This window comes from Thrips palmi, unplaced genomic scaffold (assembly GCF_012932325.1).
Source record: "Thrips palmi isolate BJ-2018 unplaced genomic scaffold, TpBJ-2018v1 HiC_scaffold_12, whole genome shotgun sequence".
NCBI classification, from domain to species: domain Eukaryota; kingdom Metazoa; phylum Arthropoda; class Insecta; order Thysanoptera; family Thripidae; genus Thrips; species Thrips palmi.
In genome coordinates, this window is record NW_023144623.1 from 11,398,017 (window position 1) to 11,468,254 (window position 70,238).

At 60.9% G+C, this 70,238-nt stretch overlaps 1 protein-coding gene across 1 annotated transcript; it reads right to left on the bottom strand.

Annotated features, from left to right (window-relative positions):
- Nucleotides 1–24,889: 24,889 nt before the first annotated feature.
- Nucleotides 24,890–55,942, bottom strand: LOC117640301 (discoidin domain-containing receptor 2-like). The gene is made up of 11 exons (XM_034376691.1): nucleotides 55,843–55,942; nucleotides 45,448–45,553; nucleotides 41,510–41,741; nucleotides 37,666–37,990; nucleotides 36,127–36,263; nucleotides 32,823–33,030; nucleotides 32,023–32,721; nucleotides 28,575–28,885; nucleotides 28,396–28,503; nucleotides 28,207–28,316; nucleotides 24,890–28,102 (listed from the first exon to the last, which is right to left on the bottom strand). The coding sequence occupies exons 1-11, from the start codon at nucleotides 55,925–55,927 to the stop codon at nucleotides 27,295–27,297; spliced, it is 3,129 nt and encodes a 1,042-aa protein (XP_034232582.1). The 5' UTR covers nucleotides 55,928–55,942; the 3' UTR covers nucleotides 24,890–27,294.
- Nucleotides 55,943–70,238: the final 14,296 nt, after the last annotated feature.

The window sequence follows — 70,238 nt, forward strand, 5'->3', positions numbered from 1 at the left end:
GTCGAGTTACTCCAATCACCTTATCGGCTCAATCAGCATAATGCCATTGGCCTGCCGGGCACGGCCAGGATACAGGTGCACTGTAATGACCACTCCCTTGATTGTCTAGCAGTGTGGGACACGCACGGGGACGCGGTGGTTGCCTATCCTCAGCGCCCGACCTGGCGGGGGTAGGCAAGCCCGCGGCACAGCGGCACATGGCGCTGCCTACCCAGCAGGCGCTAGAAGAAGAAGGAGGAGGAGGAGGAGGAGAAGCAGGAGAAGAATGGGCAAGGAGCGTTGGTGAAAACAAAAGGTTGGCGCCGACCCATTAGTGAGAAGTATAGTAGGGCGAGAGAGAGACAGGGAGAGAGAGAGAGAGAGAGAGAGAGAGAGAAGAGAGAGAGAGAGAGAGAGAGAGAGAGAGAGAGAGAGGGGAGAGAGGAGAGAGAGAGAGAGAGAGAGAGAGAGAGAGAGAGGGAGAGAGCGCCGCGCCCCAGCGAGCCCCAGCCACTGGGAAGCCATCAGTCCTGAGGGCGTGTGGGTGCCGGAGACTGGCGAGCCAGGCGAGACTGGAAACTCGAAGCACGAAAGGAAATGGATGGCCCGGACCGCTGCGGATGGCCTGGCTGCGCCACGGCCGCGCCCCGCGCCGCAGCGCCGCACTCTCCCAGGTGATTTTAGCCTAGTTTTCGACCCCATTACGCCGCGTTCTGCAAACTGCAGCCGTTTGCGCGACTCCAACGGGCAATGCGGAACGCGGGGCGCGCAGTGGGCCAAGAAGACCGGTCATCATCGTCATCGGCGCTGTTAGGCCTCAGCAGACCTCTAGCGTTCGAGTAAGCAGCTACTGTAAGCGAAGGACTCAGACTGCAAACCTCAAAAATGCAGGCAGAGTCCCGCCCACAGCAACCACCCTCTACTTGGGGGGTATGAGGACAACCTCCACAGACGCGGTCAAAATCCAGGACGCGTTTTGAGCTCCAGAGTCGCTAAGCAGGACTCGAACCGAACGTGTGACCCCACCAACGGATTCCTCGTTCGGAGAGCAATCCATTGGTGGGATCACACGTTCGGTTCGAGTCTCATTTAGCGACTCTAGAGCTCGACCGCAGTCCGAACCTGCTTTTCGGTTCAATGACCGTGGCGCGCAATGTAGCCCCGTGGCTTGGCTTGTCGCTTGTTGATTGCTCCGCCGCCTCGTCAGGCCCTGCCCGTGCATGACTCGTGACCCAGCCGCCGACCCCAGGCAGGCGGGCCGCGGCCGGTGCGCCAAGAAGGCCACATCTCCCGCGGGGAGCGATTCGACTTACGCGGTTTAGTCGGGTTGAGTCAGACGCCGCGAGCGGTGATGCGGTCGGGGAGGAACAAGATCAGGTCACGTCCCAAATCCATCATACCAACGTGAGGAAAGGAAAGGGCACAAAGTGGTCCAGGGGTGCCAACCCCAACCCCCAACGCCGCCGCGGTCGTGCGTGCAGCAAGGGGAGCGAACTGTCGCTGGCTGTCACAGGCAACTTGCAAACGGAAGGCGAGGGGCATTAATGAAGGAACGGTTTTCGAACATTCGGGTAGGCCGCCGCGAAACTGAGTGGCCCTGTATCTCTACGGTGCCCCGAAACTGAGCCGGAACCGCTGCCAGTCCCCAGGGCAGCAGCCTGTGGCTCCTCGGCGCTCGGCCACTGTACGACAACGCGGTGCTGCTTTTTGCCCAGGCTTCCCTCTCCACTGACCGCCGCCCCCTCCCCCTCCCCCTCCCCCAGGAAATAATACCCCGGCAAGATGGGTATGGGAAAGGTGGCATAATGAAACACGTGTCCACCTCACGCCAAACAACAAAAAGGATGAGAAATTTATGGTCACCCTAGGTGGGGGTGTCATCCGGACAAAGACAAGGCGAGGGCGTGACGGGGTCGCACACACGCGGAGGGATTTCACGGCACACGCAGGCCTGCACAGGCCGGGGGAATATCAACGCAACAATGGGGCGTTGGAAAAAAAAGTAAACGGTTTGGGAAAATAAAAATAAAAATTCCAATGCAGATTAGGAGTAGTGCTGATGGAAGGGAACGGGGTGTCGTAAACGTTTGTCAGTGGCGGAACGGGCCGGGCCACAATCTGCGCGAAAGAAACGAGGCCGGCACAGAAAGTTGCCGCTGAAATAAAGAGCAGGAAATATGGAACAAATGAACAGGTGGGCCTAAGCCGGACTTACCGCGCCATGAAAGTAATGCACAGTACTTAGCGAGATGAAGGGGTAGTTCCCCTAATTGCTACCTCTGGGGGTGGGGTGCTGAGGAGGGGAGGGGGGAGTGCAGAACTGCAGAGAGTGTAAGCAAGGCATGCAGCGGAGCAGGGGCAGTTTTGGGGATGCACTTCAAGAAAAGGACGCTTCAAGGACTGATTACTGAATTATTAAAATTATATCGGTAACTTTTGATTGCTTTTGATTATTTGATTTTGATTATTAGCTGCGGTCAAAGACCTCCCTCAACGTCCTAGCATTCCAAAGACCCTACTCTTTCATGTTCCGCCTCGGGAAGGCTTTGACCGCAGCTATTTGGAGAGCCGTAGACTCACAAAGTAGCTTTGTCATTTAAATAAAATCCTTTTCCTTAGACTCACTATTTTTGCCTGCAAATGCAATGGAAATAAAAACATCCAGAAGTTATCTAAAAGGGCAGCCCGTTGGGTGAAAAGTCCGTGCAACACGAAGTGCTGCCGTGATAAGTTACACTCTTGAGTAATTACTGTTTTATTTTTTTCCCTTGATAATGCGTGCAGTGCCACGGTACATGCATGACCCGAGGATAGCACGCACACATAAATACAAACACACACGCAGGAAAGCACGCGTGCGCACACGCACACACACACAGAGGTAGGAAACGCACGCGACGCTCACGCGTGTGCGAGACACACACACACAGAGCATCATTCACGGTGGGGCTGCAGGGCCGCAATATCCGTCAACGTCTCTGACGATGTCTGTCGCTCTCTCTCGCACAGAGACACATACCGCAAGGAGTTAGCGAAGGGGACACGGGCACCGCATGAGCGAACTGTTTAAATGTCAATTTAATTTCAATCTTCCTAGGAAAAATAATGAGAAACTTTTAACAGAGTGTCTAATGGCTCGTGACGGGAAAGTCCGAAAAGAGGCACCTCCTATCCCAGCTGACACCACAGGCCGCTGCTGGCCTCATACGTTCTGTCTCTCTCGCGCTCCTAGGGAGTGCCGTGCGGGTGCGAGAGAGACAGAGCGACGGGTCAAGGTCAGCACCCCTGAGCAAATCCGAGCTGATTGGCCGATCCAACCAACCGGCTGGCCGGCCGGCCCCACGTCGCGACGGCCGCGACGCCGAGCGGTGGAGGGGGCGACCGGACGCGGCGCCCCCTGCCGCGGCGCCGACGCACTACGCCGCGCCCCCCACTCCCTCTCTCTCGCCTTTCACATGTGCCACACGTGCCACCTCCTTGGCCGGCCTGCGCGCCGGGCCCCGCTCCTTCATGTTACGGCGAACGGGTTCAACCCTTTCCAGGGCATCTTGCCTTTCACCAGCGAGGGTCGCGGAGAGAGGGCCGCTCTCTGCCGCCGGGCATCCACCGCCATGAGGCGCTCCGCTCCGCTCGGCGAGGAGGTCGCAGGCCTCTCCGCTGGTCGGGCACACGGGCAGGACTCAAGCCGGGGAGCCTTGCACAACCAGAGCAACGTCAAACCTCGTTTATTGCGCAAAGCATTCCGCGGTCCAAATTTTTCAAAAATGCTTGTCACTTGCCAAAATTTGCTAAATGACGTTTCTCACAAACGATGCGTGTGTGAGAGTGTGGTTGTGTGTGTGTGTTCCTCCGCGACGCAAATAAGCAACTGCTGGTGTTCTCCGTCAATACACCGGCGCATTTGCGCACCGTGGCTTGACAGCCCCGACGGGCTACAACCCCTGACTGCAGCACTGCCAAGGCACTGGGAAGGCACTGCAGGGGATGCTGCCGCTCGCCGCCCCATTCATCATGGGACGCGGACAGAACAGCCAACACACGGTCGGACAAAGGGGAGGCTGACACGGCGAACACGGCGGAGTAGCCTCGCTCAAGGTGCGTAATGGAGGCGTACTTAGATTGGAATCCGAAATGCAGCCGCCCTGGCCGAGGCTAGCCAGGCCAGCCGGGCGGGCAGGCAGGCAGGCCGGGCTCCCCGAGGAAATGCTGTACAGGGTCAGCCCCGTCCGGTCGGGCCGGGAAATCACAAGGATGTCCTGCGTTAGATTTATGGCCCGAAAATCGGCTGCTAGCGTTCCCTCTGGGGCGGCCTCGCCGTGTGCCGTTGATGTATAATTTCGCATCCATGAGGGGGGGGGGGCTTCAATTCCCAGTTTGGATTAGCGCCGAGGATGCCGGGTGGATGACGGCCAAGACCACCACGACGGCGACGTGGACCCGCCCCCTCGTCCTGTGGCTTTGCTTGAAAAACCAGGCGGCCTGGAATAATGACGTGTGTGTGTGTAGGTGTGCGTGTGTGTGTATTTGTGTGTGTGAATACAAGTTGGGACGTAACCACAGTGCAGACGCCGCTTTTGTAGCGTATTCATCGCACCCCAAGCGGCGCCAAGCGGCCCGAGCCGCGCGAACGCGGGCGTCACAGCTCCACAACTCTTCCCGAATAAACGTCAGAGCTCTTTCTCCGATACGAGTTTCCTCGCGGAAGCCCGCCTCTCTCTCTCTCTCTCTCTCTCTCTCTCTCTCTCTCTCTCTCTCTCTCTCTCTCTCTCTCTCTCTCTCCCTCTACCTCTCTCTACCTCTCTCCTCAAAACAGCGCACATGTGCCCGTCACGCCTGCGCTTACACTGCAGCCCTGACGCGCAGCGCCGCCGCCTTTTGAATTTCGCGCCGGAAAATTCTAAAGGCGAAAAAGCTCGCTTACACTTTCCAAGGAGCCGTGACAGCGGAGCTGCCCTCCCCGTCGGAGGGAGGGAGAGTGGAGGGGGAAAAAGGAGGGGGGGGGGGCGATCTGGCGGTCATAGTCGTAATTAATTCCAGGCTGGTGCTGGCGCGGCACACGGTTATGCCTCTTGGCCACAGCAGGGTTGACGACTTATCCAGTTCACTTTTATGTCCTTACTTAACGCAACTTTTATTATGATTATTTACGTATCCGTCGGCTCGGCTTCGTCGGCCGGCCTCGCCACAGTTTGGCAATATCATATCGGCCTGGGGGCCCCGGGCGCGCAGGCCCGCCAGACGACATAAGTCTGGCGTGCCTCAGAGATTGTGCTATCCACTCGAAAAAATATTTAACATCCGACTACCCCCGCCACGCCCCGCCCCGCCGCCTTCCCTGCCAAGTCGCATTTGCTCTCCGCTCGCCTAATTTTAATCATTTCTTTCTTTCGGCCTCATCGTTCGTCGGCACCTCCATCTCCTCCGCGCGGGACAATTTCCAGCCGTCCGTCAAGCTTTCGGGCGCCACGCTGTTCTCGGCGGAGTGGACTGCCACCCCGCCCCGCCCCGCCCCGCCCCGCCCCGCCCCGCCACGGCACGTCAAGCTCAGTGCTGACCTCTTGCGGCGGACGGAACTTTTCATCTTCTTACAGAGATTAGGAGCGCCGCTCCGACTCTGCAGGGAGTTCCCTATTATTTTTGGGAAATAAAAAAGAATCGCAAACACAAACAAACTGGTGCGAACGACGGCGGACTCACTCAAAACTAATTTCTGTTCCGCGTGCGCGAATTCGGTGCACACGGTTTCGACGGCGGTGACCCCGGGAAGGGCTTGGCACGGCCAGGACGTTGGCTGCGTCTTCAGCGCCGCCGTCGCCGAGGTGGTACAAAAGGGCAGAGCGCCGGAGCCAACCCCTTCATAAATCTCGACCCCAAATAATCAACTTTTACGAGCGGCTGCTCAAATTCCGCAGTTTACACCGCGATAGAGAGAGGCCGGTACAAAACAACACGGCTGGCCGGCGGGCCGGGGGGCTGGCCACTGGCCGGAGGCATGGGCCTAGGAGCCTCCCTTAACAATGCACCGCGCGGCCCGGAGTAAAGCCAACCCCGACCTATCATGTCGCCACAGAGCCCCCCTCCCCGTCACCACGATAGGTGAAACGCGATAGTTCATCTTAATTGGGGGCCGGGAGGGGGAGGGGGTATTACTTCCAGCAAATTATTTCCCCACACCGCAAAAAAAGAGAAAAATACCGAAAAACGCAACGAGAGAGAACGGTGCAAATGAAGCGGCACGCGCACTTTCGAGGGCTGCAATCATACATGGCAGCCCTGCAAGGTGAAAAGGGAAAAGACCGACTGGCACACATGGAGCGCGAGACGGGCGGACGAACAGACAAAGAGTCAGACAGACAGACAGACAGACAGCACTTTGTATCCATCACGGCCAAACACGGGCATGCGGCGAATCGCACCCACACCCACCATTTTTATTTTCTCGATCCATTACACCTGTTCCCGTCAGGAGCGAAAGAGGACGGAAGGTAAAAGGAGGATTCGCGCTGCAAGGCGCGCGGAGCGCTGCGGAGCGCTGCGGAGCGGTGATGGGAGAGCGCGCCGTTTTTGGCTGAGCAGCGCGGCGAGTACCTACAGTGGGCCAGGAGGCGCGTTTTGAGCTCCAGAGTCACTGAACAGGACCCTAACCGAGCATGTGACCCCACCAATGGATTCCTCGTTCGGAGAGCAATCCATTGGTGGGGTCACACGTTCGGTTCGAGTCCCATTTAGCCACTCTGGAGCTCAAAACGCGTCCGGGATTTTGACCGCCTCCACCGGTCTTCCGGCCCACTGTGAGCCGCCTGCAGTGGTTCGCAGCAGTGTCGCCAGAGTGCAGCACTGGCTATTTAATAAAGGCGGCAACAATTGGAATCGCGTGGCGTTGCAGTCCAAGGGGACTAATTAATGGCAACCAGCTATACTGGCGGGGCGGGGCGGGGCGGGGCGGGGCGGGGCGGGGCGGGGCCCCGCAAGCTGGCGCCTGCTTTACAGCGTCATTCCGCTCCGCTTCTGCAATGCTTCTGCAGGACTTGAGCGGAAAGCGCGTTCAGAAAGCACGACAAGGCCCCCCCACCCTCCTTGGCGGCAGCGCCGGTAGCAGTGCCTCGACAATGGCGGGGCGGACCTAGCGGCGTAACCAGGTCGGAATGGAGCCCGAAAAGCGGCCCGAAGGGCCCCAAGCCCAAACACAGACTGCCTCGATAGTTCATGGAACCGCCGCACGCGACGGCGGCGCTGGCGACGCACGCGGCACGCACGCGGTACGACGCTCAGGTGGTGGCCGCGCTCCGGCGACGCGCCCATTAGTAGATCGAAGAGGAAAACGAGAACAAAACACCAATGAAATAAATTTCGTTTTTTTTTTTTGCGGTTGGCAACAAAAGCATGCGGCCACTCCCATCTCACGCGGTGCAGGCAGGGCGGGGCGAGGCAGGGGTGCACCGGCAGAGTAATGCTGGCGAGCCAACCCAGGGCGGCGTGTGCCCGTACATCGTGCGCCCCGCGGACCCCGCGGCCGCTGCTTTTAGGCGCCGGTCAGCAGACATAAATAAAACATCAACAACAGCAACTTGGCGCGGCCACGCGGTGAGAATGAGAGAGGAGCTGCGGGCAGGAATTGTTTTTATGATTCCCTTACAGTGTGGGGGGTGAATTTGCCTCTGGCGTCGCGCGTCGTCACTGCTTTGGGATGCATGCGATCCGCGACGGGAAGGAGTGTGCAACCGTTTTCACTCGACAAGGCGAGGCGCGGCGAGGTGCGCGGGGCGGGGCGGGGCGGGGCGGGGCGTGGTGGGTGACGGATGGCCCGCTCCGAGCCGCGGCACCGCGCCGTGGGGGTTGAGATAGACAGGGAGGCGCCGCGCTGCCGCGCTGCCGCCCCACGCCGCCGCCCCGCGGGGGGCTCAACGACACACCACTGTAAGGACGCACGTAGCGGCACTGGGAAATAAACTAGCTTGTCTGGCCGCTTTTTGCCCCGGCCGCGCCGCCAGCGCCGCCAGCCAGGCTGCCCGGCCGGCAGGGTGGCAGGGCCAGCAGGCGCGGCAGTGTGGACGCGATGAGCACTTGTCACGTAAGCGCGGCGGCGAGGGTCGATTGCCGGCGACACCGAAACCAGTGGCCGTGGAAAAAAGCACTGGCAACACCGGAAAGCCTTGAAAAGAGCCGCGCGCTACCCTTCCGCATAAGCTGCATCTACCGACGAACTCGCAGTGGACGCGTCGCGGACTGTCTTTCGGATAACGAATGGGCCCTCTGGGCTTCACTTCGCTGTCCCTCTTTCGAGGAGAGAGGCGCCAAAGGGTTGGAGAGGGCCCAGGCGTAGGCCGATCCTCCGACCCCCCGACCCCCCGACCCCCCGGCCCTCCGACCCGTCGCCGATCAGCACCTCTAGGCCGTCTGATTGGTTTCGACCTTTGGCTGGACTTTTCACAAAGTTACCGCTTCAGCCCTCCCTGCTCCCCGCGCTGCGGCCGGAGAGCCGAAACTGTGACCTCTCGCCCCGGTTTGCCGCCTCCACTGGCAAGGCGGCCGGGCCACTTCACAGAGCCGCGGTCCTCGGCCTCATGAATTTCAATTTGTCAAATCTTCGCCGCGTGCGATAGGCCACCATTTTTCACACCCGCTCGGCTCGTCTTGTCTCAAAGCAGCGCGAAGACGCGCCGACGGCACACCGTGACCTTTCTGGGAGCGAAGCCGTGGAAACAGAAAGAAAGCAAACGCAGAAACCAAAGATTCAGAAACGAAAACATGCATGGAAGTACCTACTATTACCCACATCAGTGTTTCCTTATCAAGTTGTCGTGTCGATATCATCGAGTTCATTCATTGTCGCCAGATTGCGTCTCTCTCACTCCGCAATCTCTCCTTCTCTCTCCGATCGGTGACCGCTGCGGGCCTTTCCCTTTGACAGCTAACTTATTCCGCTGGAAATGATCACAGCGCCCCGCCACCCCTCCCTCCCCCTCGCTCCAGCCGAATAATTTATCATTAAGTGTGAAAGATACTCCGAGAGGGCGGTGATATGGAATTTGCGCGCTCCATTAATGGCCGGCTGTGAATTGAATAATAACCCTCAAGGCCATAAAGTACACACTGCTTCGCTTGCTTGCTTTGGTGCGCGCCGACCGAAGTGCGAACAGGGATTCCCGCATGCAGTAGTATGGGACGTTTGCTGTCACGCGCCGCCATCTTGGGCGCCCCTTTCTGCGTCGAATCCTTTTTCGTCACTCTCTTTCCACGCATCGGGAAAAGAGAGAGACACGGCGATCGGGACGCGCGTCGCTTCATTTCCTGGGACCGCAGTGTAGGCATCACGCACTGCGAGGCACTGCCGGCGTGGACACGAAGCCGTGTTCCAGTTCCGTGTTGTTTTCCCGGCAGATGCCACCGGATACGGATAAAGCCCACGAATTGGGCCGCATCACTTTTTCGTCAAAGTTTTGTGTAGTAGTACGATCGACAGAAGTTGTTGTTGGCATAATGGCCCGAGGATTAATATTGGATGGCCGGGGCAGTTTGAGGCCGCCCGGCGGTCTTTTATGGTCTTGCGTGGACTCCAACTTTGTTTACTGTTTATCTCTCTTTCTATCTCTGCACGCATCGTCATGCGAAACGGCAATGTCGATGGAAATGTCGTGACTTCTGTTTCACACCGCGTGGTCGCGAGACATAAATGAGGCCAACGCAGCGAACGAAAATTCCGGATCGGCAAGTCTCTGGAGGCTTACCATCCTATCATCGTGGGCCTCGGAGTTTAGGCCCCGGATCGATCTACCTGTACCAACAGAACCCAACGCGGGATACCTTGAACCAGATTCACCGCGCCCCAGCAGGACAGAAACTTGCCGAGGACTGTCGTCGAAAGAAAGAGGAACGCGAAACAAAGCGCTCTAAACGAGGAGGAAAACAGAGCTCGCAACACTTTTCGCTTTTCTCTTTGTTTTCTCCCCCACTTTTTTTTGTGTCTCCTCTTTTCAACTGTTGCTGCCGCCGCTCTTTGGCGAAAATGTCCCCGCCTCCCTCCGAAACTATTAAGCGCCATATTTCAGATAGCGAGGCCGGATAACGGCCGTTTTAAAGACGATCGCGCATCGCGCGGCCGAGAAGCTCCTCTTGCCCTCTTCATAATTGCTTTTTATCCCTGCTGCACGGCCAGGGCCCGGCCCAGGCCCGGCCAAGGGGTTATGGGGCCAAACAGGCTCGTGTTGTTCCAAGCAGAAGCAGGAAAAAAGGAGGATCAAGATGCGAGAAGGGGGAAAGTGAGTTAGCCTTTATCTGCTGGCCCGGAAGGGGGAGGCTCTGTTTGGCGGGGGCAGCGTCAATGTTTGAAAACGAAATGCGCGGATTTCGCAGGAAGCGAACCCAAAGAATACACACACTTTCGATGCTCTTGACAGTTAATTGGCAAACCCCGGCTGGGTTATACACTCCACGGTGGGTTGGCGAGGTTAGGTCTGCCCGCGCCGCGCACAGCTGAGGCAAGGGGCGAGGCTAGGAAGCAGAGAGAGGCCTGGTTCGAGGCTAGGCCGATAGGACAGCGACGACAGGGTCATCCCCTATTCCGGCCGGCCCGCGCGGCCCAATGGGAAGGCAGGGCAGTTGGTTCTGTACACAGCGCGTGCATAATTCACATTTCAATTCCACCTGCCAGCCTGCCACGTGCGTCCGCCCCGTTCGCCCCGCCATCGACACCGCCGCGGAGGTTAGGTTCGACGACATGGCGACCTTTACCGCTCCATACTGCATGCAGCGTGGCTTCCCGCGGACCTAATGAAGCAGCCGGACGGGGGTTTTCGCGCTTTCCATGGCCTTCGTGGTTTCCGCTGGCGGGTATGAGAGACTCAGCTGTCAGAGTTGGCGCTGGGGGCTAACTTGCCACGCGCCGCGTCCCGGGCCGGCCGGGCGGCGCGGACAGAGAGCACTGACAGCCCCCTCGCCTCCTCGCCCTCCTTGTTCCCGAACAAGAAGAAGTTGAACCTGACGCGCCGCCGTGAAGTATCGCAGAGACTCATAGACAGGTCATCAATTTCGCAGAGTCGCGGCGCGACCTCAGAGCCTATTGGACCGGGCGGGGGGCTCTGGGGCCTCCAGACCTCGAGGCCACCGAGGGCAAGAGCGGACCACACGGCGGCACGGAGGACATGTCCAAGGATCTTGGCGACACACATTTCGGAACTTCCGCACTGACTGATCCCAGATATGTTTTTATTTGTATTACAAAGTATTTCTTGATGTCCTGCTGAGACAATTTCAAGAAGCTAGTCCGCTTGTGCTGGATTCAGTGAGTTTCGTCTTGAATTTCTCCGTGAGATTTTCAGTGTGGACCCGAAGTCTGGCAGGAGGCGTGAACCCCAGCCAATAATAGGCAATCAATTAGGAGCCCCGAGGCTGGGCGGGTTGGGCTGGGTCCACTGCATCTATCAACACCGGGTATTCCAAGGCCCAAGGCACACAGGCCGGGCCTGGGCCGCGCCGATAACCACCGAATAATAGATTCTGATTTGCCACCCGGCAATGCGGGGCCCGTGGACCCGAACCGCGGTCGGCCATCGTCAGCGAAAATACTCCAAGGCGGTTACAATTACGGGTTTTGATTCGCGAAAAGAACAGCGAAAATCAGTTCTCAGAGAACCGAACCCCCGACGCGCCGCATGCACAACATCAAGACCATTAATCTTGTTTGAGGGGAGAATTATGTGGCTCCTCGTTAGTCGTTAGGGTCCCAATGGCCGTGAGGCCCGCGAGGGGCCGCGGTGGCTCCTGTGGGGCCGTGGGTCTGTTGGGCTGTGGGCGTCAAAGGGGGGCTGGCTCTCTTTTCACGCGGCCCGCCCCCCTGAGGGGCCCACCACCTCACCGCCCGGCCGGCCAGGTGCGAGGTGATACCACACGCCTGCCACGTCTGCCACGCCACGCCCCCGCCACGCCGCGGCCCCCTCGAGTCACTCACGGAGATCAATTAGCGCGCGCACACACGCACCAACACACCCACACACACACACAAAAAGAAGTCGAGAAAATCCCACCGAAACAATGGTAAATAAATATCACAACAGCTGAAACGTAATTGATTTTAAAAGGCAAACAAAGTTACAAGACAATAAATTTCACCAGTTTTGAACCACTGATCCGCGTCAAATCAGAGTGTACTTGGAAGCACCTTACGCTGGTCAGCCGCCACTCGTACTTGAAAAATTCCAGTTGGTACTCGAGGTATACCCAGGTGCTTCTTGTACTTGGCAGATGTCTCCCGGGCGCGCGAGCCCCGCCGCCACCGCGACGCACTTTATGGAGAGCTGCAGCAAGCCAGGAAGCCGCAGGAAATGAAGGCAGATCGGGGCGGCGTGTCGACGCGCTGCTCCCCCTGGAGGACATCAACATCCCCCTCGTCGTCGTCGCCGTCGTCGCCGGCGGCCCGATAAAGTGAAATGAAAAGATTGGCGCGATAGGCTACGCCTTGGCTGCGATGGTGATGGCGGCGGCCATCATCTTGGAGGCGTCACCTGTGCAGTGTACCTACGAATCGCGCGCCAGACTTTACATGACGGCCGCGATAAGAAGGAGGCCGCTCCCGAAGCGGAGCGTCGCTGCGTCTCTCTTGCACTCGCCGGCCCGCCCTGCAGGGGTGCGAGAGAGACACAACGCGGCGAGCGCGTCGAGGAGGGATCACACGTCGTTTGCCTCTTTTTGCAGTGCAGCTTCCTGCCGTGACACTGACGAATCTGCCGCGGAGTTTATACCGCACCGCCACTGCTGCAAACCTCTCGCCGTACACATCGCACCGCCGCCACCGCTGCGCTGCTGCTGCGCGTGTAGCGATTTGCCCGCGCCGTTTTTGCGTGACGTCACGCACTGCAGGGATGCCAACCTCCACACGAGGAAACACCAAAAGTAACAGCGGAGTACGGGGCGGGGTGGGGCGAGGCGAGGCGCCACGAGACAGGAAATTGAGTGCATTAGGCGCCGCATTTACGGCTGGCAGTAAAGCCGAGGTGATAGTGTGTGAGGTGACCAATCCAAGCTTCGCCAACGCGCGCACACAAACACACACACGCACTCACACACACACATGGGACGCGCGTGATGGTTCCTCCTCCTTCAACACCAGTCCTGCTGAAAGCCACACCACTGTTCAATATTACTTACCCACACACATCATACACGCACGCCGACGAGCACGTGGCTTTCAAAAAGTATAGACTAAGTTGCTAATGACCTAGCTAATGACCTTACACACATACACAGACACAAACGCGCACACACACACGCGCAGCTACACGCGCACAGTCTTATTAGCGTCCCCAGGCGAGGCGTGCATCCAGCTACTGGTGTTATTTTTCTCGCCGATAGGACACCCCCCCCACACACACACACACACACATAGTGCACACAGAGTGAACCGGCGGTACTCCCGTATTTCAGAAAGGCAACAAGTTTCCGAAAAGTGGTGGTTCTGTCGCCGCGCCATATCGCCCCGCGCGCTCCAAGATGGCCGTCGCGGTGCCCCTCGAAGGCGGGCGTCAACGGGCTGCAGCAAGCGCTCCACCGCCAGGGGGTCTTGGCGGCGACCTCATCAAATATGCAGATGCCCTCACGTCAAGTGACTGCAGCGTCTTCTTGACGGGTCTCGGTTTCGCCCCCTGTCCCCCTTCCCTTCCCCGGGCCCGCCACCTGTTTAGCAAGCGCGCCACTCTAAACCACGCACTAGAGGGCTCCGCGGCGGCCAGTGCAAACCTGCCGCCCTTCAGAGAGAAAGCTTGGGCGGAGCAAAGTGGGATGCCATTCGAAACCCAGCCAAAATGCACCGCCCTCCCCGGGAGCCGGGAGTCCGAGGAACGCCAAGATTTGGGAAGGCATGCCTTGCAAGGCGGTGGCGCGCGGCGTTTCGGGGTGAACATACTCTCTGCGCTCCTCCGCGATTCGAAATTAGTAGCCAGGCTTAATTTAGAGGCGGACAGACAGGCAGACAGACAGACAGACAGACAGACAGGCAGTGCTTCCGGCGGCTGCGGTCTGGGCGGGCTGACGCTGAGGCGCACACATATGGCGAAAGGGGAGAAATGACGGAGACGGCGTCGCCCCTGTCTCTCTCCCGCATACCGCGCACCGCGCACCGCCCAGAACGCCGCGACGCGTGTTTTGACTAATCGCGCCGTCATATTGCCGGGTTATTTTTTGTTTGCTCGCGTCGCGCGTCGGGAAGGAGGCGGTTGGGGCGGCGAGGACGCGTGCGAACGCCCCAGGAACGCCCTAGGATCACCCTATAGGATCTCAGGAACGCCCCAGGAACGCCCCAGGAACGCCCCAGGAACGCCCCAGGAACGCCCCACCCCGCCCCGCCTCGGCGGTAGGCAATAGGCAAGGCAGACAGGCGTTCTTGCCGCGTTGACGCGCGTTGCGGCCCGACACGTCCGACGTCGCTCGCACCGCAGTCCACATCCAAAACGGCGGCAAGAAGCGGGCCCACCAACCTACCCCCTCGACCGAGTCGGACCGAGTGGCCGGGGAAGGGTTGGGGAGCCACGCTCACTCACACGCCCTCCGCGCACGCACGGACACACACACACAGACGCAAGATGCGGCGCGCGCTCCGGCGCTGTCGGCCAGGCTTGACAGGGGGAACGTGGTTAGTGAATGATGGCCAAAGCGCCTCCCCCCCCCCCCCTCCCCTTCCCTCTCGCCGGTTCAGTGACAGTTCCTCCGCCGCCTCCCACACGCCCCCAAGGAGCCAAAACCCGACCAACTTAGTTTTCGCTCGGGGTGCCTAAGAAGGCAGGGCGGTCGCTATGGACTCGGATTTTCAGCCGCCCATCCATTATTTGTTTTCAGCGAGTTGCTGGCACACTGCATGTCCGGATGGCTATCGCCGGCAGCGCGGCGGCGCGGCAACCAAGATGGACTGCGGTACCCGCCGGGACGGAACGCCGGGACGGCTGGGAGACTGCTTCGTCCGTCTGTCCCGTCGGCGCAGCTGCTGCCCGACCTGCGGTGTGGGGCGTAGGCGTGATTTCGGGGGGCGGGCGTGGCGGGGCGGGGTGGGGTGGGGCGCTAGGCGACAGGAGGATGACATATGCATACGGAACGGAATCCCGACCCCCAAACCACAAGCGCCCCCTTTTTGCTGGATTCGGGTCGAGCCAACACGTGTTCAGTGTTATTATAAGTTTGTGTCTTGCGGCTCCATGGACCGTGCAGTGCAGCGGGCAGCGGGGGCGGGGCGGTGGGGGCGTGAAAGGGCACGCCGTCGACCGAAGCACCTCGCCGTCGACCGCCGCTGGCGCCAGCTGTACCTGGGACGACGCCGCCGTCTTAGTCAACTCTGGTAATGCTCGTGTAAAGGGCTCAGCCCGAGGCTACACCGCGTCAGCACGACCGCCTGGGGCAGCGCGTCTGTCCACCGTTTTTGTTTTTTTGGTGGTCGGGAACACGGGCCTGTGGCTCCTTCATTTCTCTCAATCCGTTAGTCTGAGGAATGAGGCAGGGAACAGAACAACACGCCGGCCATGCCACTGAGGAGGGGACCCGTTTGATTAAAACCCTTGTTAACAACTCGAATGCGGCGGCATAAACGGCTGGCCGTCCCAAAAAAGCAGTGCTGCGTCAGTCCCCGCTGGACACAGCCAAGCACCGCCTATCATCATCCAGCAAGCTCGCTCTCGTCGCTCTGTCTCTCTCGCACTCATGGGGCGCCCGTATGCGTGCGAGAGAGACAGAGGGACGAAAACGACTCTCGGAATCAGTCTGCTGGACAGAGGTTTTCCACGGCGTTTTGCGCTCCATCATCGCAGAAACAATCAAGTGGCCGTGGCGGAAAACGCCCCGACCCTTTTCTCCCAGGACAGCCAAGCATCCCGGTAAAATTTATCGCCTTTATTGATCGGAAACAACAACAACATCAACAACAGCAGCAACAGCCAAGATGAGACTGTGGTGGCAGCAGCGGAGACAAGCGGGGCATCCTGGCTCCCCGCGGGGGGCGCCATTCAGCCGACCGCACGGAGGCCCCCGCTGCCCCCGCTGCCCCCGAAGCCCCCGCGGCCCCCAGAGGCCAGAGGCGCTACACCTGTGCTCCAAGCCATTTGTTGCACACAGATTATGACTCGCTGAAAAGAGCCGAGCGCCGCCACTCGCGCCGCGGGCGGCACCCCCGAATTTGCCAGCGCCAAGTCCCACGCCCCGCGTCACTACAGGTGCGCGCGTCAGTGTGTGTGTGTGTGTGTGTGTGTCTGTGCGTGTGTGTGAGGGAGAGAGAGTATGCGTGTTGCTGCTACACACACATAAAGCATTCGTCCACGTTCACCTTAACGGCCGGCCTACACCTTATTTGTTTGTATCAGATCATAAATATGCGCGCAAGTGGTGCACACACACACACACACACACACACACACACACACACGCTCACACTCACGGCGGGGAGGCGTTCGTTGGGTCATCTAAACGCGAGCGTGTGAGCGTCCGGCCGAGCGTGAGCGGAGCGGAGCGCGTCAGGCCGTAAAGTGCGTCAATGCAATTAATTATACCGACGGACTGTTGTTGCTTTTTGTGTTAATATTGAAACGAAACTTGCTCTCGGGACGCTGCCGCTGTTGCTGCGAGCAGCATGTCGTGCGATCAGTGATGTGTGTGTGTGTGTGTGTGTGTGTGTGTGTGTGTGTGTGTGTGTGTGTGTGTGTGTGTGTGTGTGTGTGTGTGTGTGTGTGTGTGTCCATGTCCGAAAGCCAGCGATGCTGTTCACGGTGGCCCTCGCAGGGCAACAATTTGTCGAGCAGTGGCGACAGGGCGGCCTCTGCCTGCTGCTTGTAGCCCTGCGCGCACACATTCACATTCACGAGGCCGGCAAGATATTCGGATTGAGATCGGTATCGCCGCCTCTTTATGCCAGATGAGCACGGGCCACACACTGTGTGCCGCTGCCCACCAGCTGTTGGCCGTGTCATTTCGCCTTCTTTATTATTTTGGGAATAACAACAGACTTATCGTCCCGTTAACATCTCGGACGTCTCGGACGCTGCGCCGACCGGCCGGCCCGGGCCCTTGGTCGCCGGACACGCGACACGGAGGTATGAGAAATCGCTGCGGCCACCCAGCGCAGGCGGAGCGCGGAGCAGGCGAAGCTACCCACTTTCCAAAACGATAGCACGCCGAGTGGGCGCGACATGGCCGCGCCGCCGGCAGTACAGCAGTCGTATTGCACTTCCCTGAGTTACGAGTGAAACTTGGGCACATTCAGGTGCGCCGCGCCGCGCCGCGCCGCCCCGCCCCAGCCGGCGAACCCCCGCGGGGACTCGGGAGAATAAAGGTAAAGTAGGAGATAAGGGTGCAAAACCGGGAACGTGCCGGGCATGCCTGGCGCGCGTCCCATTTGAATATCCATACAATGTAGGAATAAGGAAGTTCGGCGCGCGGCGAGGGCGGCGCGGGCGGGGCGGGGCGCGGAGGGAACGGCTGACAAAAATGCAGTCGCACGTCAGCGAGGATCATTGCCTTGACGGAGAGCGCGGGCCTCTCGGGGCGGGCCGGAAAAAGGCGATGAAGAAGACGAGTGTTGCTGCTTGTTGGCGGTGAAAAGGGCGCGCACACAAACATCAAGTGTGTTGGTTCGAACGAGATTCGAACCGCCGAGGAGGCCGAGAAGGCCGTTGTGCGAGTACCGCCGCGCGTGCACGCGTCGGGCTTGCGAAGCCCTTGATGGCGCCCCGCCCCGCCCCGCCCCGCCCCGCCCCGCCCCGCCCCGCCCCGCCTCACGTCAAAGTGTTGATTTATGTCGTCACATCGAGGCCCGTAAAAAACATGGAAACCGAAGACGGGCCGAGTATCGGTGACGCCTCTCCAGAGGTAGGCCCAGGGTGGCGCCGGGGGTCACCAACGGCTGGCCTGCGGGGCCTGCGGGGTCGCCAAAGGGTCGCCGCCGGCCGAAGGGTCGCCGCCGAAGGGTCGCCGTCGAAGGGTCGCAGGGAAACCTCATAAGGCATACCTCGCCTCGCTCCGCCGCTCCTCCGCTCCTCCGAGAAGGCCCTGGGGCTGCAAGCGAGCTGCAAGCGTCCTGTGTGCACGCCGACTACGCCGTTTGCCCGTCTGCCTCGCGAGGCGAAAGTCAAACTGGATTACGCATGCAGCCGACTGATTCCGAGAGTCGTTTTCGTCGCCCTGTCTCTCTCGCACCGAAAGAGCCGCCCCATGAGTGCGAGACAGAGCGACGACGTTCGGAATCAACCCGCTGCCGTCTCGACTCCTGAAATGAGGGACCGTGGCTCGCGGTCTCAACTTGGGCCGGCGCCCCGACCGCCGTGGCGGCTGCAGGCACACTGCCTCTCACACTCGCCGGGCGTTTCGCTGGGGTGCGACAGAGACAGAGCGACGCCGTTCGCAACCAGCCTACAGGTGGCCCGGAGGCTCAGCCCGGCTCAGCCGCGCCAGGCACGACAAGGGCCCGACCTTGACCTTGACTTGACATTGACCTTGAGCCGCGCAACTCGCGCCCACAAAGCTTGTTACACATGTAGAGCAGGGTGGCTGCCCCGGCGAGAGGCTGGCACACTCGCAGCGAAGGTCCTGTGTTTTTGATTAATGCTCGTCAGTGAAGGGTGCTGGTGCTCATTAGCGCGGTGATCCCGCTCTCTTTCTCCCTCGCACTCACGAGGCGTTCCGGAGGGTGCGAGAGAGACAGCCTGCGACTAGGGGAGGTGTCACCTTTCTCCCCGGCATCCCAATGAGGGGCCTACGAGTTCAAGCCGATGAAAAACACGGCGAAGAGCCGGGACCACCTCTGCTGCTCCACAGCACAAAGTAAAGACCGGTGGAGGCGGTCAAAATCCCGCATGTGTTTTGAGCTCCAGAGTCGCTAAATGGGACTCGAACCGAACGTGTGACCCCACCAATGGATTGCTCGCAGAACGAGGAATCCATTGGTGGGGTCACACGTTCGGTTCGAGCCCTGTTCAGCGACTCTGGAGCTCAAAACGCGTCTTGAGTTTCGGCCGCCGGCGTCGGTCTTCTGGCCCACTGTGCAGCAGGCGGCGAGGTTTTCCACGGTGGAAATTTGAAGTGGGCGACGGGAAAGCCAAGCCCCGTTCCGCCAGCACCCTGCTGATAGCGGCGCTGTCGTGATAAGCCATCAGCCAGCCGCGAAAAGGACCCCGCCGTTACCTTTGTGGCGCCGAGCACCGCGACGACGACGACGACGACGACGACGCCGACGCCGAGGCCGCGCCGCCTTCGCCGCCGCCTCGCAGCTCGTTTTCAGGAGTGCGGCCCGAGATAACCTAAGTACGACTATTCGTCGGGGAACAGATCAAAGCAGCCGAAGTCGCGGCGTGGCGGCCGGGAAGGCGAAAAGACACGGACGCCGCCGCCACGGCCAGCCGCGCTCCGGGGAAGGAATGCCAGTGGGACGCCGCCGTCCGAGGTTTCCAGCCTTCCAGGTTTTCAATCGAAGCAGCAGGTGTCGAAGGGCGCCACCTGGGGAGTAATTAACGGGGACGTGGGCAAACACCGCACCGGTGCGCCGCTACCCGGCCGGCCGGCCAGCACTCCCATAAACAAGCGGGCCAAGCAGGCCAAGCAGGCCAAGAGGACAGGCCGAATCGGGCTCCACGCCCTGCTGCCTGCAGCGCAGTGGGCCAGAAGACAGGTAGGTGACCAAAATCCCGGACGCGTTTTGAACCCCAGAGTCGCTAAATGGGACTCGAACCAGGCTTGTGACCCCACCAATGGATTGCTCTCCGAACGAGGGATCCATTGGTGGGGTCATACGTTCGGTTCGAGTCCTGTTTAGCGATTCTAAGGCTGAAACGCGTCTAGAGTTTTGGCCGCCTTCGCCGGTCCCCTGTCCCACTGTGTGCAGTGCCTGTGGGGCTGCGGCTGCGAGGGCCGTCGTTTGTTCCCGAACTATCTCTCCACCCACAGCCCAGGGCGAGGTTAGGCTAGGTTAGGCAGGTGCACCGCAAAAAAGGAAATCTTTAAAAAATGACAACCGCCTGCCGAGGGTGCGGGCCGTGCGGGCGGTAGGCGGCGATGCGTCCCGAGTCCGGGAGAGGGGGCGGCGGCGGCGCGTCTGACACATTCAGACACCCCACACACTACACACGCGCAGAGATAAATCATTTTGCGGCAATGGATACACAGGCACGCACACAAACACAAGAAGCACGCACGCACACCCGAGGCGCCGGTGGTGATCGTATTGTCTGATCGGTCGGTTTGTGGTTGGGGCTACATGCATACCCGTCCCATGGAAACTGTTGAGACGGAGGACCTGCACTAGGAAAGACATTTGAAAACGGGGTTCAATGCTGGACTTTCAACGAAGGGGCTCCAAATCATCCATTCGGATAGTGCCCTATGTCACTTCGCAGAGGGCAGACTGTGTTTTTTGCCTTTTTGCCGCGCGACGGCGAGACGTCGTGTTAATTATAAACAGGTTGCCGTCGGCAAGCGCGCGGCGGCACAAGAGCGGAGGCCCGGCAGTGGAGGCAGTGCTCCGTCTCTCTCGCACTCACGGCGCGTCCCGCAGCGGCGAGAGAGAGACGGAGCGACGTGTTCGAATTTAATTTGAGAGACTAATTGGGCGGCGGGCCGTCGTTGTCCCGGTGATTTGTTCGGCCGCGGAACGAGCTGCGCCGCACCTCGCTTGGCGCCAAAATTTAAAACGGCCCGAAGGGGTGCGGGAAGAAGGAGGTAAATGGACCGCCGTCTATAAACTACCCTCATCAGGGGGTGCGAGAAGGAGGCAGAGGGACGTGTCGGGGCGCGCGAGCGAGACGGGCTCTGTGACATCAGCGCTAACGTGGCTGAGTGATGGTGTCAAGTCACCGTGCAGCGCGCAGCCGCGCACAGAGGCGGCTGCCTGCACCGCGGAGGTGTGTGTCGTGGGAGTGAAAGGTGTCCTTAATGGACTCGGTTTTAGTTCCAGTGGCACTGCTGCCACTGCGTTCGCGGCCAGGCCAGGCAACTGCCCCGCACCTGCCCGGAGATACGCGCCTCTACCGCGCGCGTCGGGTTGCGCGTTCGCCGCCGACAGGCGGACACCACCGTCGCCGTCTCCGTCGCACTCTCGCGGCGTCCCGCAGCGGTGCGAGAGAGACAGAGTCCGGGCCTCAGGTGCGCATCGGGCTGCCTATTGTCAGAGGAATGACGGCGCTGGAAATAGAACGGCTCGAGTGTTGGATCGGAATCAAGTCCATTAGGGCCGCCAGGGCCGCCAGGGCCGCCACGACCGCCACGACCGCCACGACCACCCGGCCAGCCAACAGTGAACGACACTCGCCGCAATTTTCTTCTTTGCTTGGCTTGGTGGCGCAAGCGTGCGGCTCGGCCCCTTCGGCAGCGCAGCCGGCCCTCCGTCTTTCAAACTTCGCCGAGTGGCCCTCGCCGTGCCCGCCTTGCAGTGCAGTGGGCGGTGATTGTGGATTCGAGATGAATGCGGCAGGCCGGGCAATAATTAGCCCCCAGTGCACCGACAACTTTTTGCCGGCCGCGCTGCGCCCCTCCGAGGAGGCCCTGCTGCTGCCCGCCCCGCCCCGCCCCGCCCCGCCCCGCCCCGGCCGGCGCACGTGCGGCGGCCCGTCTCTAAATGCAGATCAGGCTCGGCGACATCATTACGTTGACGTTTCATACCCTCTTCTCACAACAAAACACTCGTAGCTCCGACCCTCCAGCCCTCTCGCAATAAACGATAGGGCCGGCCTCTCCCTCCCCGGCAAGCTGGTTCCGCGCAGCGCCCCGCCGCCCTCTCTCTCGCACCCCGACGGGGCGCCCCGCGAGTGCGAGAGAGACAGATGCCTCTGCGACAAGCTGGCTGCAATCTTAGCCAGTTTGTTTTGAAGCCGCACGCCGCCAGGGCGATGACGAAAAACGGTGAGGGGAATTTCCCCGGGACACCCGCAGGCGGTTACTTGATTTCCAGGACAGGGGTCACGGTGTTCTGCCGGCTCGGGTGTCGTCCGATCCCGCAGTACACGGCCACGTTGGCGTTGAGGAAAGCCTCGCGCCTTGATTTGTCAGCGTCGGGTTGGCTGTCTCTCTCGCACTCACGGGGCGTGTCCTGTGGGTGCGAGGGAGACAGAGCGACGGAAATCAGTCTGCTGGGCGAGCAGCACGTCGCCGAGGCCGTCATCGCCCTGACCCGCGTCGCCCCACTGTCAAAAAGGCGCGTCCCGAGCACGTGTAGTGATCCATCAAGCCCGGCCTGCCCGGCCAGCCGAGCGATTCAGAAGAGCGGTTCTCGCTCTGTCTCTCTCGCACCCTTACGGAGAGGTCCTCGAGTGCGACAGAGACAGAGCGACGAAAGGACCATTCCGAGTCGCTGGGCTGCAGTGTGTTCCCGAGCTGTCAGCCGAACACGACTTTGATACACCTCGCCCGTCTGGTCGTTCGAGGGACGTTGTCACTTTTCCGCTTGTAATGAGAGCAGGTATCACAGTGTCGGCGCGCGGCGCGGCGCGCGGAAGGAATCCGGGCGACAGGTTCCCGGAAATCACGGATGATTTAACACGACGCGAATCACGCGTCTGTGTGCGTGTCTGGGTGTGAGTGTGTGCGTGTGCGTTTTAGCGTGTGTGTGTGTGTGTGTGTGTGTGTGTGTGTGTGTGTGCGGGGATGTGCAGACAAGAGGAAACAGTCAATATGAAAATAATAAAACGGGGCGCATGCGACGGGGAATAATGCGAAAGGGAATAAGGATCGTCGCACAACTGCACGCTGGTTTGCGTCTGTGTGTGTGTGTGCGTCTGTGTGCGTGTGTGCTGGGGAACGCCAATGCACCCCTTACCCTGACGCTGCGCTGCGCTCGGGACTTATAACTCATAGGCTTTGCATGGCGGTTGTCATCGCTCGTCCCGCGGTGCCTGCACTGTCCAGAGGGGAGCCCTGCCAAGAGATTCCCTTCTCAGATCCCACTTACGTGCACACAGACAGACAGACAGACAGACAGACAGACAGACAGACAGACAGACAGACAGACAGACAGACAGACAGACAGACAGACAGACAGACAGACAGACAGACTGACAGACTGACAGACAGACAGACAGACAGACAGACACTCAAATAGGGGAAGGGGGAGTAAATCGCCCTTTCAAAATTCGTCGCCGTAATACACATCAGACAAGGGGAAAGGAAATGCAAGCAGACAGGAGCTTATTCATTTTGAGGCTGGCTGTATCGCATCGTCACTCGCCCTCTGCTTGGCTCTGCTCGGCACGGCCAATTTGAGTCGGCATCCCTTCCTAATTGCTTGTTTGCAAAATGCTCTCCGGGGCCGTGCCCGCCGTGCCTGCCGTGCCTGCACCACTAGACGCATTGTGAAATAACTCTTCTGCCAGTCCGTCTTCGAGTCCGCGCTACGCTCCACCCGCGCTCCCCTTCCCCCTTCGGTGCACTAACACCTCCTTAATTATTTTAAATTTTTTCCCCGCTGAGTGAAATTAAAACGTTTGTCTTGTATATTCCACTTTTATTTGCCAGTGCAGTGGTCCCTTCGGGCCCCTCCGGTGGCGCCATCTGCGCGGCTGGACGTGCCGAGTGGCGGCGTGACATGCGCTCTCGCTGCGGACCGAGAGTCGTCGCTCTGTCTCTCTCGCACCTATAGGGGACGCCCCGTGAGTGCGAGAGAGACAGAGCGACGACCTTCGGAATCAGTCCACTGGCTGGGCCTAGCGGAGCATAGCGCAGACCGCTGCAGCCAGGTCCTTTTTGTCCAGGCGTCGTGCGCTGGCTCTGGTCTTTCTTCATTACATTATGGAAATGCGTTTAGACGCGCCGAGTCAAGACTCGGGGCGGTTGTCGACTCCCCGGGCCTCGGCGATCCGGTGGTGGTGGTCCTGGTGGTGGTGGTGGTGGTGCATCGCCGCCGCGTCTGCCATGGCCCCATCGTCCCCATCGGCCCGACCCCGGTCGTGCCCCCCCCCCCCCCCCCTCCTCCCCCTCTACCCGCGTCTGGGTCACTCGGAGCGAGCTCCGGAGGCAAGAGGGGCGCACGTTCGACCAAGACAAGACGGATTCGCAAACACACACTCACACTCACACACACACACACACACACACACACACACACACACAGTCTGCTATTGACGTTTCGACGATTAAACACGGGAGTCTGCAGACATGATGCACACAGCCTACATTCAAGGGCCGATACAAACGTACATACATGCTGGGAGGGGATGCCGCCGCGGCCCGGGGCACTCTGGGGCACCCCAATAAGACAAGAGAGTCCGGAGTGGAGCGGGTCGAAGCGGCCGGTATAGCCTCCGCCACGGTGGTTCTGTGGCCGAGTGGGTAGAGGCGCCGGCTGCCGTCCTGAAGGTCCAGCGTTCGAATCCCCCTGGGTTCTATTACATTTTTCAAAAGACCCGTATCCGTTTGTCAATTTTGATTTTTAAATCCCGCCTTGGTTCCCTTTACTCTGGTCCCAGTTCCTGTGCGCCCACAGAGTCGAGCGTAGGCAACCCGCTGGCCCGCCCGCCTCGCGACACCAAACTGTGCCTCTGAAACTCTGTTCGCGCTCCAATTTTCCAAAATCCATCGACCTTTTCAGTCTGTCTGCAATTGCTTTCATTTGAGCCCGGCTGTTTAAAACGAGAGCCGTTGCTAATAGCGCGCCGAGACGGCACGCGTCTGGGAAGGCAAGGCAAATTTACTCTGCGGTCCCCGTTGGTCCCCACCACAAAGTACGTCGCGTCGTGGCGTATCGCGCGCATCGCGGCACGCACGCGCGAAAAACGGTAAAACGGCAGACTTAGCGGGGCTGGCCATGACTGGCCGAAATGGAGATTGTGTGCTGTGTGCTGTGTACCCTGCGCGCTGCTCGCTACGGGGCCTCTGGCCACTTCTTGTCTGCCATGTCACAACAGGAGCGTGTCCTGGATTCGATGTCGAGCTCGCGAGGACGAGGAGAATGAAGAGACTGTGGTTTTCTGCGATCATTTTCTTTATTTAGAACCAATTTCACACACCTAGCAGGGTGGAAAGGAGGAGGTAAAATTAAGAGGTCTAGGTATATATTCACAGCTAGTGTCAGCGACTATAGTCAGTTAAAATTTACAACAGATTTACAGGAGGAAAAGAAAATGTAGTTCGCCCTATTGGCTCGCAGAGCCAGAAAGTCTTGCAGCCGTACTGCCAATAAAAAAAACAGAATTCTCCCAAGTAAGTGAAGAACATTTAGGAAATAACTTAAAGTATGTGATATGTTGCACCAGTAGATTGAAATTGGCCAGCATGCCTCACATTCGTATTGATTGTATCAGTCTTGGCGGAAAGTAGATACAGCAAATGCGTATTCTACTTAAACTTAAACAATATTTCACAACAAAAACATGCTTAAACTCTAACAAAAACTCTACTCCGTGGAAGTAGCTGCGGGCTACTAATTTTGTGAACTTACAATACTGGTGTTGTACAAATTGGCGTCCAGCATCACAATGTATTTGTGCTGAATGTTCTGCCTACAGTGTAAAAATATTACATTTACAGTTAAAATAGTCAACAATCCCATTTGTACTTGACTGCACTCCGCCTTTATTATGTTCTACACGTGAGGTTTGTCTACTAGCAAAACAAAGCAATTTAGAAATGTAAATAGGTATATTATATCTTTTGTTGACACAAGTAGCGTTGTGTCTTATACGATCGTATAGGATGGTACAAAATTTGCCGACTTAGTAAATACGTAGAAAACATGGAATTCCGAATTTATGTACAGAGTTGAACTAGTTACAAGTGTGAGATATGACTCATTTGTTCTACAGTATTGTTCCCATCGCTTTCGAAACGAAATAAACGTCTACAAATTCAGACAGTTTACCAGAATTGGTCTTTTGGCATTCTAGGATTAATTTTCACTTAAGTGCTGCTTCAGTAATAACAAGACACACTCCAAAATGATAACTCTACACTACTGCTGAGAACAGCAAAACCCGAAAACAGAATTTCTCATGCTACTTATTTATTGTCTCGAAAAAAGTGACACATATACTTTCGTGATATGCAGTTTCGCTAGTTGGCGATGCTTTTTTTGGCGGTGTATGTGCCGCCCGGAACAACGTAAAGACAAAAGAAATGCCAGCTTCTTGTGAAAAGCAAGGCGCGATATATTGCACACATCATTAGCCGTCTTCCGAAAGGCCCTTCGTCGGAGTCCTTCGGGCCTCGGACAAGGAGCACCGCCCTTTGTGCCGGCAAAGACAAAGCGTCCCTTTTGATGTGACTTGTAAAAGATATAACAGCGACAGCGCAGCGCACAGCATTTCGAGCACACTTTCAAGGGCCGCCAAAAAGGGGGAAAAAATGAAGAAAAAAAAAAGAATAATTTTCAAGGCGCGCCAGGATTGTTACTGTCTCGAAAGGGTCGGCGCTACGCCCGGAACAGCAGCACCAACCAGCAAGACAGTGTAGTGTGCGTGACCAATATACACAAAAGCTTGTACGAGGAAAAAGTCACTGAACGCTCGTTAAAAATTAGGTGGCGGCTACAAAACTACGCGGATTTTTACACAATGTACACGGTGTACCACTAGAGTCAATTGTCAACAACCATAACGAGAAATACGAGAAACAAATTTGTTGTGCACGACTTAAGCGGTGGAGCAAAAATAATAGTTAACTATTCTTCCAGTATCACAATCAGATTAACCAAAGGAACTACAGGTGTGGTAACGGGCTCGTGCGTAGAGAACGAGAACCTTGAATTTACATGAATACTTTTATTTACAGAAGCCTACCTAGAAATTTTGCAAGCAATGGGTCGTAATAAAACTTTCATCTACACTGTACACTGCCATAAATATTCTTTAAAAAAATTTACAACTTCTCGTAAAGACGATATGACTTTTCTTGAAGGGGAGATGCCGTCTTGACACGGTTCACTTGAGGCTATTAACCACTGATTAACAATACACCACCAACGTAAAAATAGACCTATGACAACACAGCTCGCAAAATAAAATTTGTCCGTTACACTTTGTTATCAAAATTTACTTATTGCCATGGTGAGTCACTGCGCCACTCCAGCATCGCAGACGCTTCCAAAGTCCTCGGGGCGCGTCGAGGCGCCGAACAAATGGCGTCACTATCACTGCGGGCCACTTCCGCGGCCAGGTCGGCGCCAGAGCTAAGCACAAAAAGAGTCATCTGGCGCCGACGGGGTTCGAACCCTCAACACTGCTCGTCGTCGTCGCTGTGGTCCCCGAAGCCGGCGCCGTTCCACTCCAGGAGCGGCATCAGGTCCAGGGCCGGACTGGGCGGGCCCGCCGCCCCGTGGGCCGCCCCGTGCGCCGCCCCGTGCGCCGCCCCTCAGAGGAAGCGGATGTCCGACTGTCAGGACAGCGCGGCGGCGGCGGCGGACGCCATGGAGCCCATGGCCATGGAGCCCATGCCGGTGGGGCTGTAGCCGAGGTTCTTCCGCTGCAGGAACAAGTGGATCTCCCGGAACGAAGGCCGCTCCGACTCCTGAGGCCGCCAGCACTCGCACATGAGGCTGTACACGTCCCGCGCCGCGGGGGGCAGCGGCGGCAGCGGCAGCGGGTTGAACAGGCGCTCGTCGCCCTGGTGCAGGTGCGCCAGGTTGGCCACCACCTGCGGGCTGCTGAGCTCGGGGTAGGGCGCCACGCGGCAGTAGTGCAGCATCTCCCACAGCGTGACGGCGAAGGCCCACACGTCGCTCTTGGTGGAGTACTTGCCCATGAAGAGCGACTCGGCCGCCATCCACCGCACCGGCAGCGCCAGGTTGCCCTCGGGCCGGTAGTAGTCGGCGGCGAACACCTCGTTGTCGGTGCCGAAGTCGGAGATCTTGACGAGGTAGTCGTCGCCGACCAGGCAGTTGCGCGCCGCCAGGTCCCGGTGCACGAAGTTGAGCGACTCGAGGTACTTCATGCCGGAGGCCACCTGCGTGGCCATGTAGAGCAGCGTGCCGAAGCCCAGCGTGGTGGGCGGGTCCGCCTTGAGGCTGCGCGGGTCCGCGTACATGTCGGGCGACCGCGAGCTGAGGTAGCGGTGCAGGTCCCCGTGCGGCAGGTACTCCAGGGCCACGCACAGCGGCTCGCCGCGCGTGCACAGCCCCAGCACGCGCGCCAGGTTGGGGTCCTCGAGGGCGGACAGCAGCCGCACGTCGCGCTGGAAGTCCAGCCTGCAACAGGGAGCGGGGCGGGTTAGCGTCTCGCTGGCCGTGCGCACTGCGGCGCGGTTTTCGAAGACCAAGGTCCGCGGTTCGCGTCCCGACTGCGTACTCACTTTTCCTTCTCGCTGGCGCCCTGGTTGAGGAACTTGACGGCCACCAGGCGCGCCCCGGTGGAGCCGCCGCCGCCGTAGTCCGCGATGCCCTCGGCCTCGGCCACGTACAGCTGCGGGACAAAGACGGCCATGAGGACGGTTGGAAAGCGGACCAATCGAAGGCCGATAGGCAGCGACCTAGACACCTACCGTGCCGAAGGCGCCCTCCCCGAGCCGGGCCAGCATCCGCAGGCGGTGGCGCGCGAACTCGGGCACTGTCACGGACTGCAGGCGCTTCTTCAGGGACCGCATCACCTCCTGCAGAACAACAACAACAGTCAGACCGTGCCGCATGGTCCTGGAGCGTGCCTAGTTCGACAGACACTCACCCTCTTGGTCTTGAGGCCGTCGTCGGAGAGGCTGCCCTTCCTGGAGTGCAGGCTGCTGCCCTTGTCGCTGGCCGAGCTGGCGAAGGCGAACCCCCCGGCGCCCAGGGTGCCGCCGAGCGCGCCGCCCAGGGTGGCCGACGACCCGATGCCGCCCATGCCGGTGGCCGTCATGGGGCTCATGGCGTCGGAGGGCGGGCCGGACGGCGAGGGAGCGGGGCCGGGGAAGGGTGGCAGCCCGGGCAGCGTGTCCTCCGGGGCGAGCAGCGGAGTGCTGTTCGAGGGCGTTGTCTCCGGCACGGCGTACTGCGTCTCTGCAACAAACGGAGAGGCACGAGTTCAAACACCGACTCGAAGCTTTTTCTTTTCGTCCTTCAGGCCGAGTGCTGATGAAAAGGGCGTGGCGGGGCGGGGCTGAGTGCACGCCGACGGCTGCGCGGTGCTGCACAGTGAGACAATGGCAGTCCTCCGCACCGCCGCGCACTGCAGCAGCGCCGCGGCGACGCCGGGCACTCCGACTTGTATACTAATATCGAGCCAATCAATCGACTCGATGTGGGCGGCCGAGGAGGTGGGTCCGTCTGTCTCTCTCGCACGCACAGCTGGGGGCCGGCCTCTGTCTCTCTCGCACACACACCTGGGCCGTGGGCCGTGTGGCCCGGAGTGATCGTTATTAACAAGCACACCGGCCTCACCAGTCACCTAATTAACACGGGGCCGGGAGCGAGCGAGAGAGGGAGAGAGCACAGGAGAGTGAGAGAGAGAGAGAGGAGAGAGAGAGAGAGTGAGTAGATGAGAGAGGAGAGAGAGCGGGCCGAGGGAGAGAGAGAGAGAGAGAGAGAGAGAGAGAGACGGAGAGAGAGTGCGTATGTGAGAGGGAGAGAGCGCGGCCCTCGGGGATGAGCCAATGCCATGCTAGATAGAGCGCGGCGCGGCTAACGATGCGCGTAATTCGATTGTTTCAGTGTTTGTCCACGGCCAAAATTCCGGAGGCGGACCGGAGGCGAACCGGAGGCCTTCCGCACGCACGTCAGCGCACGGGGCGGCGGGGCCGGCGGGGCCGAGCCCCAGTAATGGAACAATCATAGGCGTGCGTGGCCACCGCCACAGCGCCATCGCGCCCCATGACACACAACTTAATTTCTCCCTTTCACCGACCGGCCGACCGGTCAACGGACAGCGGGGGCGGGGGCCGGCCGGGCCCGGCGGGGACGGCGGCACACACACGTTAGTGCGCCATTTTTTCCAGCCCGATACCCCTGACTGACACAAACACACAGAGTCACTCACACACACACACACACACATGCGAGAGCACAAACGCAGGTGGAGGGGCTCGCATGACAAAGGGGTAGGGCGGTCCGGCGTGGGGGTTGGGGCGTGTGTGTGGGGGGAGGGGGGGGGGAGGGCGTCTGGGGCATTATTACCTTGTCACTCAAGCAGGGCCGTCGCCCTGAAACGACGGAGCGACGCGGCGTGTCCACGCACTGTCACCGAAAGGGCTGAACCCACCCCCGCCCCGCCCCTGGCAGCTCGGCCGCGCCGCCGCGCCGCGACACACGCTTACGGCAGCACTTAGCGCGACGGCCGAGTGTGACTGGAGAGGTGCGACAGGGGGAGAGGGGGGGGGGGGGCGCCAAGGCCTCCGCCCCATCCAGCGGCCTTATAAATTACAGCTAATCTGATAAACAGTGCTGTCAGCCAATAAATTGGTGGCGCGCCCTGGCGGCGAGGCGGTGTGGGGGCTCGGCTACTCAGGGCCACCGCACGCGGCGGGGAAAGGAGAAAAAGGAAAAGCCGTGGGGGGACAGAAAAGGAAGAGAGGGGAAGAGTCGCGGCGAGAGAGACGGGGCGAGGGAGTGGGCGCTAGCCGCTGGGGGTCTGGTCTGGCCGTGCCGCCGCGGCCCGCACTTCCACCACTTATTTCGGCAAGAGAGTTGACGGCCGGGGGGCGAACGCGGCCAACGCGGCCAACGCGAACGCCAGGCCGCCAGGCGAACCGCCGCCAGCGCCGCAGCGCCGCGCAGCGCCCGGCCGAGCGGGCATTCGGGCATTCGCAAGATTTATACGCGTTTTGGCGGGAGAAGCGGGAAGCGAGAAGGGAAGGCGAAACGAATAACACGCCAGGCCGCCAGGAAGGGGATCGTTACGCAATCTGTCCACGCACAGAGCCTCGCCAGCCTCGCCGCGGCGACGCCGTCTCTCTCGCACCCCCTGCGGCCTGCGGGGCGCCCCGCGAGTGCGAGAGGGACAGAGGAAGGGGATAATTTGCCGGTGGCGGCGGGGCGGCGGCGCGAAGAAGGTCCATTGCTTGGCGCTTGGAGGCCGGCCAAGGCAACCAAGGCAGCCAATGGGAGCGGCCCTCGTCCAAACACGCCGCATAAAAGCAGCTTTCGCAATAATGAAATAAGGGTCGCCAACCGCGCGGCGGGGTCGGTGAGAGAGGGAAATAAAAATAATTATCCGGAACGCCCGGCTGGGATTCGAACCCGGGACCTGCGTCGCCGCGGAGGGTGCGATCGCGCTGATGGGGTGGAACAGTGCGGAAGCCACGCCCACACACGCCAAAAGGCACGCCAGAGGCGGCGGCAGCAGATGCAGCACTCTTTTACAGACGGGCAGGGCGTTAATACAGGGAGCAAGCGAGGGGGGGGGGGGTCGTACAGCCTGCCGCGGAGCAGCGAGACGGAGAGAGGTTCTCGGCCCGGACGTCGACGCCGTCCCCGTCATATCCAACAGCCGGGCGCGCGGGGGCGGGGGCAGACTGGTGGACACAGGACAGGCCCGGCGAAATAACACAGAGCAGGCCAACCCGCGGGACCGCGGATATCTCCAGGACCCAGGCGGCTGGGGTGCGCGTCGTCGCCGTGCCTCCCCCTCTCTCTCCCTCCCGCGGAGCGTGTAATGGTATTAACGTGCGTACAAACTGCGACAGGTAGACGGCGCCTGACGGCGTGCGTGCTATCCGCGCCACCGCAGCACGACGTCGGGGACGACGGCGGCCTCGCGGGGTGGCGGCAACGGCTGCGGGGGAGCGGCGCGCGCGCAGTGGTGTGCTATCGTGCTGACAGACGTACTCTTCCGCGTTGACTTTACGCTCTATTTCCGCGGGTCGCTGCCGCCGGTGCAGCGGCGGCGATAACGCCCCCGCCGACGACGTCGCGGCCCCTCTCCGTACTGCCGAGGCAAACGCAGCACGGCGTCGACGGCGTGGAAGGGGCGGGGGGATTTGTCGCGAGGGGTCGCGAGCGCTTCACGCGCCGCTTCGCGCACCGCGCACTGCGTACTTCGAAACGTCAGAGAGCCAGTTGTCAGAGAGCCAGCGAGTTGTCAGAGGGGATCCCAGGTGAATATGTATGTGGAGATGGGCCAGATTAGTGGAGGGCGCCGTCACTCCGCGCGAGAGCGACAGTCGAAAATGGGGGAAATGAAAATGCGGAGGTCCACTCACCGTTGAGCACGGGCGCGCCGTTCTTGCGTAGCTCGCTGACCACGGTGCTGTAGCTGTAGAAGGGGAAGGGCTCGTGGTAGTAGTTGCACTTGGAGTCCAGGAGGTGCGTCATGTCGCCGTTGGCGCCCGACTGCGGCAGGGACACGCCGCTGCCGCCCAGGGTGCCGCCGTTCGTGAGCAGGGTCGACTTCTGGCCGCCGGCGCCGGCCGTCGCCACCAGGTAGCTCTTGTGCTCGAAGTCCTTGACGACGCCGTAGGAGCCGGCGAAGCTGGGGGCCTTCTTGAGGCTGCTCAGGTGGTGGCCCTGGTGGTGGTGCGCCGAGGACGACGTCTTGGAGATGAGCGCACCCAGGAAGCCCTTGCGGTGGCGGCTGCGCGTGTACACCAGGAACACGGCCACCAGCAGGATGATGACGACCGCCATGAGGATGCCGATGATGACCGCCACGTACGTCGTGTCCTCCTTCTCCACGGCCGAGATGGGCGTCTCGGGCTGCTGCGGCGGCTGCGCGGCAGGCGACTCGGCGCCCTGGTCGGAGGACGAGCGCGTGGGGGAGCCGCCAGCGTGCAGGGTCGGCGACGGCGAGGCCTTGTTGAGCACCTTCTCGACGAACACGTCGTCCTGCACGCGGTCGGACGGCGGCTCCACGTCGGGCAGCAGGATGTGGTTCTCGTCGCTGAAGTTACCGTGCGCCACCACTGGAAGAAGAAAATAAAACAATTTTTACACTCCCAACTCCGCAACGAGCGGGAAACAAATTCACTTTAAAAACTCGCCAACTCCCTCCCCGAGCACGTACCCGAGTCGAACGAGATCTCCGAGATGAGCATCCACTTGTTGGCGAAGTGCAGGCGCAGCTTGACGAAGCGGCCCACGCGGTGGTGCAGCTTGATGGACACGTTGCGCGAGCTCTCGAAGATGCGGTCCTCGCGGTACGTGTACGTGATGGGCTGCCCGGGGAAGTTGTGGCCGCTCACGCTGAACATCACCTGCGCCTCGGAGAACACCTGCGCAGCGGGAAGGAAGGGCCGAGTTTAGTCGCCAGGAAAGGGAGGCGGGCCGACGCACGGAAGGCCGTGGAGGCCGAGAAAGAGGCCGCGTCCAACAGGTCGCCGCGCCCTGGCCGCGCCGTGCCGCGGTCATTATGACGGCTGCACAATCATAATCGGCACAACAACAGCCCAGGCGGCTAAATGACACAATCGGGTCATTCCACCGCGCCGCCACCGCGCCGCCTCGGCCAACTGAATAATAGTTACAAACGGCTGGCCGCCGAGGGGGCCGCGGACGTCAAGCAGGGCGTCCCGGTGCTCTGATTCACCATCTTTCTCTCTCGCACTCACGGGGCACCCCGTAGGCGTTCGAGTGAGAGAAAGAGAGAGACGCACTGTACGGAATCAGACAACAGCTGCTGGGGTTCTAGTCCCCCGCCAACAACGACAGAGCACTGTGCTCTGGTGCCGGCGCCACGTAGCATAGACACTGTTGAATCGCCCTCTAAAAACAAAGTAAAAAGTCCCCCGCTTTGTAGGGTGTTCCTGCGCGCCGGGGTTTTCATTTTATCCAGGGAAGAGCGCTCCCTATCACAATCGCACACACACACACACACACACACACACACACACACACACACACACACACACACACAGAGTGAGCGTTCACTCTCGCACAGAGTATAGTGATCGCAGCCCCCTCCGTCCTTGCGCTGGCTGTCAGCTGTCAGCCAAACAGACAGACGGACGCCTTGATACCGTCCCTCCGCACGGCCGAGGCGTGGCGGGGCGTGGGGCGTGGCGGGGCGTGGCGGGGCGTGCGGGTGTGGCGGGGCGTGGCGGGGCGGGCGGGGCGTGCGGGGCGTGGCGGGGCGTGGCGGGGCGGGGCGGGGCCTGCGTGGCGTGGCGCGTGGCGGGGCGTCCACCCTCCGGCCGAGAGCTCGGAACGTTACCCCGCACTACACGGGCCGGCAAAAGTGCGTGGGGAGGGGGCCAAGCGAGGGGTCTCAATTTTATGCACCCCCTGCTTCTTCTCTCTCTTCCTCTTTCACTCTCTCCTGCACCCACTCATTTACGCGTGCCCTCTCCGACCGGGTCCAGAGGGGGTTCGCGGTGGGGGAAGGAGGCCATGTCGGCGACTCCCCGTGCCACCACGGCGAGCCACGGGGCCGTCCGAGACGCCCGACGGGTCGGCAACCCGCCGTGGTCCGGAGCGCACTACGACACCGGTTGCCTACCCGTCGGGCGCTTGCCGGAGAACTTGCCGCGCGCGAAACTGCCTGCCGCCAGCGCGCGTCCCTCGACGACGTCGAGAGCGTTCCCGTTCCCGTCCAAGCTATTTGCACTTGTGCGTAGTCGCGTCGAGGCGCGCTATTACCAGCAAAGGGCCTGCTGAACGCGAAACCGCCTCGCCGCGCTGCCGGCCAGCAACAAGTGTATAGAGTTGTGCCTCGGGGTGCTGGGAGAGACGTGCGCCGCCGAGTACGCCCCGCCCCGCCCCGCCCCGCCCCGCCCCAGATCAGCTGCAGAGGTTGACCGGGGTCATTCCCGGCTGCACTCCCAGCCAGGCTGGGCTGTGCTGGCTGGGCTCCCTCGTGGCCTGGTCCCGACAATCCAATCTGCGACAGCCATCATCTTCATCACAGTTATATACGTCTCCCGCTCGCTCTCCCACTCCGCCCGGTGCGCATCTCTGCCCTCTCACTCTCTCTTCTCCCTCGGCGAGGGGCCAAAATAACTCCCAGAGAATGGCCAGGCTGGTTTGGTCCCGACGCCAACCGTGGACCAACCAAAAGCGGGCCGATTCCGGACAGTACTTACATCGCTGTCTCTCTCGCACTCGTAGGTCGTGTCCCACTGGGGTGCGAGAGAGGCAGCGATGCTTGACGGGGACAGGCGAGCTATATCGACATGATGCAAGCCGTCAGGACGCAAAGCTGTCTCTCTCGCACCCCCACGGAACGCCCCACGAGTGCGAGAGAGACGGAGCGATGAAAGCCGCGCAGAAGGGAATCAGCCTGGTGTGCGGGCTCGGCGGGCACGGCGGGCACCGCGGGCACCGCCACCGAAACGATTCCCTCAAACGGTCGGGGGCTTCGACCGTAACTAGAAGGAGAACGAGGCCCGCCGCAGACTGCACTGGAAGCACCGCGGGCTGATTCTGGAGGGCGCAGCAGTGCCGAGGCGGCCGGGGCGGGCACCTGGTGCGCGGCGGGGCGACCGCCACCGCCGCCACCACCGTCACCACCTCCAGCAGCACGCACGGCGGCGCGGTGGCGCGTGCTGAGAGCACACTCACACACACCTTGGCGCCAAACGCATCCATCAAACCCGCGACGCATGGCCGACTCCAGCGGCGGCGCTGGCGCAGTTGGCGACTGAGGCACCCCCTCCCCCTCCCCTCCACTCCCAAAACGTCTCCAGGAACGAACCAACGAACTCAGGGCTGGGAAACGCTTTTTATTGTGGGCCCGGTGTAACAGCCCAGCGGCCCTAGCTAGGCCCTACCTGCCGGTCGGACGGCCGGCCGAACGCTCATAAACTACGGGGACCGCAAACTAATGATGGAGATCGTTTTAGTTTGGCAGCTTTGCAATTACTGGAAAAGTTGTTGGCAGCGCACGCCGCGCGCCAAAGGCGGGCTGTGTCGGCCGGGAGGCGGTCCGGCACGGCCAGCCCGCTCAGCAGGAATCCGGGCTGCAGCGTCCCTCCTGGAACTCCCCACAACCTCCACAGGATCCATGGGAAGTGTCTGACAACCCCTTCCTGGTGGGTATGACCGGGTCCGCGGGTTACAACGCGGAGGACGTCGATGGCGTCGACCCTGCTCCAGGGTCCCGGTGTTCGCCTCCAACGCGGCAGTTCCAGGACCACGCCATTAGGTCCCACGGCGGCGCGCCCCGCGCACCCCCACCCCCGGGGCAGTTTGGATGTCTATACCGAAACCCGCAGCCCGGGACTCCAGGAGGACTCCAGCTGACGGCACACTTTTGTTCCGTCCCCTGGAACCCCTGCCCACGCCGCGCTCTAGCAGTGGGCTGCCCCCCCCCCCTTTACACACACACACACACACACACCGACAAAGCAAAGGCGGAAAACAGCAACACTCACCTGCACCTCCTTGGTGAACTGGTTGTTGCAGAAGATGTCCATGGAGCGGAACTCGCGCACCGTGTCGAACTCGAAGACGATCTCGACGGGCTGGCCGGCGCGCGAGTCGTTGCGCCAGCCCACCCAGCCCTGGCCGCCTGCAACAAGCAAACCAACACAGTCACGGCCTTGTTCTCGTCCTCGTTGTTGCCGTTATTTACCGACAAAAACAAGAAGCCCGCTATAAATTCGCGTTACGCCCTTGACGCGCGCCCCTGTAACAGCGCACCATAATCGCATAATGGCTCCAAGTTTGAGTCGAGTCGGCCGGGGGGGCCGCGGGGGCCGCGGGGGCCGCCGAGCACGACGGGGGCAGAGCGACGAGACGCGACGCGACGGCCCAGCGGTTCACGGCAGAGCAGACCGGAGCCGCCATCGCTTGCCAAAATGAGCTCGCGGGCCGGAAAGGTGTTCGGGGGGAAGGGGGCACCTACACTTTCACGGGAAGGGGGCACGTGGCACAGTGGGCCAGAAGACCGGTGGAGGCGCGGCCAAAACTCTAGACGCGTTTTGAGCTGCAGAGTCGCTAAGCAGGGCTCGAAGCGATCGTGTGACCCCACCAATGGATTCCTCGTTCGGAGAGCAGTCCATTGGTGGGGTCACACGTTCGGTTCGAGTCCCATTTAGCGACTCTGGAGCTCAAATCGCGTTGAGTTTTGTCCGCCCCCACCGGTCTTCTGGCCCACTGTGGCGCTCTGGGTCGCGTCTGCTCGCCGAGGCTTGCGCGCACTCGAGTGTGAGAGTGCACGTGTGACGTACACCGCGTGCGCGCGATATCGGTATAACGCGCGACAAAAACCACTAAAAGTGTCAATAACTACTCGTCTGCTATCCGCAGCGCGAGCGAGCTCCGGCGCGCTCTGCATACACACGCGCACGCGCGTGCACACAGAGCCGCGCCACGGTCGTTAGATACGCGTGACGACGAGTTGAAAATGGAACATTGGAGCAGTGCTCCCGTTTGAATGGCGGCGAAGTGGGTCGCTGCATTGGCTTGCATCGGTTGCCTGCACTGCCTGCACCGCCTCACGCTCGGCGGCATGAGTTCCACGCTTCGCGGCTTCGCGTTCCAATGTCGGCCGGGCCGCGGCACTGCCACACTGCCAGGCCAAGCCATTCGTGCTGCCATAACCGCGCTATCAGTGCGGCAGCGCGGCCCGTACCAACCTGCCGGTTGCCTAGGCGACGCGGCGACGCGGCGACGCCGCCCGACCGGCGGCATTCCGTCTGCAGACCGATTCCGAGCTCCGTCTCTGTCGCACTCGTGGGCCGGGCCGCGGGGCGGGTGCGAGAGAGACAGACAGACGGACCGGACGACCTGCCGGGCCCAGGGCGATACGTCACGGAAGGGGAAGAAAAGAAACCGAGAGAGAGAGACGGCCACCGTGGTGTCGCCTTCCCTCTCTCCTCGCTAAACGAGAGGAAAGGGTCGCGACGATGAGGGAGGCCATCACAGCCAGGTCCGCCAACGTATACACTCAAACTTTTTTCAAAACTCACCCTTGTCCGACTCGTAGTAGCTCATCTTGAAGTTGTCGTCGCCGTAGATGGTGTCGGTGAGCTGGCCCAGGCCCTTGTGGGGCTGCGGGTCCCAGGGCCCGTCGTAGGACGTGTCGAAGAACTCCCAGCTGGCGCCGCGCTTGTCGCCCTGCGGCATGGCGTACGACACGACGCCGCCGCGCCACGGGCACCCGTACAGCTCGACGCGCATGCACACGGTGCGCCGGTGGTACGAGTAGGGCAGGAAGCGGAGGCGCGACGCCCAGATGGGAGGCAGCAGCACGCGCTTCTCCTCCGTGTAGGGGTTGTGGTTGCCCTTCAGCACCTGCGGGCAGACGGACAGGACAGAGTCAGCGCTCGGCCACGTCATTTTCGCTACGATTCTCTGAAGCAGACGTCGTCGCGCGGCTCGCAGTGTTTGGTGGCGGTTGCAGCATCGCACTTGCTGTAGTACTATCAGCGGCCAGGGGCGGAGGGAGCTTTAGGGAGAGAGGGAGAGGGAGGGGGAGAGAGAGGGAGAGAGAGAGAGAGAGAGAGAGAGAGAGAGAGAGAGAGAGAGAGAGAGAGAGAGAGAGAGAGAGAGAGAGAGAGAGAGAGAGAGAGAGAGAGAGAGAGAGAGAGCGATAGGGGGCGCGCGTAAAAAGGGAGCACACCACCAAATGGCCGCCACCTGCACAACACAGCGCCATGAATCAAAACGCCGTATTCGCCCACGCACACAGACACAGACAAAAACACACACGTACAGACACACACACACACGGCGCCCCTATCTTCCTTCCTCCCCGGAGGACCTCTCCAGCGGCGCGGCGCCGCGCGGCGCGCACATGTTGCCGTATGCCTTTATGATCCACTTTGTTTGACAGCTGCCTGCGTATCCCTTTCCGCTCCTTGGCCGGGACCGGCAGGGACAGTTTGCGACAGACGGACGGACCGACAGGCAGACAGGCAGACAGACAGACAGACAGAGACCTGGGCGATCGTCACGGTGGAGAAGGCCCCCCACCGTATCAGATAATCTGTTACACCTGTTTACTGCCTGTCCACTTCCGTGCGTAGGCCCATCAACTCCGGCCGGACTTCCCCCGCCCCCTCCCCGCCCCCCGGCCGTCTTCCCCGGCGACCCGAATCAAAATACGGCGTTCGGCTGTCATTTCGATATGTCGCCCGGGATCGATCCTTTTCGAGGCCGTTTACAAGCGGCCCGGCTCATTCCCTTCCCTCCCAGGGAGTCGTTTCCGCCGCGTTTTTATGCGCCCAGACCACGCACGGCGCAGCACGCACTGCGCAGCACGCCGTCACTGGAACCGTCGTGGAACTACCATAAAGCGAACAAACTGACGAGCGCACAAAAAGAGTGAGAGAGAGAGAGGGGGGAAAGAAGAGCGAGTTTGGAACTGAATGCCAATCGCATCGGGGCCCGTCCGTCCGTCCGTTCGTCCGTTCAACAGGTCGCCTGCTGCGATTAACGCGGCCAAATGAGCTGTTTCGCGGCAAACTGTTGCCGCGCGGACCAACTTCACCTCGCAGCGGGCATCCGGCAAAAAGTCGCGCCGAGTCGCGGGGAAACAAAAGGGCAAGGGGACAGCCTCAGCGCTCTCGCCCTACAGTGCATCATCAGCCCACACGCATACCAACTTTCAGTTTTTTAATGCCCACGCTCGTCCTTTTTAAGCCCTCTGGACGAAGTTACATTGACAGGGCTAGAATACATGGTGGACGGTGTTCACAGCGAGCCCGAAAGCCGGTATTCGAACCCGGAAAAGCGGCAAACGCGGACCGCGGGCTTCCAACTCCTGGAAACTCGGTTGCCTCGCCTCGCCGCTCGCTCTATTATTCAGTGTGGCAGGCGAACCGGCAATAATAACCTCGGCCGACGACGCTCTGTCTCTCTCGCACCCGCGGGGCGTCCCGTCTGGGTGCGAGAGAGACGGAGCGGCAGAAACGGCTCTCGGATCCGGCACGGCCGCGATGCACAGTGGGCCAGAAGACCGGTGGAGGCGGCCAAAACTCTAGACGCGTTTTGAGCTCCAGAGTCGCTAAATGGGACTCGAACCGAGCGTGTGACCCCACCAATGGCTTGCTCTCCGAACGAGGAATCCATTGGTGGGATCACACGTTCGGTTCGCGTACTGCTTAGCGACTCTGGAGCTCAAAACCCGTCCAGAGTTTCGGCCGCCTCCACCGGTCTTCTGGCCCACTGTGCCACGCAGGAGCCTCGGCCATCCAGATAGCGCGCCGCGTGTTTTACACGCGACTAAAAACTCGGAGGCGACAACGCGGCGGACGTCGCGTGCGTCGAGTGCGTCGCGGCGCGTCGCGCGTCCGGACGCCACGCGGACGGAGAGGAAGGAAGCGGGGTGCCGTCGGCCGCCTCCGCGCGTCCGGGGGAAGGGGAGGGGGGGGGGAGGGGGAGCGGTTCGGTTTTCGGCGGGGCCATCATCAAGCCCACACCGGCAGACGCGTCCACCGCGGTGTAACGCTTTGTCGCCTGTCAGTCGTGTCCGTCGAGGCTCACCCACACACACACACACACACACACACGCCACGCGCGCGTCAATAATGCAAAGCTAAGGGCTCTGCGCGCGCGTTTCCGCGTAACGAGGAAAACGTCCGCCTCGGACGGGGACGCGGGTTCGAGCCCCGGCGGGGGCTCCGAGAATCGCCACAGCCATATTGCCAGCCAGCAGGCGGCCGCGCGTTCATATTGACACGACGAACCGCGGGAAGCGGGGACAGGCCCGCCAGGAGAAAAGGAGAGACTGAGTGATTGATTCAGGCTTGCGCGTGGGAGCGAGAGAGAGAGAGAGAGAGAGAGAGAGAGAGAGAGAGAGAGAGAGAGAGAGAGAGAGAGAGAGACGGAGAGACGGAGCGAGAAAGAGAGAGAGAGATCCATCGGGTGTGATTGAGCCCCAAGTCCGGACTCGGTGTCGAGTTCCCCAAGTGGCACCTACACCGTCTCACCGGCGTGCCAGCCAGCCGAGCCCGGCCGAGCCCAGCCGAGCCACAATCTAGATCGAGCGCTTTCAAAAACAGCGCCCTCACCTCGCCGGCCTCGCCCCCCGCACTGTATACGCCGAACGGCCGAGCGGCCCGCCGAGAGGAATTTGTCTTCCCGCCCGCGCCTTTCAGCCTTCCACCACAAAGAGGAAAACTTTACGAGGCAGTGCCGAGGAAACACACACCGAGTTGCAGCCCAGCGACGCAGAGTCGCTAAATGGGACTCGAACCGAGCGTGTGACCCCACCAATGGATGCCTCGTTCGAAGAGCAATCCGTTGGTGGGGTCCCACGTTCGGTTCCACTCCTATTTAGCGACTCTGGAGCTCAAAACGCGTCCGGGATTCCGACCACCCCCACCTGTCTTCTGGCCCACTGTGCACCGGGCCTGCGGCAACGGGAATGCCTCGGGGTGGGTCGCACGCGACGTGTGAGCGATGACGTCACGTTGTGTCCAGGACGACCATGACGGCCAGGACGTCCAGGGGCTCGCGTCACAAGGAACACTTGTCACAGCGCCCGGCCACCCCGCCCTAGTCCCCGAGGGTCCTCGGCCCGCTCGCCGGCCAGGTGGGCTACTCGCCGACAAACGGGCCGTTCGAAACAGCCCGCACCGCCACTGGAAATTCAGCCGTCAAACTCGCCACCGCGTCACCGCCAAAGGCGTCACAGGGGGCGAGGCCCAGAGCAGCCCGGAGCAGCGCGACTCGGCGACCAGTGATTGATCACCGAAACGGAGAGAAGTGAAAATAAAAACAAACCGGAAACCGCACCGAGTCGCGCGAGAATCAAAGAAGAAAACGACAGCAGCCTCCCTGTCGGCAGCAAAAACGAAGCCCACTCACCTCTTCACCCTCCTGGTCGCGGTAGCGCACCCACTTGTCCAGCGAGGGCCGCCAGTACTCCAGGATGAAGGCCTCGGCGTACTCCTGGCCCTGGCCGTTGCCGAAGCGGCCCTGCGTCTCCACGGCCGTGATGACGTGGACCGAGTGCAGCTCCACCTGCAGCCACTCGCTGGGGTCAGCTGTGGCCTGCTGCTGCGGGCACCACGCGCCGCCGTGGCCCTCGGTGCGGATGCTGCGAAAACAACAACAACGTCAGTATCATCACCATCATCACCACCATCATCACCATCATCATCATCACCATCATTATCATCACCATCATCATCACCATCATCATCACCATCATCATCACCATCATTAGGTCGTTTTGCCATGTATTCCCCAGAACCCAACAACGGAAAATAAAAATCATTCCCGTGAAAAAATGCTGGCGGCATTTTTTTATGGGTGCCGGCGACGGCGGGGCGGGAGCATCGACTTCGATAACGGGGATAACGCGCGCATTTACGGGCGAAACAGCACAACACTGTCACCATGGAGAGTCCATTGGGCCACGTCGGCCGGGCCGGCCGGGCAGGCGAGGCCACCTACACCGTCAGAGCGCGGGAAATCAATAGCGTGGCAATAAATGCGTTTGGAGGATGACGACCGTAAAGGCGTGTGCGGTGGCGGTCACGCGCGTGTGCACTGCCAAAAGCAAATTGGGGGGATTCTGGAGAGGGTGGCGCGGGGCGTCCGACTCTCGGTCCGAATTTCGAAATGCACGTCCTGCAGTGCTGCGGCGTGTTGCCGCGTGCCACTTTGGCCGCCGCGAAACACATTTCATTGCAGTGCTGTGCCCCCTCGCTCTGCACGCTCCGCACGCCACGCGGCGTAATTTCATAATTCAAACCGGACCTTTAGAGTGCCGGCGGGGCGTTTCAAAGCGGCAGCGCGGCGGCACCGCCACACTCTAGTTGGCGATCGCGGCCAAGGCACGGCCAACGCGGCTAAGGGTCTAAGTGTCGACCGATGGCCACTTTGGTACCAGGTAAGCGGGGCACTCGCAATCTTTATTTTCCCCCCATTTTCGTTTCCTAGTTCAGAGGAGAGGAAGAGGGGCAAGAGAGAGAGGGGAGGGCGGAGGGGGAGCGGTCGCACTCCGCCTTGATGTGTCGATAAAGGACTTTGCGGCGAGGCTGGCCTCTCTCTCTCTCTCTCTCTCTCTCTCTCTCTCTCTCTCTCTCTCTCTCTCTCTCTCTCTCTCTCTCTCTCGGCCTCGACGAGGGCCTCGACGTACTGCCCGGCCGGCGACGCGCTGCCGCCACAGCCCCCTCCACTCTCGTGTCCAGACGCTACGCCGGCAGGAACCCAATTTCGCCACCAGCTTCAGATCCCCATCCCCAGCCCCAACCCCTTCGGCCGGCCGGCGTGCACTGCCGTGTGCCGGCCCTAATAGAGACTGATTAGCGGCAAAGGGTGCAGCGGCATCGCTCTGTCCCTCTCGCACTCACGGGGCGTTCCGTATAGGGGCGCGAGAGAGACAGGGCGACACTGGCGGAAACCAGGCGGTCCCTTTTTGCCTCGGACTTGCTTTTCCGAAAAGCAGCCGCCGCCGCTCACTGGTCGCCGGCGGGCTGGGCGAAGGGCAGGGCACAGGGCGGGGCGAAGGGCTGGCTTAGATCCCCTCGCCGTCGGCACGCCGGCCGGCCCTTCTAACACCTCTATTTGTACCTTTCTGCTCGCCCTACCGGCCCTGCCCGCCCCGCCCAGCCTCAGCAGTGCCACGGCCAGGCCCTCAACAGCCCCTAATTTAGCGCAGTCTCGGCTTGTTTGCCCGGCAAAGGCCCCGGCCGCTCCGTCTCTCTCGCACCCCCGCGGGCCGCCGCGCCGACCCAGCCGTGCGAGAGAGACAGAGCGACGCCAATGGACGGGAAAGAAACGGCGGCCCGATACGAACGGGGGAACGACCGGCGCGCAAATTCGGACAGAGCGGTTTCGCGCAGTGTGCCGTCCCTCTGTCTCCCTACGGCCCGCCACCCGGCCCACGAGTCGGAGAGAGACGGAGCGACACGCTTTCGGGGGCAGCCTGCAGCGCCAGCAGCAGCGCGTTGCCCGCCGCCTAAGGGGCCCTTCAAACAAATCACCCGCGACACTCTCGGCCCGGCCCGGGCGGCCTGACTACGGTCCGCTGCGTCCCGGCGGCCCCGGCCCCGGCGGTCGCGCGGCGGGGTGGGGCGCGGCGGGGCGGCGGTCAGCCAGAATGTTGCACTCCGTGGAGGGGAGAGCGCCTGGAGGGTAGGCATCCCGGGTGCAGCCGCGTCTTACGGGACGGTCTACCCTCGCGGCCGGCAGGCGCCCGCGGCGCTGCGACGTGCTGCCCGCCCGCCCTACAGTGTCGCCGTCGCCTTTCACAAGATCCTTCCCTTCTCATTTTGGCCGCTCCGCTGCTGGCGCTGCGGGCCGCCCGCCGCGAGCGAGGCCGCGGCCTAGCCTGCCACAAACGGTCAGGAAAAATGACTCCGTTCATGTTTAATGAAGAGAACTCGGCCAGCGGGGTGGCGGTCTTGGGGGCGGCGGGGCGGCCGAACGGTGCAAATGGTGTGCGCGGCCGGGGGTCCGCGTCGGCCGCCGTCCGCCGCGGCTTACACACGCGCCCGCTTTCCCCCTAATTTAAGGCTCGCGGGCGCCAACGCCAGCACCCGCCCCGCCCCGCCCCGCCCCGCCCCAGAGCGAAAATAATGTAATCTCTGGCGGCGCGACGAGGGACGACGAGGGAAACTTCCGCCATGCGTCAGGCACGCCTCGGACCGCGCGGTTTTTCGCCGCGCCCTTCGCCCCCCATAATACGGGAAACAAGTTTGAAGCGCGGCGGCACGCGGTACGCGGCGCAGGTGGGAAGTACCATCAGCAGGACCAGTGGGACGGAAAAGCAGGCCGGAGCCGCGCCATCGGCGAGCTTTCCATTAGTGGGGCGTTTCGGCGCGGGCGGGGCGACGTAGTGGTAGGGGCCGCCACACGGTGAGCCAGAATACCGGTGGACGCGCCCAAAAATCTCGACGCGTTTTGAGCTCCAGAGTCGCGAAGTAGGACTCGAACCGAACGTGTGACCCCACCAATGGATTGCTCTCCGAACGAGGAATCCACTGGTGGGGTCACACGCTCGGTTCGAGCCCCTTTCAAGCCATGGACCTCGCGACGTGCGTGGCTCCAAGTCCCGCCCGACTCCCGGGTCCTCGGAGCCGCGGCAGCCGATCCATCCATCACGGCGCCACGTGAACCAACAATAATAAACGCAGATTCGCGACAGCGACCTGCGCGACCCGCGGAGCCCCAAACTTTGCCGATTCGTCGCGCAATCTGACGGCCTGCTCGTCCTCGCGGCGTCACGGGGAGGAACGCACGGAGCGGCGGTGTCGATCCGGCGAACAACAACCGCCACACTGAAAAGTCGCGCGGCAAGGGGTGACTCCCCCCTCCCCCTTCCCCCTCCCTCATCACCAGAGTGAAGCTGTGCCTCGGCCGCTCCGGCGGCAGCGGGGTTTGCTTTGTCAGTAAGTGCCAAGGCGCGCGGAGTAGTAAGTTGCACGAGGCCCAAGAAGACATTCAATTTAGCGGAATGGATTTGTTTCAGCGTCGACAAACGGCCCCGGCTGCCGCTCCTCTCTCTCCAGCCATCTCGCTCGCTCGCAGGGAGTGGTATTGTCTTTGAGGAGGCAAACACTGAATGAAATCCGCGCCCGAAAAGCAGCGGACGCCGCCGCGACTCGAACCCGCGCCCCGCGCCCCGCTGCCGGGGGGATTATCCCCCACTTGAGCGCAAACTAAAAGTCGAAGCGGCGCGGAACTTGCCGACCGCCCAATCAAGTTCCAAAAACACTCTAATGCCGCGATAGAGAGACTGATGTTAGAGGAGGTTTTCGGTTCTTGTTTTTAATTTTAATTTTTTAAGCGCTTACCGTGCGCGGTGCGGCCCCACGTTGCCGACGTGGAACGACGAGGAGGCCGAGATGTCCTGGTCGGGGATGGCCCGCGACTGCATGCCCAGGGCCGCGGTGCATTGCGCTGCAACAAACAACAACAACAATCAGTTCTCCGTGTTCAAACAAACAAACAAAAGGTCACTTCTTCAAACAACAACAAGGGTCATAGTTATTCCTTTTCCGAAAATTGCGCCTGCACAACAACGAGCTGCTCCACACTGTCGCCCTTGTTCTGCATGCCGCGGCGTGCCGTATCACTCACTACACAACCTCGGCCAGCAGTCGCCCAAGTTGACAGTTCCATCCCAACTTCGCCCCTTGTTAGGGCGGGCTTTACAAAATGATCCCGCAGCCGCTGCCGCCAGCCAGACAGCCAGCCAGTCAGTCAGCCAGCCAGCGATCCGCAACGAGCAGGCGAGGCCTCACTAGCCAATGCTAGCCGCCCAAAGCCAAAGGCCAATGGCGCCGCTTATCACGTACGCACAAATTGGCATGAATAATAATGGGCTGTGATAACAACACACAACACACACTGACGACACACACGCACGCGAAATCAAAGAGAGGCCACCTTTTGTCCCGGGGCGGCGATTTTGTTTGAATCGCGGGCCGTCCGCCCGCCGGAGCGCCTAATCTATTGAACGCTGCTGCTCGTCAATGCCACGCACGCTGTCTCTCTCGCACCGAGACGGAGCGGCCCGCGGGTGCGAGAGAGACGGAATGACGACAGCGGTGCGCCAAATCAGTCGGCTGGTCGTGCGACCCGCATGACGTAGTGAAGCAAGCCGTGCTTGGACTGACGAGAGCGCTGGAACCGGAGCAGCGGCCCTTCGGTACCTCCAGGTTCCAGGCTTCTGGGTTCCAGGCCTCTGGGTTTCAGGCTTTTGGGTTCAAGGCTTCTGAGTTCAAGGCTTCTGGGTTCAAGGCTTCTGGGTTCAAGGCTTCTGGGTTCAAGGCTTCTGGGTTCCAGGCTTCTGGGTTCCAGGCTTCTGGGTTTCAGGCTTCTGGGTTCAAGGCTTCTGGGTCCCAGGCTTCTGGGTTCCAGGCTTCTGGGCAGGCTCGGACTGGCCCCCAAAAGGCCCCGGCAGATAAGACCGCAAAAGGCCCCCGATCATCATTGTTTTTACGCTTCATGACCAACTTTTTTAATGCCTTTTAATGCAACTAGATTGGACACAGTGGCCACCCAAAGTCAGCAAAATCAGCAAATTTCCGATATTCGACTACTTTTTGACCAACTTGGTCGGAAAATCATTGCGGTCAAAGGCAAAATCGTTGTGGTCAACGTCTTCCCGATACAGGACATGAAAGAGTAGGGTCTTGAGAATACTAGGACGTTGAGGGAGGCCTTTTACGGCAACTAGATTGGACACAGTGGCCGCCCAAAGTCAGCAAAATCAGCAAATTTCCGAGATTCGACCACTTTTTGATCAACTTTGGTCCCAAAATCGTTGCGGTCAAAGGCAAAATCGTTGTGGTCAACGTCTTCCCGATACAGGGCATGAAAGAGTAGGGTCTTGTGAATACTAGGACGTCGAGGGAGGCCTTTTACGGCAACTAGATTGGACACAGTGGCCCCCCAAAGTCAGCAAAATCAGCAAATTTCCGAGATTCGACCACTTTTTGACCAACTTTGGTCCCAAAATCGTTGCGGTCAAAGGCAAAATCGTTGTGGTCAATGTCTTCCCGATACAGGGCATGAAAGAGTAGGGTCTTGTGAATACTAGGACGTCGAGGGAGGCCTTTTACGGCAACTAGATTGGACACAGTGGCCCCCCAAAGTCAGCAAAATCAGCAAATTTCCGAGATTCGACCACTTTTTGACCAACTTTGGTCCCAAAATCGTTGCGGTCAAAGGCAAAATCGTTGTGGTCAACGTCTTCCCGATACAGGGCATGAAAGAGTAGGGTCTTGAGAATACTAGGACGTCGAGGGAGGCCGTTGGCCGCAACTAGATCGAAGCAGTGGCCGCTCAAATTCAGCGAAAACGGCTAGTTTCGGAGATTCAATCACTTCGTGACGTTACTGGTCACAAATCCAAAGGCCCCGGCAGATTTTTCTGCCTGTCTGCCCTGGCCAGTCCGAGCCTGCTTCTGGGTTCCAGGTTTCTGGGTTCCAGGCTTCTGGGTTCCAGGCTTCTGGGTTCCAGGCTTCTGGGTTCCAGGCTTCTGGGTTTCAGGCTTCTGGGTTCCAGGCTTCTGGGTTCCAGGCTTCTGGGTTCCAGGTTCCAGGGCCCTCCTCCTGGAGGCAGCGGCGTCGCGCCACCGGAAACTCTCACAAAAGCGGACGCGTGCTCTGCCAGTGCGCCGCCAGTGACGCGCGCGGATGAATTCTTTGGCCTCCTGTTGTCCCCTCCAAGAAGCCGATGATGACCCTCGCTTTTGTGGTGCGCCCTTATTGCAGCAACTTCGCGGACCAAAAGGCAGGCTGTCTCTCTCGCACCCCTGCGCGCCGAGCGGGACGGCCCGTGAGAGCGAGAGAGACGGTCGCCACCTCCGCACGGCGCCAATGGAGTGGATCGTGTTTGTGTTGGCCCGCCATGGCGGGGCACAAAAGGCCGGGGGAGACAGAAGAAAGGTGGTGTCCTTTATGGCCGAGGCATTCATGGCTGTAATTACGAGTCTGACGACTTTGATTAAAAATGCGGGACCGCCGGCCGGGCCACCGGGGTCGCCGTGGACGCCAATCCGGCCGGCCCGATCAAGAACAAAAGTTGGCCGAAATGAGGGAAGGACAGGGCGGACGGCAAATTCAAAACCTATCAGCAGCCCACGAAGAAGCCCCTGGCGACAAAGGGGCTGCTGCGACCCTCCAGCACAGTGGGCCAGAAGACCGGTGGAGGCGGTCTAAGTCCCATTCAGCGACTCTGGAGCTCAAAACGCGCCTGGAGTTTTGACCGCTTCCACCGGTCTTCTGGCCCACTGTGCAGCGGCGGCCTCGAGGTACCGGTGGTGATCCCCGTGCAAGTCGCTCGCCCGGGCCAGTGGAAAAGGGGAGAAAACGGCACCCGCGCGTGGGGTATCGCCCGCCAGGCCAGGTTCGCTTCCACCGGGTCGGTACCGCCTACCCTGCCAGCCAGCTGGCCTGTGGGTCGCCCCTCGCCCTCTTCGTGCCCGGCGCTCCTGTCTATGGCTTCCCGACCGAGCCATCGCCACCCCATCAGCCTGCCGCCGGGTCAGCCCGGCCGAGGGGCGGCCGTCGCCACGCCACGCCACGCGGCCCTCTCAGAGGACGCCACTTGAGTGGTGGGCGTGGGTCCAGGAGTACACTTCCGAATTTTACTTTCCCCGGCCCTCGTACTTCGCGAGTCGCAAAAAAAGGGAGTGACCGCCTGGACGACATTGAAATGAGCCCGGAATGCAAGGACGGACCTGGCATGGAAACTTGGCCCAGGTGCCTGGCGGGGAGCCGGGTGGCTTTACAAATGATCCAGCCCCAAGGTGAAGGTCGGGTTGGGGATCGAGAGCAACGCATAGCGTGTGGGGCGGGGGCCTGCGGGGCCCTGCGGGGGCCTGCGGGGGCGGCGAGCACGGGGGGCCCATCCCGCCACGGCAGGGGCGACGCAGGGGGCGAAACAGGGGGCGCCCCACAGCTGTAGTGCGACCCTTCGACAGTGTCAGGCTGCGGTCCCAAAATTAACCCGTCTCTTCCGCGCAGCGCCACGCAAAGTGAGTTTGGATCGGCGAGCGTGGTGGGGAGCGGGGCCCACCCACCGGGCCCACCAGAGGGCCCCATCCCGAGGGCCCCACCCCGAGGGCCCCACCCAGAGGGCTCGCTGGAGTGGCCTTTCGCCGCGATACCAGCTGGCTTGCGCAATGGACTCGTGTGGACGGAGCCGTGCCCCGCCGTGCCCTGCCATGCCCGGCCGCGGCGGCGCTGAGGGAGGCAGTAACCAATATTTCAATTATACGAGCTCTCGCCCGACGCACCCCTACACCCTCTCTGACCAATCGGCGCCCCTGCCACACCTAGTGGCCCACATTCGACCCCCTCTCGCTCTCTCTCTCTCTCTCTCTCTCTCTCTCTCTCTCTCTCTCTCACACACACACACACACACACACACACACACATGCACACACACACACAAGACCACAGAGGGAGTCCAGGCAGCCGATCCGCCGGCCGAAATACAGCGTCTGCGGCGCGGCATCGGGCCCTGCCGATATTTTTTGCACCCCTACCACGTGGGGGCTAATTCCTGGGGGGCGGGTCTTTTGAACGGGGCGAGGCTGCAGAAGGTTGAGGGCGGACTGGCGCAAGAACTAGCGCCATATGACATCACATGTGGAGGTGTGCTGCGCGGTGCTGGCGGTGCTGCGCGCCACGGCAGAGGCCGTTAACCCCCTCTCCATCCGATTGCCTCTGATTTGGCATTCATAAATCCTGGAATGTTCGGACTCCAGCAGGCGCTCCAGAGAGACGCCCTCCAGCGCCCTCTCGTGTGCTCTTCACCCTGTCCATTCCACCCCCCTTACCTCTCTTTTCCACTTTTTCTCCGCCCCCCCCCCTTTCCCCCCGCAGCAGCCACCCTCTGTTTTGAGCGGTGCTCCGTGGCTCGAGAAAATTTAATTAAAGCCCCAGACGGCTGATTCGGAACAGTGTGGCTCCGTCTCTCTCGCACTCGTGGGGCGTCCGGGGGCGTGCGAGAGAGACAGAGCGACGGGGCGCCGCCTGGAGGCCGCCTGCAGACGGCAAGGCGGGCGCAGCGCCCAGCGCCGCGGATCGGAATGGCCACTGTAGGTGAGAAATTATGCCTTCGCCGGGGACACGTGCTGGCCGCCGCGCCCCACGGTCGTGGGTTCAACCACCGCCGGTGCTCTTACGCACTTTCTACACTTTAGTCGCCGTTTTGACCATCTTCGCTGCATATTGCTTCTAAACTTAGGCGGGGCGGAATATCTCACTGCGTAACAAAGGCGTGCTAAAGAAAGGTCCAAAGCACCCGTCGAGGGAGCACGATTTCCCGCCTCGGGCTGGACGCAGTGGCTGCTTAATGTCGGCCCAAACACACGATGTCCACAAATTTGTAACCGTTTTGACCGACACATTTGTCATACAGTAGTCAACTTTGCTTCACTACCGCTCCCAAACGAGTGTTGGCATACCCGAGGCGTACGGGCATCCAAGAGAAAGGTCTATCTGCATTGGCGTTGCCTCGGCGTTGCCGCTACGCCTCGGCCACGCCCCGCCCACGCAGATCAGGTAGTCCGCGGCCCTCCGCTGCGCTGCCACTCCGAGGCTGTCACTCAGCCATCGCAGCCTTCGATAATAGCCAGTCACTCTGGCGGCGCTCCAGATGCAGCGCGCCGCTCGGCATATCGACGTCCCGGGTTCGACTACACCGCCCTCGTCGTTTTTCGCTACAGCCTCCACTCCAGGCGCGCTCTTTTCATGGCCGTAAAAGCAGGGGCGGCGCGGGGCCGGCAGCACAAACGATGCAAAAGTTTCCGCCGGGAAAACGGGCGCGGCGTGGCGTCGACGCGGTGCACTACAGCACCGCCACCGCCAGGGCCGCGCCAGGGCCGCGCCAGGGCGACCGCACGTCCATCAACGCGATGCCGATAACCACGCCGTCAGCAACTTGGACTACTCGCGAAACCCCTTTGCCCATATTGGCATCTCCATCCGGGGCACGCCGCGCGCCGCGCCGCCACGCCACTGGCTCACGCACGCGTCACGCACGCGTCACAGACGCGTCACGCCGCGCCGCTGACGGCCGCGTGACGTCTTAATGGGTCCGGCCGACCTGGAATATTCAACACGGCCGCCGCTCAATCCGTCGCTCCGTCCCTCTCGCACCCCCGCGGCGCGCCCCGCGAGTGCGAGAGAGACGGAGCGAGGCAGACGCCAATCAGTCCCGCAGTCAATTAGAGGAGGAAAGAGTGAGGCTGAAAGCGAGCAGGAAGACACGCCCGTCAACCCGAACGCGTATCAATTCCATCCACCCTTTCAACGATTTTAATTTTCGATATCCGTGTGGTACTCCGTGCACGGGTCTTCTCCTGCTGTTCATCCACAGTCAACAACAACAACAGACGCCACTAGTGGTTCCGGGTTGCCGTTGGTTTCCGTTTCCCCTGGCTCCTGCACGGTCCCAGGACAGGAAGCCTCCCCGCCATGCCCGCCCGGGTGGAGCGCAAGGCGGTGGTGGCGACGGGGCATTCGCTTCGGTCACTCTGTCTCTCTCGCACCCGTCCTGAACGCCCTATGATTGCCAGAGAGAGAGACCGCGATGCGAAACTACCGTCCGGAATCACTCTGCAGGCGCGAAACGGGCGCGCAACGCCAGTTATCAATTCCATATTTTATCCAAATCCCGTTTCCGTTTTGGGGACCGTTTCCGGGTCCGGCACCGCGGTGCCAAGATAGCGACGGCGCGGCCGGGCGCGGCCTCCATCGGCTGTCAATGCGCGACCCCGCGGGGAGCGCCCCGCCCCGCCCCGCCCCGCCCCGCCCCGCACCCAAATTAATGCCGAGAGTTGCAATTTATCTCGCCCCGGGATGGCAATGAACGAGAGAGAGAGAGCGCTGCAGCAGTGGTAATGCAGTGCGCTACACTAGTGACACGCTACGCCGCATTCTACCCGCACCGCACTCCCATTCCTGTCGAAAAATGACGACCAAACCGCGAGAACGGCAACCACTGCTCACGCCCACTCTCTCTCTCTCTCTCTCTCTCTCTCTCTCTCTCTCTCTCTCTCTCTCTCTCTCTCTCTCTCTCTCTCTCTCTCTCACACACACACACACACGCACTCACACGCACTGATAATTGGTGAGTGATGGCGTTTTGTGTCCGTCATATTGGCCGCACTGCCGTACACACATGTATAGTGTAGTAGCGTTAGCGCGCGGCCAAAAGGACAGCCCGCCCGTAGATGCGGCAGCCAGCCAGCCCGCGTAGCCCGCGCCACTAGATCAACGACGCCATTGTGAAGCACTGAACCCAACAACAACAACACTAGGATTCAATGGGGAGGACTCCAGGACACCATCATGACGACGCATGGCGACGTATATGCAGCGACGGCGAGGACGGGCCGAGTATGTATCGACCGCGACGAGTGCCCGCCTACCACTCGCAAGGCACCTTCACACACACACACACACACACACACACACACACACACACACACACACACTCCTTCTCTCACACACTCTCACTCACGTCGCGCAGTGATTCGAGTGCCGTTTGCCATTATCGGCCGTCACGTGGCCTGGCGGTGGCGGTAACACAATCACGTCCTGGACGCCCCGCGCTCCGTCTCTCTCTCTCTCTCTCTCTCTCTCTCTCTCTCTCTCTCTCACACACTCGCGGGGCGCGCCCGGCGTGCCGTAGGGGTGCGAGAGAGACGACTGCTCTGAATCAGTCGGCGAAAGGCGGTGGCGGCGAGTCGTGCGCGGCGGACGGACGGGCGGGCAGGCGGACAGGCCGTCGAGGCGGCCCGCGAGGACAGGCGCGGCGGCGGTGACGGTGACGGTCCTGGCGGCGGTGGCGTGGCGTGCCCCGAAACTACGGTGCTAATAGTTGGCCAGTCTGCCGCCAGGGCGCGCCGATGAATGGATCCAATTTGGCTGTTCGAGGTTCGAGCACCGGCCAGCGCGGGCCGGCGTCCCGGAACCGGAACGAGGTCCGGAGGGAGGGGCGCGGTGCGGGGCCCTACAGTCACACAAGCGGTGCGGTGCGGGCTGTACCTGCAGCAGGCCGCTGCTCGCGCACTCGCGGCGTGCCGGAGCAGGCGAAGCAGGCGGCAAAGAACGCAGACAGCCCGCACGCGTTGTCTCGGTGCGCCCCGCCGCTCAAGCCGGCCTATCCGATTACGACTCTCAGAGGCCATCGGCGGCCATCGCAGCATTAGGCGCTCGGACGCCACCCCGCCCCGCCCCGCCCCGCCCCGCCGCGCTTCGACACTCCGGCACGGACTATCGCTCGAGCGATCGGCGCGCGGGCGCGCTGGCGGGCTCCAGTTCCAGGGCTTCCAGGAGGGCTTCCAGCGTGCTGACGTGCCCGAGTGCCGTGAGACGGACGGATCACCGCGCCGATACCGCGCATCGCAAGCAGGACGCGCAGCACGCGGCGCGACGCAGCGCCATCGAGAGCGTTATTTTCTTTTATTGATTTTGTCTAACGCGACGGCCCCTCCGCAGGGTTAGGGTTAGGCTGACCTACATTCCGCGCTGCGAGGCACCCACAAGGCCCCAAGACGCATCGGCAGCCCCACACTCGATTGTGTCCCGGAAGGCCCCGGCCCTACCGCCCCACAGTGGGCCAGAAGGCCGGTGGAGGCGGCCAAAATCCGGGACGCGTTTTGAGCTCCAGAGTCGCTGAACGGGACTCGAACCGAGCGTGTGACCCCACAAATGCATTGCTCTCCGAAAGAGGAATCCATTGGTGGGGTCACGCGCTCGGTTCGAGTCCCATTCAGCGACTATGGAGCTCAGAACGCATCTAGCGTTTTGGCCGCCTCCACCGGCCTTCTGGCCCACTGTGCGCCCTGGCCGCCCTGGCCGCCCTGTCGGCCTTGGAGATGGAGGGGATCTACGATGTCCTGCGGGATTCCCCACGCCCGTCTCCTCCCCCAGGCTCTGGCCGGGCTCTGGCCGGGCTCTGGCCGGGCTGCATTTCGGGACCGGTCAAGGGACCAGCAAAGGGGGCCGCGGCGGACGGACAGACAGACAGACAGACAGACAGACAGACAGACGAGGGCCGCGGGCGCAAAATCACGTACCACTCCAGCACTTTGCGCGCAGTTACGTTCCCCCTGCGAGCCCTGGAGCCCCATGAGCGGCCAAGAATCGCTTCAGCCCGACTCCGGACTCCAGACTCCAGGGCGGGCTGGCGGGCTCCCACAGACCCTGCGGCCCTGCGGCTGCGGGCCCGGGGGGCACATTCATTGCTCAGCTTCTGGAGGCTCCAGTTCCAGCGACTCCCAGTGACGCGACGCACACACTGCTGCGGTGCTGCGGTCGGGGCGCGCTGCTACGCGCTGCTCAGCGCCCTGGCTGGAGAGCACCCCCCCCCCCCCCCGCTGGGTCCTATCTTCCCTCCCACTCCCTCCTTCCCGATACAGATCAGTGACTGATTAACGCCCTTGTTCTGCCATTGTCCCCCCCTCTTCCCCCTCCAGCCTTTCTCTGCGTCTCTTCGGGGTGCTGGCATAATGAGGTACTTGGAACCCTCATGGGCGGGCAGCACGCTCGGCTGGACAGACACGAGGGCAGACAGACAGAGACAGACAGACAGACAGACAGACAGACAGACAGACAGACAGCTTGCACGCCCACCGGCACCCGATTCCAAGAAGCACGGCACTCGGCCCGATAACATTTTCTCTCCGGATTCGGCGTGTCGTCACTCAGACGCGAGTATTTTTTGTCCCCCCCCCCTCAAGCTTCCCGTTTCCCGACATCATTTTTCTATATTTCATTAATTTCGTAATATTTTTTTCCCACGAGGTTTCGTCGCGCGCGCGGATCTGAGTGGCGACGCGGATTGGGCGCGCGTGGGGCTTAATAAAAAGTCGACGCTTTCTTCACCGCCCTCGTGCCTGTCTGTCTGTCTGTCTGTCCGTCGGTCCGGCCGGCCGGCATGGGTGCGATGGCCCCGCCGGATAAGGCAAAGGCACCGGTGCCGTACCAGTGTGCCGCCCCGCCGCGGGTATCGGGGGAGCGAGTGGGTACAGTACCGCCGAGTATCGGAACCGAAGGCCACCGAGGACCGAAAGCAGGACGGCGGCAGCTAGCGGCAGCGCGCCGACGGAGTCTCTTCAGCCGCGTCAGTGCACCGCAGCCTCGCAGCCCCGGGCACACTCTCCACTGGAGTCTCCAGTCCACCCGCAGCGAGGCGGCATCCACCTTGCGCAGCGTACCCCTTTGAAGAGGACTCACCCGAAAGAGGAAACTCCGCGCCGAACCTCCGCGTCGCCCGAACGACGAGCGCCGCTCGGCTCGCGTCACGGCTTTCGTGCATTTCACGCACTGCCCGACCAATTTCTCATCCACGTCGTCGTGTGAGGCGGCGGCGGCGGCGTCCTCGCGGGGAGCCGCCAGCTCATTTCACGCCGGGTTACAGAAACAAATGTGAATGCCAAAACGAATCCGAACGCATTCTTCCCGCGTCGGGAGACGAGCCGTTCGGGTCGGCCCTTCGGGGCCTTCGGTTAGGTTCGGTGTTCGGTTCGGCCCGAGGCGTAGCGGCACCGACACGGACCCAAACGGGTCGGGGGGCTTAATTGAAAACAGAGTGGGTTTTAACTCGATACGGCGCGTTCCGCCACGCTGCCACTTAGCGACCGGGCGGCGGGGCGGCGGGGGTCGCCGTGCCAAACAGGACTTGGGAACAGTGAACGGCAAGGCGAGGGGTACTCTACTCACAGGTGTCGAAGGCGCCCACTCCGGCCAGGTAGGCGATGGCCAGCACTAGTCCCACCGGCCCCGCGGCACCGCCCGTCGGGGGCATCTCGCATGTGGCGTCAGCGGCGGGGGGCGGCGGGGGCGGCGCGGGGGCGGCGGCAGGGGCCCCGCATGAGCCGGGGGCTGGGCCGCCACAGCCTGCGAGCCTGCAACAGAAAGAGAAACCATTTTTCACGTCCAGTCCGTCTGACGCGGGCCGCGGCCCGCAGGTACGCCTGATGCACCTGCCCGACGAGGGGGCGGGCCGGGGTCCTGGCGGGGCCCTGGCGGGGCCTAGCCTTCCCGAGGCCTTTTTGCATAGGTAATGTCTGGCACGCCGGGCTGGGCCGGGCTCGCTCACACCCTCCCGCACCGCCAGCAGGGCTTGGGCAGGCCGGCAGGGACACTGACAGCGCCTTCCACGAATCTCAGGCCCGACTCTCTCGGGGTTATCATTATTGAAAACATTAAAAATTGGTCCTCGGCGCGGCGTTGACGTCCGCGATCCCATCGGACGCCTTGATTACGGAGCGGCACTCTTCGCCCCGGATCCTGATGACGAGAAACGCGGTCAAAAGAACCAAAGCAGCGTGGAAAACAAGAGAGCAGAAAACACCAGAAGGTACGAAAAACGAAACTTGCACGCTTAAAGCCTTACGAAGCATTTTGACCATACATAATACAAACTAATTTAGCTTGTTTACGAAGAAATAGTAAATTACGAAGTATTTTCTTTGTAAGTTAATGCATATGCTCAAAATACTTTGTTAGAACAAGGTACTTTTCTTTGTAAGGCCTAAAAAAAACTTGTTAGGTTTTCTCAGTGCGGAGGAGGCGCCTGGCCAGCGTGTTTTGCACGAGTAGATGCACCAGGATCGATTCGTGCCCCAGCGGGGGCTCCGCTGCCGAATCCTCTCCAGACAGACACTTTTTCCTCCCCCTCCCCCAAGCCTCAATATCGGCGCGGACCTTGGCCGTGTTTGCCACGCCTTATTGCCTCCACGACCGGAATTTCGCTGCGCCGCCTTTTCGCGACTGACCGGCCGCTCCGAAAACACAAACAAAGACAAACAACAAAAAAAGCACGGTCGCACTGGACTTGACTGACGCACATACTGGCACACCACCGTAAACCTCGGCGCCTCGGGAGACCGAGCGCCACGAGACGCGCTCCACCACTTCCATCCCACCACCACGGCGCGCTTCAGCGCTTCAGCGGTGCGGACAACAACAGCAAGAACAACGGCCGACAAGTCACACCTTCAACTAACTTATGATGAAGAGGAGGGCGTTTCAAGCCGGCAGTAGGTGCGCCCGTTAAGGAGCGCCCGCGGTGTGAGCAGCAGAGGAAGGGGGAAAGGGGGGGGGGGAACAGAGCCGTTCGAGAAAAAAACTTTTCCATCCACCCGCGCCAACGTGACCTGGACAGCCACTACACTTTCCCAGCTGAGTGGTACTTAAGAAATTGCCAAGTGGTGCTTAAAAATTTGTTAACTGGTACTTAAAATTGTCAAGTGAACCTTGAAAATTAGTTCTTGAGAAATTGCTAGTGTGCCGTGCGCTCGTGCCAAAACAGCAACTATTATTGAGACCGAATGTTATTGTGAAAATGTTGTCCTGCTGCAAGGTAGACCAACAATTAGCTTCGACTGTGTACACTATGGAGTTTGCAGTCGAAGTATCTACGAGCGTCCGCGCGCGCTCTGCTGCTGTGTGTGTGTGTGTGTGTGTTTGTGCGTGTGTGTGTTTGTGCGGTGTGTGTGTGTGTGTGTGTGTGTGTGTGTGTGTGTGTGTGAGGGGGCGCAAGCGAACTCAACAGGGGCGCGACCCCAATAATACGGCAGGTGCGCTAAGTCCCGAGGATCCAAGTCGCGCGCGCGCGTGTGTGTGTGTGTGTGTGTGTGTGGATCAACTTCTTCGCCACACATACAAGCGGCATGCGCGGCGCGCTTGTCTGTTCAACACAGTGTATGGGCGCGAATCTAGATGGGATAGGTACAGGTGCGGCATAGGCTGCTGGAGCCCACACCAAGTCCCCCCCCTCCCCCTCCAACCCTTAACCCAGAACCCCTCAGCGGGGCGGGGAGCGATCAGCACGAATCACGAAGACGGTGTCGAGTAGGGAGCTTGGCTTGGGACCGCGAGGGGCGCTATTGAAAACGCGCCAAGGGAGTCCAGGGCGAGGGGCGGGGGCGGGGGAAGACCAAAGGTGATATGATGGCATCCCGTCCCTTCTCGTCTCCCAGTGCCGAAACCACATCGGAAAAAAAGGTGCGGAGCCCCACCGACGGGAGAGGAGAGCGCAAAAAAAAAAAATGTGTGCGTGCGGAAAAGCGGGGGTGGCAGTGGAGGAGTCGTGTCGCTCGTCACGGGGATTCGATATCGAGGCATGATTAAATTCCGGGACACTCCTGGTTCGCGGTGCAGCCGCCAATGCGCGGGCTGAGTCATGTACAAGTGCGCCAAGTTTTGTTTTCATTTTCGTCCGGCCTGGAAACCGTGTCGCCCGCTTTTCCAGCTAGCTGTGTGTTTTACACGCACAACGGACTGCCCGCTGAGTGGGCAAGGTGGGCGGGGTGTAAAGCCACCGCAGCCTTCGTGAATGGCGCCGGGCCGAGCGCCCGGGTCAACACCCCCGTCAGCACCTCTACGAATCGCTACCCGCGCGGTGAGTACCGCGGACAAACGCTGTAAATAAAAAATGCGCGAGTGGGTTCTTTTTTTTTTACGTCCCCGACGTTTTTCAACCACTCTCTCTTTCACTGCGCCGCCGCATTTCCCCAACTACACTGTATGCCGCCCCCGCCAAACACACGCACACGCAGACACGCGCAGACACGCGCGCCCAGAGGCCCACACCGCATTAATAAATTCGATCGCCGGCGCTTGCTTTATTCATGACCGCGGGCCGGGCTGGCGGGGCTGGCAGGCAGCCGGGGCAGCCAGGGCTGGCAGCCAGGCTCCGGTGATTCGGTCCAGTTGGAGACCGAGTCCGGTCGCCAGGCTGGGGCCCTTGCTGGGGCCGGCCGGCCAGCCGCAGGGATGTTTGCAGGGGGCCGACCTATGCTGCCTTGATCGGATCGCAGTCCGGCCGACACGTCTCAAGACAGACAGACAGACAGACAGACAGACAGACAGACAGACAGACAGACAGTCAGACAGACAGACAGACAGACAGACAGACAGACAGACGGACAGATAGACAGACAGACAGACAGACAGACAGCGAACAACGAGTGCCCCCTTAAAAAGTGGGTACAGTATTCCATACGCGCGTCCGCGGTTTTTAAGCGCCCTTAACAAGGGTGGCGCTGCGGGCAGTGCATTAAGGGAGAGCGAAAATGGCGTCTACAGATATCGAGATTCGATCCGCGGAAGGAGGCTGGCGACACCGGCACGGCGGCAGCCGGCCTGAAAATAAGGCAGTCGGGGGAGTCGGGGCCGAGCAGGGCGAAGCAGGGGCGCTTTTTCCCGCGGAGGCCTGATTGGATCGCAGCCGTCCTCGTCGTCCTCGTCGTCCCGGTGCGGCGCCGACGACCGCCACGGCCAGCACGTCCAGGAGCAGCGCGGCTGGCGGGCGACATGGCGCGGCCAACAACGCGGACGACAAGCGATCATTTCCTCGTTTCGCCGCGGGGCAGCGCAGCGCAGTGTAGCGGCCCGGCGGCCAGCCACAGCGGCCAGCCAGCCGCCAGACGGGGTTGTCGCCCCGCCGCCGGCCGCCACCCCGCGGGACGGACGCTCTCCTTTATTTTAATTCCATTTTCCAGTGCGCTCCGTCATCATCAGCCTCATGATCCATCACCTTCGTATCACAACACGAAGCGTGGACCGCGTCCACCACGACGAGTGCCAGAGAGAGAGAGAGAGAGAGAGGGAGGGAGAGAGAGAGAGAGAGAGAGAGAGAGAGAGAGAGAGAGAGAGAGAGAGAGAGAGAGAGGAGAGGCAGAGGGCTCTTATTAGAATCCGACTAAAAGTCAAAACGGGACGCAGTATCCGGACGCGGGGGGAGGGGGAGGGGGCGCAAACTCGCCGGCGAAATCGAGTCCACCGGAACTCGCCCGAGTGTCTGCGCCCTCTCTATTTTTCTATTTTCCTCGTCTCGGGGCGAAACGCGGCGGCGGAACGCGGAACAGTATCGGCATCGACCGAAGACGAAGTCCGCGCCAGCTGCAGCCGGGCCAGCCGGGCCGGTCCGGCCAGCGCACAGGACGGACTGATCAATGCCGGTGCACTGGGCTGGCGGCTGGCGGCGTGCTCCGCGTGACCAGGATCACGAAGTGGCGTCGCCGGCCAGCACCAAGGCCGCCAGCGCCGCCAGCCACTTTGTCGGCCACGACGGCTTGCCTGGGCTTGCCTCGCCGCGCTCGCCGCCACCCAAACCGCGCCCCCCTCCCCCTTCCTCCGGGGAACTGCAATATCCCTTCACGGCTGGCAAGTTTCGGGACCGCAACCCGCACCGGGCCTGCCCGGCCCCTCAGTGGACGCCGCCCTGCCGTGCCGTGCCGCGCCGCGCCCCCCACATCGCGTCACCCGCCAAGTTTTACCCCTCTGTGTGTTTGCGGGCCGCGGTGCCGCGGAGCTGACGTCGCAAAGGGACGCCCTGGGAGTCGCACTGAAAAGCCAGTTCAGGTAACGTCACACAGCAGCGCGGGCGGGTCGCTCCGTCTCTCTCGCACTCGTGGGGCGTGCCGGGGCGTACCACGGCGTGCCGCGGGGGTGCGAGAGAGAGCGCCGCCCCGGATTGTTTCCTTCTTCGGGCCGCCAAGTTGGCCGCCGTGCCGATGCCATTGTGCCCATTCGCGGCCCTACAATGGCAAAGGCGGTGCTAGCCTCGCTGTGCTGAGAGGCTCGCTGCGAGGCTAGCAGCGAGCGGCTAGCGAGCGCCAAAGCAGTGTGCATACAACAACACTCAGTGCGCCAAAGGTTTCGCAGCCATACATCACAAGGCTCGCTCAGACCAGTCTCAGCCCTCGCCCCGCCCTCGCCCGGACCGTCCCGTCTCGCCCCGCCACCGCAAAGCCACGCCATGCGGGCTTTCAGGGTAATCACCCCTACACTGCCCTAAAACGCGTCGCCAAACCGACACCAATTAACGTTCACTCCGGTCGAGCGTTGCTGGGTGGCGTTTTGGAGTGTTTTTAACGGTGGGGCGAGCGGAGCAAACTGTTGGCATTCCTCCGTTCCGAATCCCTGCGTCCCAGGGGCCAGGGAGCGGTAGGGCGCTCATGACGTCGCGCGGGACGGCGCGCGACACACCGCATGACGCGGAATGCACGTCGGAAGGAAGCGGCCCGGATGCCGCGGACCGACAAAGCGCAGCGGGGCGAGCGGGCGGAAAGACAGACAGGCAGACAGACAGACAGACGGGCACTAACCACCGCCACAATCTGGCAGAGCGCAATGCACGCGACACTGACGTCGGAGTCCCGCGAAAGACTCCGAGGTGGGCGAGTCACACAACGTGCAGCCAGAGGGCCTCCCCGTCCTCCTCCAGGTCGCCGTCGACGCCGCCGCTATGTGGGTCACGTCTTGGTTGGTGTTCCTGCCATTCGGTATTTACGGTTGGTTCGGCGGCGCTCCCTTTTACGATTTCCGGCTCGCATGCAAGTCAGCTGCAACCCCGGGCGGGGCGGGGCGGGCCGGGGCACCCGAGTGGGGCCATCCGACCGCCGCACGCCAGGGCCCACCAAAGCGCTGCAAGGGCACAGGCCGAGGCACAGGCCGCCCACAAGCGGGCAACTGCGCGCCGCGGCCACGGAGATAACGGCCTTCGTCGCCACCGCACTGTTCGGACTGCTTGGACCGCATCGGCCGGAAGGGACCGCATGTGCAGCACCCCATCGAGGCCCCCATGCAGGCCGCGCCGTGGACGCGCACCGCCAGCCTCGCGCGCCCCCGCGGCCCGGGTCAAGGCCGACGCCAAGGCCGCCCCGCTTTGACATGACATTCATGTCGGACGTAAAAAAATACACGCGCCCGGTTGTTTGGCAAGCCTGCAGCAAGCCTGGGCGCTGCTGGGGCGGCGGACCCCTGTGGCATTTCAAATTGCGCGCTGGGGCTCCAGCCAGGCAGGCAGGCAGGCAGCGGAGCAATTCCGTAGTTTCTCTCTCTCCCTCTCACACCCACACCTAGGGCCCGCGAAAAACGTGTGCGGGAGAGACAGAGCGACGAGAGCTCTTTTCGGAATGAGTGGAGGCAGGCACCCAGGCGACACACTCCAGCAGCGCCTTCTCTATCAATTCCTTCCGCCTTACTTCCTCCTCTCTCTCTCTCTCTCTCTCTCTCTCTCTCTCTCTCTCTCTCTCTCTCTCTCTCTCTCTCTCTCTCTCGGTTCTCTTTCCGTTTCCGCGAAATGACAAGGATCTTGTATTTCAAGGCTGGGCGGCGCAGGCGGGCCGATGAGGCAATGCAATGGGGAAGGCCTCCGTCTTTTACGGCGGCGAGGCGATGCCTTTCGACTTCCACCCTCTTGCCCTGACAATCCGTCTCGCCTCATTAATTGGAAACGGCTGCCAGCCCGCCCCGCCCCGCCCCGCCCCGCCACGCCCCGCAGGGTGGGCCCCCCGAGGGGCGGTGGGAACGGCGAGCCACCCTGTTACCTGACAAACGGATTGCTGCACCTCGGCGAGGGGCGCGCGGGGGGTGGGACAGGGACAGGACGGGAGGCTCGGGTTTAGGCGGCCGGGATCCCCCTAATTTTCTTACGACGTTGACACCGTGACGGCGCGCCGGCGGTGGGGGCGGGCGGGGGCGGGCGGGGACGGCGTCGGCCAGGGCCGCGGTGGGGCAAAAGTGCCCTGCAGACCGATAACAATGCAGGGGCACTAAAGGGCGAAAGGGCCGAAAAGAGGGGCCGGCCGCCTCGGGGCCCCATGCCGCCTTATACGTCTTTGTCGGGTTTAGCGGCGACTGGAGCGCGACGCCCAGCAACGACCCGCCACGACCTCACGGACCAAAGGCCGCCAAAGACGCCGTCGTGGCCCCATAGGGGCTCTGTTTGCGCGGTGCTGGCGCGGTGCGGGGGCCCGGTTAACAGATTGCGGCAGCGAGAAGGGTGGCGCTAGTTTGCCTGCAAGGGCGGCACCTCGCGGAGGCGAGACGACGACGCAGTAATGACGCGAAACAATACAGGCGGGGCGCGGTGGCGGCCCGGCCAGGAAGGGGGAATCGGGGGCGTCAAAGTTGATGTATGTTTCCGCGTCTGTCTTCGGGGCGTCCTGAACGATGCCAGAGAATGGCAGGGAATAATCCAGGGGCTGCAGGGAGGCAGCGGCAGCGCGCCACCAGGCGACCCAGTCCCATTCAGCCCCACCCTCCGCCCCGCACCGCGAGCCGCGGCCTCCGAGACGACGGCTGGCGGCGCGCCAGGGAGGTGGCCGAGCACGCCCTGAGCGTGGCCACGCGGCCGCGTGGCAGGGCTTGCGGCCGCGGGGCGCGCGTCGGGGCCGTGCGTACACAGTGTACACGCACACCCTTCCGGGTAACAAAACGAGCTTTGTGCCGTGTGCAGCGTGCAGCCCATATTTCAATTCCGTGTCGGAAACGTCGCATGACGCGCGCCGACGCCCCGCGCACGCAACACGCACGCAGCACGCACGGGAGGCTGCACGCGGTGGGGCGGCCGCCACAGTGGGCCAGAGGGCCGGTGGAGGCGGTCAGAAGCTCGCCAGGGTTTTGGTCCCGAGAGTCGCTAAATGGGACCCGAACTGAACGTGTGACCCCACCAATGGACTGCTCTCCGAAAGAGGAATCCATTGGTGGGGTCACACTCACAGTTGGAGTCCTGTTTAGCGACTCTGGAGCTCAAAACGCGTCTGGAGTTTCGACCAGCGGTGGCAGTCTTCTGACCCACTGTGCGGCGCCCTGTCCCCAGCCAGCCCTCGCCGCCGCCGTCCTGGCCTCGGGGTCGGCGACGTCGGCGACGGGCGTGCCCTGGTTGTCCGGGGCGCCGGGGAAGTCTCGGCCTCCCGGCCGCCTTGTCTGCGTAATCTGAAAGCAAGTGGGCCGTTGCCTGCACGACGTGGCGGATCTACAATTTAAATCGGCGTGGTGCTGCTGGTCTGCAGTCTCGCCCCGCCGAGCCGAGCCGGCGCGGGTGGCGCACGCTTTCGAACGCCGCAGCCGTCGAGCGACTCGAGGGGGAGGTTCACGACGAGCTTCACCGGGCGGGCCGCATTACCGGCTCAGCCTTTAGTAATTGGCCGAGTTACTTTCGCGCCGTCTCTCTCGCACTCACGGGGAGCTTGGCGGGGTGCGAGAGGGACGGCGCGACGAAAACACGGTTCGAAGAACGGCCCCGCCGCCCCCACGTTACACCACTATGAAAATGCGGGGGCGGCGCGCGCCTCGCCGATATTTGGATGAATTGGAGCGAATTTGGGGCAGCGGAAGGCGGGGCGCGGCGTGGCGGGGCGGGGCGGGGCGGGGCGGGGCGGGGCGGGGCGGGGGCGGGCGGGGCGGGGCGGGGCGTGGCGGGGCGGGGCGGGGCGGGGCGGGGCGGGGCGGGGCGGGGCGCATCGAAAGCCGATATGACGCGGGGCAGACTGATGGCATTACTTTCCCAGCGGACCTGGCCGCCCTGGCTTCGAGGCAGCACGGCAGCGCCAGCGAATGCCGAAAAGAGTCGGGGAGGATTTCAAGGGAAGCGGCATGCCTCGCCGGGCGGTCGTGCCACAGTGTGCCAGACCAGAAGGGGAAGGGGCGGCGGCAGAGGCGCGTCCGGACGAACGCACAGCCCCCGCACAACACGTCAACACGCGTGTTTTTATCCCCCGGAGCAAATGCTCTAATTCCGATTCTTGATAAACCTCAGCCGGGGAAGGGGGAGGCACTGTCGAAAAACGACAATTCAATGGACGCCCCCCCCCTTCCCAAACACACACGCACACAGACACAGAGAGGAGAGGGCGGTATCAGGCCGTATCTCTTCCTCCCGGAGTGACAGTAAGGCTGTTGGCACTGTTAGCAGTAAACAAAGGCTATCAGGCCGCAGGGATGCCGGGCAAACACCGCCCTGTCTGTCTGTCTCTCTCTCTCTCTGGCTCTCCACCGCCCGCACGCGGCCAGCCTAGCCAGCCACACACCTGCCCCGTCACTCGGGCCGCACGTGGCGGTCGCGACTTGTCACGGACAACGCTCGGGTCACGCTCCCGGGCGGCACGTCTCTCCACAGTGGGCCAGAAGACCGGTGGAGCCGGTCGAAATACCGGACGCGTTTTGACCTCCAGAGTCGCTAAGCCAGCGGTTCTCAACCTTTCTCGGCTCGCGACCCCAAATTTGTAGCCAAAAATTTCCGCGACCCCCAGGAAAAGTTTCGCGACCCCACGGGACCCCTCCTTTAGCATGCCACTGCGTCTGATCCGAGGCGGGCATTTTGCTCCCTCAACGGGCAATTGATCTTTGGACCTTCCTTTAGCATGCCTCTGTTACGGAGTGCGATTATCAGTCTTAGTTTGGGAGCAGTATTGTCTCAAAGTTGGCCAAAACGCTCAGAAATGTCTTAAAAAATCATGTTTTGGGTCGATTTTAAGCAGCCACTGCGTCTGATCCGAGGCGGGCATTTTGCTCCCTCAACGGGCAATTGGTCTTTGGACCTTCCTTTAGCATGCCTCTGTTACGGAGTGCGATTATCAGTCTTAGTTTGGGAGCAGTATTGTCTCAAAGTTGGCCAAAACGCTCAGAAATGTCTTAAAAAAACATGTTTTGGGTCGATTTTAAGCAGCCACTGCGTCTGATCCGAGGCGGGCATTTTGCTCCCTCAACGGGCAATTGTTCCTTGGACCTTCCTTTAGCATGCCTCTGTTACGGAATGTGATTATCAGTCTTAGTTTGGGAGCAGTATTGTCTCAAAGTTGACCAAAACAGGCACAACGATTTTTCAAAGACATTTCTGAGCGTTTCGGCCAACTTTGAGACAATACTGCTCCCAAACTAAGACTGATAATCACACTCCGTAACAAAGGCATGCTAAAAGAAGGTCCAAAGACCAATTGCCCGTTGAAGGAGGATGAAATACCGCCTCGGGTCAGACGCAGTGGCTGCTTAAAATAGGCCCAAAACACGATTTTTCAAAGACATTTCTGACCGTTTTGGTAAACTTTGAGACAATACTGCTCCCAAACTAAGACTGATAATCGCACTCCGTAACAAAGGCATGCTAAAGGAAGGTCCAAAGACCAACTGCCCGTTGAGGGAGCAAAATGCCCGCCTCGGATCAGACGCAGTGGCTGCTTAAAATCGGCCCAAAACACGATTTTTCAAAGACATTTTTTTACCCTTTCGGCCAACTTTGAGACAATACTGCTCCCAAACTAAGACTGATAATTCCCCTCCGTAACAAAGGCATGCTAAAGGAAGGTCCAAAGACCAATTTCCCGTTGAGGGAGCAAAATGCCCGCCTCGGATCAGACGCAGTGGCTGCTTAAAATCGGCCCAAAACACGATTTTTCAAAGACATCTGACCCTTTCGGCCAACTTTGAGACAATACTGCTCCCAAACTAAGACTGATAATTCCCCTCCGTAACAAAGGCATGCTAAAGGAAGGTCCAAAGACCAATGCCCGTTGAGGGAGCAAAATGCCCGCCTCGGATCAGACGCAGGGCTGCTTAAAATCGGCCCCAAAAAACGATTTTTCAAAGACATCTGACGCGGGGCAGACTGATGGCATTACTTTCCCAGCGGACCTGGCCGCCCTGGCTTCGAGGCAGCACGGCAGCGCCAGCGAATGCCGAAAAGAGTCGGGGAGGATTTCAAGGGAAGCGACATGCCTCGCCGGGTGGTCGTGCCACAGTGTGCCAGACCAGACGGGGAAGGGGAAGGGGCGGCGGCAGAGGCGCGTCCGGACGAACGCACAGCCCCCGCACAACACGTCAACACGCGTGTTTTTATCCCCCGGAGCAAATGCTTTAATTCCGATTCTTGATAAACCTCAGCCGGGGAAGGGGGAGGCACTGTCGAAAAACGACAATTCAATGGACGCCCCCCCCCTTCCCAAACACACACGCACACAGACACAGAGAGGAGAGGGCGGTATCAGGCCGTATCTCTTCCTCCCGGAGTGACAGTAAGGCTGTTGGCACTGTTAGCAGTAAACAAAGGCTATCAGGCCGCAGGGATGCCGGGCAAACACCGCCCTGTCTGTCTGTCTCTCTCTCTCTGGCTCTCTGGCTCTCCACCGCACGCGGCCAGCCTAGCCAGCCACACACCTGCCCCGTCACTCGGGCCGCACGTGGCGGTCGCGACTTGTCACGGACAACGCTCGGGTCACGCTCCCGGGCGGCACGTCTCTCCACAGTGGGTCAGAAGACCGGTGGAGCCGGTCGAAATCCCGGACGCGTTTTGACCTCCAGAGTCGCTAAACAGGCCTCGATCCGAGCGTGTGACCCCACCAATGGACTCCTCGTTCGGAGAGCAATCCATTGGTGGGGTCGCACGCTCGGTTCGAGTCCCATTTGGGCTGTGAAGCGGAAGAAGGAGATAAGTCAAATCCGCTCACTTTTCAGGAAATACTAAAAACATGTTGCCCCCTTTTGTTTTGAAATGTTCAGACTAAAAATAATTTACCAATATAAACCAATAACAGATCATTTGGCATATATGGTGTATCATCATATTTCTATAACAAATTTCTTGGGCCCCTTAAACCCAAGGTTACGTGAGTTTGGGGTAAAATTTAAAAAACAAGTTTTTAAAAAATTTATTTGCCAATTTGGCCGAAACCCCACCCCCAAAATGAAAAACCAAAAACAATTTAAAGGATGAAAAATTTCAAGAGGGTGTTAAAAAAACATTTTAAAATTTTGGGTTTTTGGTTTGGCAAAAAAACTAAGCTTAACGCATTAAAAAAGTAAAAATCCAAAAACCACTTAAAAAATTTCAACCCCAAAACCCAACCGATTTTTCGTTTCTGAGTTTCCAAGGTTTAGCAATTTCTAAAAAAATTTTCATCCGTAAAAACATCTAAGAATCCAAAAAAATGCCGTTGGGGAAAGGTTGAGAGGGGGCAAACGGCCCCTGAGTCTGAGTTTTGCCCTTTAGTACTGCTAAATTTAATATTAAAAAAGTTCCAAAACCTTCCCTTTAGGGGGCAAAATTGGATTTAGACGCAGGTGTTAAAGGAAATAGTTTAGAGGTTTAACTTTGGGCATATCTCTTTTTTCCACCGTAACACTTAAAAAGGGGAAAAAAGGGGATCCCCGGTCAAAGGGGTTAAAAGCCCCCATTTTTAGAACTTTGCGTTTCCCAATTTGGAAAACCCAAAATGAGATAATAGAAAAAAGGCGCTTTTTGTTGAGGGAGCAAAATGCCGTCATCAGACCCGTTTTTCGGAAAAAAAAACTCCCCCAAAATTTTGGGATAAGTCGACTTGGCTCACTCTTCCGCTTCACAGCCCATTTAGCGACTCTGGAGGTCAAAACGCGTCCGGGGTTCCGACCTCCACCGGTCTTCTGGCCCACTGTGGCTCGCGTCACGTTCCCCGCGACTCCGTCACGTCACGCCCCGTCGCGCGCCAGTCCGTCGCGGCACGCGCAAGACGAGCGAGCGACCCTGGCGCGTAAATTTGAGCCCGCCGCCCCACCCCGTCGTCGCCGAGGGCCGCGGAGCCCCGCCGCCTGTCGTCACGGCCAGGATGCTCGTCACCGTGATGACCGCCCGGACACTGGATACCCTGGATACCCCTCGGGTGTCCGATTAGCCGGGCAGGCCGGGCCGGGCAGGCCGAGCTCTGGGTGATAAGCCGGGGGGAGATAGTGGGTAGGCCGCCTCGGCTCGGCCAGCCCCTTGCTGCTTCGGCTGGACTCGGGGCAGGCACGACGCTCCGCTCGTCAACCGCCACCGCCCTGGCCTCCACGTGTGCGTGTGTGTGTGTGTGTGTGTGTGTGTGTGTGTTCAGGTGCGTTCCGTTTTCATTTCGGCCGACGAGGCCGGCGTCACGGAAGAGGCGCCGCCCCCGCCTCATCCGAGAAAATGGCCTCCTCGTGGTGCTGCGCGGTGCTGCGCGGACGGCGCGCGCTGCAAATGAATAAAGAAGGCCGCAGCAGGCGCAAATCCCTAATGGCTCATTCCCGACTACTAATATCGCCCCCCTCCCCCTTGCCCCCCCGCCGCAAAGCTTTTGTCTTCAATGAGCGAACCGCGTTACGAGATTATTATTGCCGGGGTCATGCCCTTTTCTTCCTTGAGACAAAAGGGCGAGGGGGCCGAGAGAGAGAGGGTGCCGCGAGGGCCCCGGGGGCGCGGCGCACACACACCGGGACACACCGCGGCACACTGCGAGACACGCACGAAGGGAAGAAAAGGGCGCCAATTTATTCCTCAGGAAGGACACGGATTTTCATTTTCATTACAATTAGAGAACTCCGCCGCCGCCGAGGCGGTGCCGTGCCGCGGGTACCTCGCAGAACGACAACAACAACAACAACAACAACAACAACAACAACAAATACAGCGCCGTTTCAAAACTTTTGTTTCTGGAAACCGAAAAGAACTCGTGCAGTCGATTCACCGCCGCGGCACGCGCGCCAAATTTCTCATCCCCGCGACGACGATGACGCACACGACGTAATAGGGGCCTTGCATGCCGCCCGCCCCGCCCCGCCGAGGCCGAGGAATCCAGGATAATAAGGATTTCGCATGCGCCTCGCCTCCCGGACGAGAAATCAGCCGAAAGGCGACGGCGGCGCACGCGAGCCCGCTTGCGGCCTACACTAGATCACTCTGACTGGCGACCCGTTTAGGGAAGGGCGTTAACTCCGGACGCGTTTCTGAACCCTCGTCGAACCGGACCCAAACTACACACAGGAGGGTACCAACGGATTGCGCTTCGGAACGAGCATTGGTGGGACCACGCGTCCGATTCGGGCCACAAAACGTGACGGGGTGGTGGTGGGGATTCGAACCCGGGTCGGCGGCGCGCGAACTGCACACTCACTCACCCCCCGGGCGGCTGCGCCGCGCACGATGCAAAGTCGGCTCGGCGGCAGGACAAAGGGGTCCCTTAATCCGCCGTAAACAGGGGCGTAAACGCGTAGACGGCAAAGCGGCGCAGAGCGGCGCAGGGCGGCGCGTGGAACAATGCACCCACCTCGCAACTTTGGAAGAATTCCTGATAGCTTTTGAGAGGCGCCGCTGCACAGCCTCGCACTTTCCCGGCGGGGCGCGGGGCAGGAAAAGCGAGGAAAACGCAGCGGCGGACACGCCCCCGCCCTCGCCTTTCTGACGGGGCTAATCGGGACGCTAAAACGGCGCCTTGTACAAACTTGGCGGCCGGGCTCGGGTCTCGCTCGGGTCGGGGCGCCGCTCGCTCTCGCCTGGCGCCGCGGCCTCGAGCTCCTCGTTCCGGTTACGGTGTGCAGCCTGCAAGGTGAGCAGTGTG

Bases quoted from the DNA above. Each gene is read 5' to 3' on its own strand.
- LOC117640301 (XM_034376691.1), bottom strand. From the start codon at position 55,927: ATGCCCCCGACGGGCGGTGCCGCGGGGCCGGTGGGACTAGTGCTGGCC. The intron at 41,742-45,447 runs GTAAGCGCTTAA...TTGTTTTCGCAG, and splicing joins GTGGGGCCGCACCGCGCACG to CATCCGCACCGAGGGCCACG. The intron at 28,103-28,206 runs GTGAGTACGCAG...TCCCTGTTGCAG, and splicing joins GGCGCCAGCGAGAAGGAAAA to GCTGGACTTCCAGCGCGACG.